The following is a 72,089-nucleotide window of genomic DNA, read 5'->3' as shown; positions in this document are numbered from 1 at the left end:
GTGTTATTTTCAAGTTACATGATCCGGGCTTTCATCATTTGGAAACCAAAACTGATCTGAACCAATGAAAAGTGTTATTTTCAGGTCACATGACCCGACGCGCTTACGGTATGCGCCCCGGTGCGCGCCCGGCACGATCGTATGCGCTCTGGCGCTTCCTGGTGCGCTTACGCCGTGCGTCATAAGACGCATCACGTGGCTACGCGATACGTCACGATGTTGTTTTCGTTCGCGGCAATGGTGCTAACGGGACGCTCACCGGTACGCGCACCGGGGCGCGCCATAACACTGCGCTTACCCGTGCGTTCACCGGTACGCGCACCGGGAGCGCACCAAGGCAAAAAAAAATTTTAAAAAGGGAAAAATATACATAAAAAAAAGTATTATATAAATATACAATATAGCATGTATTATAAAAAATATTATATTTCATAGCTATAGAAATTAGCTATTAAAAAACATATGAAATTCACTGAAAAAAACTTAGGTTTGAGGCCCTATATATAGTTAGGAATTAGCATTTACAAAACCTATGAAATTCACTGAAAAAACCATAGGTTTCACACCAGTTATAGTTAGGAATTAGCATTTAAAAAACCTATGAAATTCACTGAAAAAACCATAGGTTTCACACCAGTTATAGTTAGGAATTAGCATTTAAAAAACCTATTAAATTCACTGAAAAAACCATAGGTTTGACACCAGTTATAGTTAGCTGGAAATTTTACTCGCATAAAACCAATGAAATTCCCACGTTATAGTTAGTTGGACTCACTATAACTTGTGCGTGCAATGCACTGCTGATGACGTCACATATTACATCACTCATGACATGGTCAGTGACATCACGTATGACATCACTGATGACACCATCCTTGTGACAGAGTGACAGACCTCCTTTCACTGTAATGTAACCCTTGAAACACATATTCAAAAATAGAAACAAAAATTTACAAAAAAATGGAGATACCCATACCAGTTACAACAACCAATTCAGTAATTCCACCATCTATATACACATCCACTCACTCATACATATACTCACTCATCATATGTAGTGATACATCTATACATCCTGTTACACACCGACAGTCATCCAAAAGATACTCACACACATACTCACACATGCAAATAAACTATTGAACATCCATTTATTTGCATATACAGCTATACGCACACTACCACCTTACTTCTAAAGAAACTTACACATACTTACTCTCTTAAACAATCACTTATAGAAACACATACTTATTTAAACAGGAACTCTTACAATCTCTTACTCTCACATATACTCACTTAAATACATCAATATTCACATATAGTAGATTAAAACATATGTAGTTACTGATAAAGACACTAGTGAAACAGTCATTCACTCACTAACACACACATATACACACTCATCCACCCATACAGTCCTGCACATATGCTGTCTTCAAAACACATACAAACAGAGAGTCAGTCATTCTTGCATCTATTTGCTAAGTAATACCCCCACCAAACCATACAGAGACGCATACTGATAATAAAATAAACATCTAATAACCCAAATACATACACATGTAGCTACTCACCAACTCATACAGCCACTTATACACAAAGTGAAACACTAATACATATATTTAAATATTTAAACATTACTCACTAATATATGTATTCACTAAGATACACTTAATAGGCCAGTTAACCAATCAATTAAAAAAAAAAATACATTTAGACACTTTTTTAAACATGTATTCTTCCATCAACTTTTACATATACATATATAACACATATTTATTTTTCAGAAAGACACACATTCACTGGATGGTGTCATCAGTGATGTCATGAGTGATGTCACGGACCATGTCATGAGTGATGTAATATGTGACGTCATCAGCAGTGCATTGCACGCGCAAGTTATAGTGAGTCCAACTAACTATAACGTGGGAATTTCATTGGTTTTATGCGAGTAAAATTTCCAGCTAACTATAACTGGTGTCAAACCTATGGTTTTTTCAGTGAATATATATATATATATATATATATTCACTGAAAAAACCATAGGTTATAGACCATATATAGTTAGGAATTAGCATTTACAAAACCTTGAAAATTCACTGAAAAAACCATAGGTTATAGACCATATATAGTTAGGAATTAGCATTTAAAAAACCTTATTTTACTCACACAAAACCATTGAAATTCCATATATAGTTAGTTGCACTAACTATATATCGCGCACCTGCAATCCACTGCTGATCATGTCACATATTACATCATTCATGACATGGTCAGTGACATCACTGATGACATCACTGATGACATCTCAAATGACATCACTGATGACATCACTGATGACAACATCCAGTGACTGTATGTTTCTGTAAAGTTAAAATATGTCTTACATATTGAAGAATGAGTGGATGTATAAGTGTCTGGATGAAGGATTTAGTAGGTGCGTGACTGACTGTATGAGTGAGTGATTAAATGTGTCTCACTGAATGCATGGGTTAGTGACTAAACTGTCTTAATTTGTGCATCATTATGTCTGTTGTTCTGTAAACTGCTGCATGTGTTGATCATTAGCTATACGAGAGGCTATATGTGTTATTAATTGGTTGCCCAAGTATTTCTATGGGAGATTGAGTTTGTGTGGGGGTGGCTGGAAGGTGTGTGACTCTATGCATAGATGTGTGAACAGTTTATTCACTAGGTGTATGAGTTCAAGAGTGCATGTGGAAACAGCTACATGGGCAGTTGACTGTGTGCATGAGTGTATTGATGAGTGAATGGATATCTCAATGCTACATGTCATAGTAAGTACATATGTAAAACACAGTACATGTGAGAGTTGGCATATATAAATAACTGTGCATGAGAGCCACTGAATGAGTGAGTGGTTGTATCGATCATTGTGAACTTGTATCAGGGATTGTATAAGAGAGTAAATATGTGTTAGTATATGTTTCAATAAGTAAGGTGTGTTTAACTGTATAGTTGAAGAAATGGAGATGAGATTGTTTCTTTGCATGACTGACTGGGTGTGTGAGTAACTCCATGGATGAGTGGCAGTGTGTGAGTGTCTGTATACACTGAGTGTATCTAAGGTTATATTAGAGTCTGAAGAGGTTTATCGTATTAGCACAAGAATGATGTCAAATGAGATGTCATCAGTGATGTCATCAGTGATGTCATTTGAGATGTCATCAGTGATGTCATCAGTGATGTCACTGACCATGTCATGAATGATGTAATATGTGACATGATCAGCAGTGGATTGCAGGTGCGCGATATATAGTTAGTGCAACTAACTATATATGGAATTTCAATGGTTTTGTGTGAGTAAAATAAGGTTTTTTAAATGCTAATTCCTAACTATATATGGTCTATAACCTATGGTTTTTTCAGTGAATTTTCAAGGTTTTGTAAATGCTAATTCCTAACTATATATGGTCTATAACCTATGGTTTTTTCAGTGAATTTCAATGGTTTTTTAATAGCAAATATCATAAGCTGTCGAATGTCAAGTACGTGGTAAGTGAAAACATTTTCGTGTTTATGCACACTGATCTGCTTTGAATGGTGCCCCCCCCCCTCATTTCTATTAGGAGTACTCTCTCTTTGCAGATAGTGAAAGGTAGTTAACGCAGGTCTTTGCCCCCATTGTAATCCATCGTGCCTGCTTCTCTCTCCATTTGATTGATTGTTATCCAAGTATTTACTGTTTTAGAATTAGTTCTCTTTGGTTCATTCTCTATTTACAAACAAACACAGAGTCGCAATACTCTGTTTAGTCTTTGCAGATAACGAAAAATCGTGTAAAAAAAAAAGAAAAGGAATCGAGCAAAATCAGTAGGCCACTAATGGGATCTCTTTTTGACCTCGCTAAAATAGAAACATTAGGAACAACCCCTCATGACAAATACAAAACTAGTGAGATGAACTGAACTCCACACAATGATGGCTGCAAAACAGCTCGGCTCCGCCACCCACCCCGCCCAAAATAACGATAAAGAACGGCTGCCATGATTGGTTGCGGAATGACCACGACGGAGCTACGAAATGGTGCTGCTCTCATGCTAACCCCAGCTTCAGTCTGAAACATCCAGAAACACTGTAGACTACCAATTCGATCAGTTCCGGTAGCGCCCCAATGTAACCCGGTAGAGAAGAACTAGCTCTCCCCTCTTTGACTGATGGTTCTTGTTGCCTGTCCCTTCTGTTGTCATTTAACAGAACTATTTAGCCTGCTGAAAGGGGTTGTGTTCCGACCGCTGGTTGGTGGAGACATTTTGACTATATTCTGTACCTGCGTTGTCGCGTAATGCGTCATATGACGCGCCGCGTTAGCGCATCCGGAAGTCATCCGGGGCGCGCAGCGCGTAACGTAAGCATAACAAGTCATGTGACTTGTTAATAAAACTTTTCATTGGTTCATTTTACTTTTCTTATTGTAATGATGAAAGGCTTGGTCATATGACCTAAAAATTACGCTTTTCATTACTTCCGAACATTATTTTTTCTTAAATATATGTTATAATGTTCCAGGCTAATGTACTTTCCCGGAAATTTTACAACTGTCCTGCAAGTAAAATATATTCTTTTTTCGAGAAAAAGAGCGTTTCTTCGTCCCATGACGGAGCCGTTGAGCAAAAGAGGGTCGACCTGCTGTCTTAGTCGCCGATACGCCTGAATATGAGATTCTTATCGATCACTTTATGTTGCAGGAATAGAAAACACAACAGCCCTTGACCATTTATCTTTACTGCGTTCCTTCGTATTATACCTTTTACCCTTCATGTAATTGGTCTGCTTTATTTCACTTGCCTTTTAATGATTCTAAAACAGTCACTATTATTAAAAACTTTACCAATGTATATACTACTACCATGTTTTCTTTTAAAAACCTTTATTGTGAAAATTTCATTATACAAATACGAGCCTATAACCACGTGGGCCTGCCACAGAGCAAACTGTAATCGTATATGATGAATAGACATTTACACTGTAGAGGAACGTAACGGGCGGGCCATTAGGTTGCAAGAACTAAGGTGTCTAACAGTTACGGAATCGGTGGACGTACATTTCATAATTAAAATACGACAGGGCCAGTTACAATAAAATTATCTAGATATACATTTGCGGGCAAGTACCATGGGTGACGTTAATTCGAACTTTCAACAGTACAGTAATCAATAACACATCAGAACTTAATATCAATAGGGATGTCGAAATATTCAATCAATTCTCGTCCCCGCCCGCCATGTGCTTCAAAACTGCATACGTATCTCGTGATTTCAAGGTTCTGCAACCAGTACACAACAAGGAGTTACGAGTCCCATTTATTCCGGCGCCATTTTGGGCGAGGACGGGCAGGTCCAGGATATAGTCAAAATGTCTCTACCAACCATCGACTATGATGATGTTCATATGCTGTATTTATTAGAGTAACACTCATCTGTCCACATGAAATTAATTTGCCACAATCTAAACATGTCATTTTAATCTTTCCAAAGTTCTTCTAAATATTTGGGACCGTTTCCCTTGCCTCTGAAGCTCTCAGTGCCACTTCTTTGATGAATGTACTAGCAGGTCAGGGGTTCTCCTCCAAATCTCTCTTTTATGCAGCACTATAATTAATTGGTGCCACCTCTCCATATGACGATGCATGGTATAGTTACCACAACTATATTTTTTTTCGGTTCCTCTGGAGAGTTCATCGTGGCAGATGAAGCGTGTAACGTACCGGGCATTTACCTTTTTTTGCATGTACAGGAAAGGAAAAGAAAATCGAGCGTCCGAGTTCTAAGGTGTCCCAGGGCCATTTTAGTGGACCAGGCCCAAATCCAAAGAACAGGCCGCCATTTTGAGAGTCCTCTTGCAGCCGCCTGTCGCTGTAGCATCAAGAGCAGCCGAAACTCAGCTGAATGGCAACTGAAACGGTAAAGGGGCGCCCCACTACAGCAGACGAGCCTCCACCTAGGAAGGCCCATTCACGCCGGCTCCCCCCCCCTTCGGGCACCCCACGCCGTTATTCGGAGCAGTATTGTAGGATGGCCACACCAGTGCGGCAACTTGCTAGACATCACCTCGGTGGTAACCGAATCTCAACGCCTTGTGGTGTCTCCTATTCAGAAAACATTGTTATGCTGCCTTCGACCTATTCGCCGCAAGTGCGCACACAACTCAACTGCATAGCTTGCTAGACACCACCTCGGTGCCATCCGGATCTTGGAATGTCAGCACCTTTTGGTGTCTTCTCTTCAGAAAATATTGTTGCGCTGCCTTTGGCCCCATTCGCACATCGGTCCGCTACTGACGCCATCTCACAGGCTAATGGGGCGCCCCACGCCGAGTTTCAGCATTGTAGAATAACCACACCAGTACAGCAACTTGCTAGACATCACCTCGGTGCCATCCGGATCTCGGCGCCCCACTGCAGATGAAGTGCCTCTCAACTATGAAACCACCACGGTGACATCCGGATCTTGGCGCGTTGTGCTGCCTTCGGCCTATTCGCACATCGGTCCGCTACTGACGCCATCTCACAGGCTAATGGGGCGACCCACGCCGAGTTTCAGCATTGTAGGATGACCACACCAGTACAGCAACTTGCTAGACATCACCTCGGTGCCATCCGGATCTCGGCGCCCCACTGCAGATGAAGTGCCTCTCAACTATGAAACCACCACGGTGACATCCGGATCTTGGCCCGTTGTGCTGCCTTCGGCCTATTCGCACATCGGTCCGCTACTGACGCCATCTCACAGGCTAATGGGGCGACCCACGCCGAGTTTCAGCATTGTAGGATGACCACACCAACTTGCTAGACATCACCTCAGTGCCATCCGAATCTTGGCATCTCAACGCCTAGTGGTATCTTCCATACAAAAAATATTGTTACGCTGCCTTTGGCCCCATTCGCACATCAGTCCGCAACTTAGACATCACCTCGGTGCCATCCGGATCTTGGCATCTCAGCGCCTTGTGGTGTCAGTCAGAAAATATTGTTGCGCTGCCTTTGGCCCCATTCGCACATCGGTCCGCTACTGACGCCATCTCACAGGCCAACGGGGCGCCCCACGCCGACTTTCAACATTGTAGGATGGCCACAGAAGTGCGACAACTTACTAGACACCACCTCGGTGCCACCCGGATCTTGGCGCGTTGTGCTGCCTTCGGCCTATTCGCACATCGGTCCGCTACTGACGCAAACTCACAGGCCAACGGGGCGCCCCACGCCGACTTTCAGCATTGTAGGATGGCCACACCAGTGCTGCAACTTGCTGGACACCACCTCGGTGCCATCCGGATCTTGGCGCGTTGTATTGCCTTCGGCCTATTCGCACATCGGTCCGCTACTGACGCCGCCTCACGTGCCAACGTATTTTCTCCGCATTTTATACCCTATGCCGCATAACAGGTCATGTGACTTGTTTATAAAACTTTTCATTGGTTCATTTTACTTTTGGTTTCCGAATGATGGAAGGCTTGATCATATGACCTAAAAACAACACTTTTCATTGGATGAAAACTTTTTTTTTTCCCCCAAACGATGAAAGCCCCACCTTGTTTCTGGATGTTTCAGACTAAACTGGCGTCAGCATGAGAGCACCACCATCTCGTAGCTCCGTCGTGGTCATTCCGCGAGCAATCATGGCAGCCGCTCCCCACCAGAAGCCTGCAGGAGTCGGGGCCCCCAAAACTTTTGATGATTTCTCAAGGCGGAGGGGACGCTTTCGAGAATGGGGTCCAAGACCTAGCAGACAAGCGTCCGATTTCCAAGGTGTCCCAGGGCCATTTCAGTGGACCACGCCCAAAAAGGAAAGAGCCTGCCGCCATTTTGAGAGTCCTGTGGCAGCCGCCTATCGCTGCACCGCAAGAGTGGGCGCAACTCAGCTGAATGGCGGATTTTGACACAGTGGACCAAAAGCGGACGGAATGGCAACTGAAACGGTAAAGGGGCGCCCCACTAAAACAGATGAGACTCCACCTGGAGAGGCCCGTTCACGCCGCCTCCCCCGGGGCGCCCCACGCCGTTATTCGGAGCAGCATTGTAGGATACCAAAACCAGTGCGGCAACTTACTGGACATCACCTTGGTGCCATCGTTCTGCTGCCTTGGAACTATTCGCACAACAGTTTGCTACTGATGACCCACCCCCCGCGACGCCCCACGCCGTTATTTGCTGGGTGGCAACTTACTAGACATCACTTTCGTGTCATCTAGATTTCGGCGCGTTCTGCTGCCTTGGAACTATTCGCACAACAGTTTGCTACTGATGACCCACCCCCCGCGACGCCCCACGCCGGAAATCTGGACGTTGTGCTGCGTTGGGACTATTCGCACAGCCGACCGCTACTTCGTTGTTTTTCCCTAAAAATGTTTATATGTTATTACTATTTTTGTTTTCTTGTATATATTTATAAATTATTAAAGTTTTATAATCTTACTACTTTGTCGGAGTGCTATATATTTTTAATGTGACACATAATTGTAAAAACTTTGATGTACAAAGAGTCATCCCTGGAATCTTCCGCTTCACGCTCGGTCCCCTCCCCAATCACAATACAGGATGGTTTTCAGATAATAGCAACGCTTCTGCTGTGACGGATCTCATCGAGTGTGGGCCTTGATCTACTATAACTCCTTTGAAGAGGGGTGATTCTTTACAGCTGTGGCCATAAACTACATCTGCAGGGCTAGCTGATAGCCTAGGACCGGCCTGGACAATCGGACACAGAGGAAAAGGAGTGTCAGAGGGTGCGGTAGTGAATAGGGCGAAAGGGAGGTGTCGGGCGGGCACAGGGTGTGATTCTCAGGGAAGAGCAGCGCAGATGGGGGGAGGTTTATTACCCATGCATAAGACAGAGAGCGGGGGTGACCACTGCCTGGGTGAGATGCTTGCGAGGGTGGGGAGCCATGCTAAGGATCGACAGCGTGCACAGAGTGGGTCTGGTCAAGGCATCTAAAATGGCTGCCGTGCACGACAAAAGTGTGGCATTTGAAAAAAGACAAGATGGCGCACACAATGTTTTTCAACAATTCCTGATTTCCTTCGAATCGAACGTTAACAGACGTTGGGGCATATTACCAAAGTTAAGCGATATTTATCCCTAACGATGCATTGCAAAGATTTTTTTACCGTCAGAAATTATCGCAGATAAACCTTGCTATTATCAAGGTTTATCGCAAATACGATAAAAAACGAGCGCAATGCATTAATATCGCTGAAAACTCCGCGATATTCATGCATTACCGAGCTAATGCTCTTAGCCATGTTATCCACCTCCCATTGGATAACATGGCTAAGAACTGCTCAGGGCAGCTGTTACTTTTTGGAGATATTCGCGCTTATCTCGAATATTTCCAAAAGTTGATAATAGGAGATAGCGATGTTAGCGACTGTTTCCAGTCGCTAACATCTTGGCATGCCCACTTTGCATGTCATTAGTGATAAATATCACTCACATGCAAAGTGGGACCCAAGATGGTCGCTATCTCCTACAAGCCGTCGCTAACTGGTGTTAGCAACAGCTAGGTAATACAGATATAATTTTATCTCCGCGAAGCGGAGCGCTGTTACAGATATATATCTTGTTTTTGAACGTTAATTTCTCAAAATGCACTGAAGCACATATATTGAGACATAGCAAAGGCACATCGGGCTACCAGTCCCTAGGAGATAGCGATGTTAGCGACTATTTTCAGTCGCTAACATCTTGGCATGCCCACTTTGCATGTCATTAGTGATAAATATCACTCACATGCAAAGTGGGACCCAAGATGGTCGCTATCTCCTACTAGCCGTCGCTAACTGGTGTTAGCAACAGCTAGGTAATACAGATATAATTTTATCTCCGCGAAGCGGAGCGCTGTTACAGATATATATCTTGTTTTTGAACGTTAATTTCTCAAAATGCACTGAAGCACATATATTGAGACATAGCAAAGGCACATAGGGCTACCAGTCCCTAATATTTTACCAAGTTTCGTGCAAATCCATTCAGCCATTCGATTATTATTATTATTTTTTTTTTTTGCCCCGCGGGGCCCTTTTAAAACCTCCACATCAAACCTAGGGGGTCAGCGAGGATCTACTATGCCCCCTTATGGTCATTTGCCCCTTCGCTTTGGCCTCCTCTTGTCTCTCGATCCTACCGAGAGACAAGATGGCGGCCGCTACGTACTGTTTGGAATGTTTACAGACACCGGAAAGCCAATCAGCTTCGCTTCGCAAAGCTCCGTAACGCGAAAAGTACGCGAAGCGGTGCGCTGTTACAGATATATATCTTTTTTTGAACGTTAATTTCTCAAAATCCACTGAAGCACATATATTGAGACCTAGCAAAGGCACATCGGGCTACCAGTCCCTACAATTTTGCCAAGTTTCGTGCAAATCCATTCAGCCGTTCGATTATTATTATTATTATTTTTTTTTTGCCCCGCGGGGCCCTTTTAAAACCTCCACATCAAACCTAGGGGGTCAGCGAGGATCTACTATTCCCCCTTATGGTCATTTGCCCCTTCGCTTTGGCCTCCTCTTGTCTCTCGATCCTACCGAGAGACAAGATGGCGGCCGCTACGGACTGTTTGGAATGTTGACAGACGCCAGAGAACCAATCAGCTTCGCTTCACAAAGCTCCGTTGCGCGAAAAGTACGCGTCCTGGGCCGCTGCCCGGTCCGCTGTTACAGATATATATCTTTTTTTAAACGTTAATTTCTCAAAATCCACTGGAGCACATATATTGAGACCTACAAAAGGCACATCGGGCTACCAGTCCCTACAATTTTGCCAAGTTTCGTGCAAATCCATTCAGCCGTTCGGGCTAAAAGTGAGGCCAACCGCCCTATGGAAAACTCAATGTTAAAAACACGTTTTGGGACCCCCCTTTTTTCTCGGCCCCCACTGGACGAACCCCCCCCAAATTTTCAAGGGCTGCTCAGAAACAAAATGTGCCATTTTCCTGAAAATTTCAGCCAATTCCGTCCACAAACGCCAAAGTTATTAGACATAGAATTTTCAAAAAACCCATAGAGAAAAAATCCTAACTATATATACCTACTGGCGACCGCCAGTAGGTAATATATATATATATATATATATATATATATATATATATATATATATATATCACTCCCAACATGCCTTCACTCCAAATTTCTCATGGACAGACGAGCATGGACCCGATTTTTAAGTGCATTCTTTATTCAGCCAGTGCCGCCATAACGCGTTTCGGGAGATCCCTCCCTTGATCACATGACAGCTTACAGGCATTTCCAATCGCTTTTTAAAGTGCAAGTGCAGTGCAGCCAATGTATAAACAGAAGAAGTGGAAAGACTTGATGCGAGTACATTTACTGGATCAAATCAAAGTTATATGTACATTGTACCCATGGTATTTAAATTATGACCCAAGAATCTCCAAATTCCGAAAATAATATTATCAAGGAAAAGCATAACATGAGATTCACAAAAAGTTAATTATTATAATAACAACTTAAATGCCTCAATTACTCAAGTTTCCAATCACGCATCAAAAATAAAAATAATACGAGCACTTAAAACTTGACTTCGTTACTGAGCCTTTCGCCTAACTATAACATTACTTTAAAATATTTTTTTCAGTAAGAATATATATTTATATGTGTATATATATATATATATATTCACTGAAAAAACCATAGGTTTCACACCAGTTATAGCTAGCTGAACATTTTACTCATACAAAACCATTGAAATTCCCACATTATAGTTAGTTGGACTCACTATAACTCGCGCGCCCGCAATCCACTGCTGATGATGTCACGTATTACATCATTCATGACATGGTCAGTGACATCACTGATGACAGCACTGATGACATCTCAAATGACATCACTGATGGCATCTCAAATGACATCACTGATGGCATCATCCAGTGACTGTGTGTTTCTGTAAAGTTTAAATATGTTTTACATATTCAAGAATGAGTGGGTGTTTAAGTGTCTGGATGAAGGATTTAGTTGGTGCGATACTGACTGTATGAGTGAGTGATTAAATGTGTCTTACTGAATGCATGGGTTAGTGACTAAACTGTCTGAATGTGTGCATCAGCATGTCTGTTGTGTAAGCTGCTGCATGTGTTGATCAATAGTTATATGAGTGGCTATATGGGTTATTGATTGGTTGCTCAAGTATTTGTATGTGAGGCTGAGTGTGTGTGTGGGTGGCTGGGAGGTGTGTGACTCTGTGCATAGATGTGTGAGCAGTTGATTCACTAGGTGTATGGGTTCAAGAGTGCATGAGGAAACAGCTGTATGGGGGGTTGACTGTGTGCATGGCTGTGTTGGTGAGTGAATGGATATCTCAGTGCTACATATGCAAGTAAGTACATATGTAAAACACAGTGCATGTGAGAGTTGGCACATATAAATGACTATACATGAGAGCCAGTGATTGTGTGAGTGGCTGTATGGATCAATGTGTACTTGTATCAGTGATTGTATAAGAGAGTAAGTATGTGTTAGTATATGTTTGTATAATTGAGGTGTTGTCTGTATAACTGTATAGATGAGGAAATTGGAGTATGATTGATTTTTTGCATGACTGACTAGGTGTGTGAGTAACTCCATGGATGAGTGGCAGTGTGTGAGTGTCTGTATAGGTGTATGAGTGCATATGATAGTGTTGTATTGATGAGTGACTGTATGTTTGAGTGATTGTATGGGTGAATGAGTGGATGTGTGTGTACACCTAGGAATCAGTGAGTGCGTATGTGGTAACTGGTATTGGTGTGTCAATGGTTTCAGGAATGGTAGTTTGTATTTAACACTGGGTGTATCAAAGGTTAGATTAGAGTGTGAGGAGGTGCATCGTATTATCACATGGATGATGTCATCAGTGATGTCATTTGAGATGTCATCAGTGATGTCATCAGTGATGTCATTTGAGATGTCATCAGTGATGTCACTGACCATGTCATGAATGATGTAATATGTGACATCATCAGCAGTGGATTGCGGGCGCGCGAGTTATAGTGAGTCCAACTAACTATAACGTGGGAATTTCAATGGTTTTGTATGAGTAAAATGTTCAGCTAACTATAACTGGTGTGAAACCTATGTTTTTTTCAGTGAATTTCAAAGGTTTTTTAAATGCTAATTCCTAACTATAACGAGTTTGTAACCTACGGTTTTTAAAGTGAATTATTACGTTTTTTTAATAGCTATTTTTTATAGGTATTAATTATTATAATTTTTATAAAATTATTTAAATAATGTATATTTTTCTAACATTAATTTTTCAATGTATTTTTTATGTTTTTTTAAAAATCTTTTTACCCCAGAGCGCTCAGGGTACGCGCACCCATAAACGCACCCGTACACGTAGCAAGAGCGCTATCCCGCGTGCGAAAAAATATATAATTATGTATTTAAAGTAAATAATAATGCAAGACATTTAGTGGCATACTCATAAAAGTACTACATTTCATTTTTAATAACCGTATTTCACCTTTAAATGCATTTAAGAAAATCTATCAAAACGTCATTATGACGCGCCACAAAAGCGCCCCCGGAAGCGATCCCGGAAGCGCCTACGTACGTGCCGCGTAAGCGCCCGCGAAAGCGCCCCGGAGCGCGTAGCGTAAGCGCGCGTCAAGCCATGTGACCTTAAAACAACACTTTTGATTGGTTAATGACAGTTTTTTTTCACAAGTAGGTAAACACCCCACCCACTTCCCTCACAACCTCTTTGCTTTTGCTGAGACAACACCTCTTGTCTTTTCCTGCAAAACAAAAATCTGATTCCACCATGTCTGGTTCCCAGAACCCTTCCCAGGACCAGTCCTCAGACTCTTCAGATGGATTCCTGCCTGAGGCCCCCCCACAGAGAAAAGTGAAGGACCACTTCATATGGAAGTTTTTCTCTATTCCGGAGGGGGAGAAAAAATGCAATGCTCGCAAATTCACCTGCAAGATTTGTGACACTGTCTTATCCTGAGGAGATCCCACCCGAAAGTATAGTTTCGGGAATGGTACTTTAATCAGTCATGTTGAGAGGAGGCGCCCGATTTATTATGCACGGGAGAGCACCAGAGCCCTGGCTCGCAATCTACCCCAAGATGGCCCCTCCGCTTTCACCGGAGCATCAACATCATCGGTGAGAGGAAGACCAGCACTAATGATCCCAAATATTCAGCCTGTTTTTGGAGATATTACAATTCGTTGTAAGCAGTGTGACCAACTGCTCTGTTATGGGGAGCAGAGCATTCAAATAATTGTTAGAACCAGGGAAGAACACGGCTGCGCCCCTCGGCCCTAATTTTTCCCCTTTTTTTTTCTCCTGTTGAGCATATTTGCATTCCCTAGTTTTGTTTTTGTTCTGAAAAAAATACAACATTTTTTTTCAATCGTTCGGAAAAAGTAAAAAAAAAATTAAAAATTAAAAAAGAAGAAAAAAACCAGTTCTTTTTAGAACTACCTCCAATTCTCCAAAAAGAGCAATATTCCTTACATATTCTCAAGGAGTGAGTGAAGTGGAGTACGGTGAGAGAGGAAAGGAAAATGAGTGAGGGAGCGAAGGAAGGGAATAGAGGGGAAGGGAAGTGAAGCAGGGGGACTGAAAGAAGGTGAGTGTGGGAGGGGAGTGAGGGAAAGAGGAGTAAACATGGGTAATGAGAATAAGTGAGGGAAGCAGAGTAAGGGAACGGGGGTGAGGATGGGTGAGAGAAGAGTAGTGAGGTTAAGGAAAAGAGTGATGAGAAAGTAAATTTTGTTTGTCAAACTTACCTTATAAGTAATATAAACTTAATGACATATTTTTAATAAATTTAATATCTGTGGAAGAGGGAAAAAAATTACTTATCATTTTTATAATATATATTTCAAAATACAAGAGACAAGGCAGGAGATTAAAAGTCATAAAAGGGTACTAAGAGATAAAGTAGGAGTGAAGGACACAGAAAGGGAAACAAAGGAATGGTGAAGGACAGAGAGGGGGGAAAATAAATAGAGGGAGAGCAAATTACTAAGAGGATAATGAGGTGGATAGATTCAGTGACAGAGAGGAAGAGAGGGAGAGAGAAATGAACTGAAGGTGAGTAAGATACTAAAGGAATGTGAGTTATCAAAACTAAAGAAGGATAGGGGAGTAAGGAAAGGGGAGTGAGTGACAGGGAAGGGGGAGTGAGTGAGGGTGCATTCACGACAATGAGTGATGGAAGGTGAGTGAGGGTGAGTGAAGGTGCATGAGAGAGTGAGGAGATAGAGGGAGTGAGGGTAACAGTGAGAGAGTGAGGGAAGAGGAGTGAGGAAGTGAGAAGACAGAGGGAGTGAGAGAAGGAGTGAGAAAAGTGGAGTAAGGTGAGTGAGGGAAGGGGAATGACTGAGGGAGCAAAGGAAGGAAAGAAGGGGAAGGGGAGTGAAGCAGAGGGACTGTGAAAAGGTGACTGCGTGAGGAGAGTGAGAGGAAGGGGAGTTAAGGATGGGGAATGAGGTTAAGTAAGGGAAGTGGAGTAAGGGAACGGGGGTGAGGGAGGGTGAGAGAAGGGCAGTGAGGTTGAGGAAAGAGGAGTGATAGAGGGTGGATAAAGGCGAGTGAGTGTAAGACAAGGGGAGTGAGGGAGTGAGAACATAGAGGTAGTGAAGGAAGGAGTGAGAGGAGGGGATTAAGTGAGGGAGCATAGAAAGGTAAATGAGGGAGTGTTGGTGAGTTAAAGGGAGTGAGTGTGAGGGAAGGGGGAGTGACAAAGTGAGGGGATGGAGGGGGTGAGCGTAAGAGTGAGACAGTGAGGATGTGAGAGGACAGAGGGAGTGAGAGAAGGAGTGAGTGAAGTGGAATAAGGTGAGTGAGGGAAGGGGAATTACTGAGGGAGCAAAGGAAGGAAAGAAGGGGAAAGGGAGTGAAGTAGAGTGACTGAGAGTTGGAAAGTGGTAGAGGTGAGAGAGGGAAAGGGGAGTGAAGGAATGGGGAATGAGGGGTAGTGAGGGAAGTGGGGTAAGGGAACAGGGGTGAAGGAGAGTGAGAGAAGGGCAGTGAGGGTGAGTAAAGAGGGGTGCTAGAGGGTAGAAAAAGGTGAGTGAGAGTGAGACAAGGGGAGTATAATATACATTTCACAATACAAAATACAAAATAACTTGTACAACATGTTATATGGTTTATTTTTGCTGTTCTCAGAATATATTGAATTTCAATTAAAACCGTGAGTTCAATACTACTCATCATATGACAGCGGGCAAGAAAAAACACAATCAAAAAGATTGTGTTTAAAAAATCCATACAACGTTTCAATAAATAATGTAAAACTTAGAAAAAACATATCTTAACTCACTTTTGATCCACGTACTTTTCCACGAGGCCAAATAGTATATGGAAAGTCCTTTTCTTTGGAAATTACTCAATAGTACTCTTAAACTTTCATCTACCCGAGTTTCTGAAAGAAAAGCTCCAACATCATTTACATCATGTAACAATAGTTATATTTCCACCTCTGGCTCACTCATGATTAACCTATAATACTGATATCACTCACTATGTGATACACTTACACTACCTCTATGACAACTACAAGTTTTTTATTATCTTGATCACTCTCACTCACAAAGTAATTTTGAACAGCAGACTAAGTTTTATTAACTGCTCCAATCTTCATAGGCCAATTACCTTTCCTAAAATTTCGGTTGTAAGAACACCAGGTAAGAATTTTGTAAGTCAGAAGTCAAACGTTGTTTGAAAGTCAATTGAGTATCATTATAATTAGTCCAGCCTTTTTGAAATTTTAAATAAGCTGTGTATGTCCTGATGTTGTCGAAGGACCATCATGGTAAATATTTGCTATAGTTGCAAAGGTTCTTCCTGGAATTGATTATTGAGAAGCCACAACATTTTTAATTAAAGTTGTCAATTTAGTTCCATCAGGTCTACATCGTTGGAACATTAAAATGACATACTGTCCATATCTTTGTATAAATAATGTTGACAGCATTGCAGATTTACATTGAGTACAGACCATGTTTTGATTTGCCTCTCTAACTAGATTATTAAAAGACACTGTTTTGCAGTCTCGTAAAGTCAAATATATAAATCTTTCAGTGTCTATTGTAGTAGTACTTGAAAAGGAACAGTTGTCGCAGTTATGCTGCCATGTATAAGAAAGGCCAAAAAGATTTTCTCCATCTATACCTTCATCTTGCAATACAACAAGCATATACATTAAAAAATTCCTGACAATCTTGCTGAATATTCTGTGAAAATTGATTTAGACCAGAACATATGTCTAAAACATTTCGAATTTCAGAAAAACGCTTTCTATTTTTGTTCAATCACTGCTACATTTCTCAAACACAGAATTCAACAAACAACAAAATCTTTGATCCCGATTTTCAACGATCTGTTCTTGTAAAGTTTGGAGAAAAAAAACAACATTAACCACTACATTAGCATAGCAGTTGACACCAGAACTGTTTTCAAACTGAAATCCAACAACATCTTTAACTGAATCCTTTTCCTTTCTGCTTACAATTACTGCTTCATCTACTTTTTTTCTTTTTGATACAACTACACTAGAATTTTTCTCATTTCTTCTTTTTCGGCCTACCACACGCTTTTCAAATAGAGGATATTGAGGTAAATTTGGAGCATCTCTTCTTAACCTATTATATTCTTTTACACAATTTAGATCTGCAATAATCTTTGTCTCATCAAAATCAATCAAGTACAATCCAGATAAAGATCTGACTCGAGATAAAGCAACATATGCCATACCTTCCATGAACACAGAACTTCCAATATTCACCAAAGCACTATCTACACTTAAACCTTGAGATTTATGAATAGTCACCACATATGCCAAAGAAACAGGAAACTGTTTTCGGCGGACATATAAATCTTTCACAAGCAAAAATCGAGCAGAACAACGACTGATTTGTTGTACTTCTTCAATTCCATCAAATTAAATTTTTAAAAATTCAATTCCATCTCTATTTCGGTAATTCACAAAATCAACAACATGACCCATTGCTCCATTTACTAAACCTCTTTCCACATGTAAATTCCGTTGTAAAATATAGACAATTTAAACATGCATACAGTCTTTTCCAAACCAGCAGTTTTAGATATTGTCTTCTCTAAAGAATCCAATTTTGCTTCCAGTTTCATAATCTCTTGATTTTCTAACTTTAACATTTTGTTGTTTAAGATTGAACATTCTTGCAGAGTTGGCATCAAGCATATCACAGATTTGTTTTCAGGAATTGTCTTAAAAATATTCTCTGGGAGAATATTTTCGTTTGGAAAGAAATTTGAAATTAATCGTACATGTAAAGCTTCTTTGCCATACTCACTTAGTTTTCCAATTCTTACATCTTGTAGAATATTTTTATAATCTTCATCCTTTGCTTGTCTCATATTTTGAAGCAGTTCTGCATATTTGAAATTTAACCATATGTTAACATTTCCAATGCTCCCTAAGCACCTCCTGGTGTCTTCATGCTTAAGCATTTTAAACAATGGTTGTCCTTTCACTGGAGTTAGCTGCAGTAGATCTCCAAAAACAATGATGTGTTTGCCTCCAAATAACACATCATACTCTGTTTTAAGAATTTCTTGCATTCTTAAATGCACAAAAGCAAGCATTACATTTGATACCATGCTTACCTCATCAATGATAAGAAGTTTCATTTTCTTCAGGACTCTGGAAACTTCACAACAAGCTTCTCCAGATAGCTTGTGGTATTGTAATTTATTATCATGCTCTACTGGCAGCATCAATAAACGATGTAAAGTAATCCCTTTAATGTTATGTGCTGCCAACCCAGTTGGAGCAGTAACAACACAAGACAGCGATGACTCCGTTCTTTTCTGCAGATAAGTTGCAATTGCTTTAATCAGAATTTTTTTTCCAGTTCCTGCTTCTCCACTCATGTACAGTCGGACAGGCATAAATGATGTACATGAGCACACTTTTTTTCGTATGACATAAACCATGCTCAATCTGTTCTGTGACTTCGTCATATGTTTGCTTCTGCTCAACGCTTAGTTCTTTTTCCAAATCTTCTAAGTTAACTACATCCTCTTGAGCTTGTTCCATGGCTCTTTCCACTTCATCCATGGTAGTGGCAGCTTCATTTTGGATAATTGGTCCTCCTAGTGGATCCTGACTTAATGAAGCAGAACTCTGACTGTCTTGAGAACTGTCTCTAGCAATCTCTGCTGCAATTGTAGCTTCTTACTGTATTTCCTCGTTCAACATTTGCAGATAATTTGAAAAAAACAGGACATTCTATGGTATCCTTGGTTGCATTGAAGGAATCTTCATAACTGAGAAAATCTCCAAGTAGTTCCTCTTCTGTACGCCATGGCTTAAAGAGTTGCAAAAGAGCTAAATAGTAAAATTACCTTTTGTCAGGAGATTCGCAACTCAATTTTTGATGATTAATCAAATGGCCTTTGTTTCGCCAGACATCCTTCACATCCAATTACAGCATATACTCCTTTATTGATATCTTCTGTGATGTTCCTCTTAAAAGTATAGGTTTGCAGAACTTCATAGAGACAAACGTTCTCAAGATGACTACTTCTATTTGGATAGTATGTATCCAACATGTTTGTCTTCAAAATATCTGTACTGTTTGGTTCTTTCTCTGCCAAATACTCAATTTCTTGTACAGATTTCAAAACTCGGTTTCGTGTTGCAGCAAGACCTAGACTCACCCAAATGATTGTTCTAGATTTGGCATATAGACTTGCTGATGATAACCGATGAGAACATTCATATGTTCCAATTTCTCGATGCGACAACATCTTCAGACTGTAACTGTACAATTTCTTTATTAGACTCTTTTCATGTGAAATTTCCTCCCACATTTCCTTCAGTTCCGTCTTTTCTGATTTTGTGATGTAAGACGTCACATATCGAGCCACAGCAATAGAGTTGACAGCAACATATTGAATATCCGTGTTAGCATTCCACATGGAAAAAATTACTGGGTTGTAGTCATTTATGTATTTGGACTCATCATTTCTTCTTAAGTTGTATGTATTTTTCGGTGATTTTCTTGTCACAGTATGTCGCAGAGAAGACATAAAATTGTTCACTCTTCCTTTCGATGTTACTGGACCTGGAAATGCAAAACGACATTTTGTCTAGAACTTGTCCTTGGATTTGTATTTTCGACTACAGTATTTTCCACAACGATGGGTTTGAAAGCGTAAAACTTGATGTCTTAAATTGTTTTCTTCTGTACTTTTCGGAACAGCACATGTAGAATACTGTTCAATGAAACTCATCACTATGTCATCCGAATCCTATCCAAATTTGGGTGCATCTTTGATCCATAGCAGCATACGTATGTGAGGAGCACCTCTTGCTTGATACTCCTTTCTCCAAAAGAAATCCAAAACCTCTCCAAGCGGAGAATTTTTTTTGTTTGTTATAAAAGTTCTCCAGGTGTCTTGTATTCTATATTTTCAGAGTGAGGAACCATGTAGGGGTTCCTAAGTTTCTTAGCATACATTTCATTTCCCATGACGACGGTACCAATACTCGTTAGTACCACGCTGACATGCCATGAGATTAATTAGGTGAGATTCCAAAATAATGTCTTGCAGTTTGACTTTATCCATAAAGTCCCTTGCCGAAACATTTTGCAGATGTACTCCACTTTTCAGTATATGGTTCACTGCATAAGAAAGTCCAGACAAGTCACTCTCAAACAGTAGATGAAACAAATATGGAATGCATTGACGAAACCTTGGATCTTCTGCATATAATCTTAAAGTCCGGTTTTCAGATGCAGGAATTTGAACAGGTCGGTCGTCATATCGTCCACCTTGACCTGTTGGAAATAACTGAGGAAAACAACGAGCTTCAAAACTTTCTTCCCATACACTAATGGGACTTCCTTTTGCTTCTTTCATTTGAAACAAGTCAATAGCATTCCCCATTACTTCTTTGGAATGCAATGGATGAACACTATAATGTACATAAATTTCTTCACTTCTAGAGACATCAACTTTTTCAATTTGCCCAGCTGAGAAATCACTGTCCTCTTCTACAGTTGTTTCCTCTTCTCCAACTTATACGTTTTTGTAGTAGTGATTGTTTTTTACCAAATACAATGTTGTATTTTTGACTTTCCTAACATCCACTAATTCTTGCCAGATTTTCTTACTCTTTGTTGGAAAACCATTAACTAGAATAACCAGAGGTTCCTCTTCTACTTTTTCCAAACCAATTGTATCAATATTTTTCTTAAAATCTAGAGGCAAATAAACAACTCTTCCCTTTAATCCTCTCTGTAAATCTGAAGGAGGCAATTTCCCTGTCTTAGGCTCCATGCGAACAATAGCCTGAAAAGGATGCACACATTGAATCAGAATAGACTCATAGGTATTTAAATCCATCAATTCAGAAGGAATGTCTACCAACTCCAGGTTATTATGAACAGCTCTAGCAGGCATTCTGTTTTCATTTAATTTATTATAACAATATTTACAAATACGTTGATCAGAACCCAAATCAAAACAATTTTCTACCAACAAATAAGTTGCAAAATCCTTCCACTCAACATTATTTTCCATTTCACTTTTTACATATAAATCAACTAACCTAGTCTGATTCTTATAATGAGTTCGTCGACACACACACAAGAACAATTAGGCCTTTCACTTGAATTGATCTTAAACTTTGTAATTTCATGGTCAAATATTTCTGTACTTGAAATCTGTACATTCTCTTCCACATTACATTCTATTACTGTATCAGTTTCTGCACTGTCCTCTTTTTCACCAAAATAACAAAACTCAATTTCTTCACAAATGTTCTTCACATCTAATTCAGATCCATGCAAAAGAGCACTGTTTAACTGTTTGAGCTTAAGTGCTGGACTTTTTGCATAATACAACCTTCTCACTAATTTCCTCACTTTATTATAATGCACTGCTAACATCCTAAAATGGTGAAAAACACTCTGACATACTTTTCTTGAAAGACAAGCCAGTGAATGCCCATGCAAACCTGTTTTTTCTCTCACTTTGCAAGGATCTAACTCTTGCAACATCTTCATCTTTTGTTTTACACTTTTCATAGTATATGTCCGTAAGAAATTGAGAAACAAATCAATGGAATCCTGTCGCACACTGCAAATGCTACTACAATTCTTAGGACATCTCCGTAAAACTTCATCAGCTAACACCTCTTCTGCATTTCTAGGCACAATTTTTTCTTTTTTCAACCGGACAACCATCCATCACATCATATGCTCGACCACTGGTGTCAACTGCATGCACCAAATCATTATCCTGAAGGTAACTTTCTTCATTAAAACATGGCTCACAACTCGAACTATGCTTCCATTCTCCAGAAAAAACATCACTAAAATTAGTCCGATTAATTACTCTTTTCCACTTACAATTTGATTTCAAAACATTGATTACCTTATCTAGTGCACAAATTCTATTGATTACTAAACCGTATAATTTGTTTTTCACTTCAAAAGCCTGATCCACAATCTTCACTATACTTTTTTTTTCTTGTAAAAAGCAGTCTTCTTTTTATACATTTTTACATTTTTTAATAAATTTAAAACAATTCTGTTATAAAACATTTGTCTACCAATGTCAATAAATTGATTTCTCCGTCTATTACTTTAGAGAATATCATCTCCTTCTACAGGTCTAACATTTTTTGGGGGACTCTGCTTTTTCTTTGTATTTACAGATGATTTTTTTTTCTTTGAAAGAACATCCATTTTTTTTGACATTGCGTTAATTTCCTAAAAAACTCCTCTGTTTGCTTACCAGGAGCATTCTTTTTTTTCACTGAACATTGTGTTTTGGATGAATCTTCTAATTGTGTTTTCTTGGACAATAAACCATGTTTATATATTTTTCTTCTTCTTTCCTTCGTCTGCATATTCTTTTATCTTTCTATAGATGAATACAATCTGTGGTAAAGAAAAAATAACATATTATAGACCACTACTAACATACTACATAGCAATTGCAATCAGTAAACGATATAAACACTAGTTTACAACATAAGTAAGTTTATAGCACAGCAACTGTGTCACAGCAACCGTGCAGTACCGTTTCATTACTAATCTCACTCTCTGCCTGCACCATCTAACTCTGTGCCTGTGTCTCATCTCACTCTGTGCCTGTGTCTCATCTCACTCTGTGCCTTCCCCATCTCTCTCTTTGTGTGTGTCATTTCTCTCTTTGCGTCTCTCATTTTACTCTGTGCCTATTTCTCATCTCACTCTGTGCCTGTGTCTCATCTCACTCTGTGCCTGTGTCTCATCTCACTCTGTAACTGCCCCATCTCTCTCTTTGTGTGTATCATTTGTCTGTTTGCGTGTGTCTCATCTCACTCTGGTAAATGTTTTATGGTGAAATGTATGGCTTTAACATTATTGACAAGGATCACACTGAGTGTCTGTGTGAAATAAGGAATTATATCTTCACATTTTTCAATAATGTCACCTGTGTCTGCTCACAGTTTGCATCTCTTAGTATAAAGGGTACTCTGTGCCTGTGTCTCATCTCACTCTGTGCCTGTGTCTCATTTCGCTCTGTGCCTGTGTCTCATCTCACTGTGTGCCTGTGTCTCATCTCCCTCTGTGCCTGCCCCATCTCTCTCTTTGTGTGTGTCATTTCTCTCTTTGCGTGTCTCATCTCACTCTGTGCCTGTGTCTCATCTCACTCTGTGCCTGTGTCTCATCTCACTCTGTGCCTGTGTCTCATCTCACTCTGTGCCTGTGTCTCATCTCACTCTGTACCTGTGTGTCATCCACTCTGTGCCTGTGTCATTTCTCTCTTGGTGTGTCATTTCTCTCTTTGCGTGTCTCATCTCACTCTGTGCCTGCCCCATATCTCTCTTTGTGTGTGTCATTTCTCTCTTTGCGTGTCTCATCTCACTCTGTGACTGTGTCTCATCTCACTCTGTGCCTGTGTCTCATCACACTCTATGCCTGTGTCTCATCTAACTCTGTGCCTGTGTCTCATCTCACTCTGTGCCTGTGTCTCATCTCACTCTGTGCCTGTGTCTCATCTCACTCTGTGCCTGTGTCTCATCTCACTCTGTGCCTGTGTCTCATCTCACTCTGTGCCTGCCCCATCTCTCTCTTTGTGTGTGTCATTTCTCTCTTTGCGTGTCTCATCTCACTCTGTGCCTGTGTCTCATCTCACTCTGTGCCTGCCCCATCTCGCTCTTTGTGTGTGTCATTTCTCTCTTTCCCTGTCTCATCTCACTCTGTGCCTGTGTCTCATCTCACTCAGTGCCTGTGTCTCATCTCACTCAGTGCCTGTGTCTCATCTCACTCTGTGCCTGGGTCTCATCTCACTCAGTGCCGGTGTCTCATCTCACTCTGTGCCTGTGTCTCATCTCACTCTTTGCCTGTATCTCATCTCACTCTGTACCTGCCCCATCTCTCTCTTTGTGTGTGTCATTTCTCTCTTTGTATGTCTCATCTCAGTCTGTGCCTGTGTCTCATCTCACTCTGTGCCTGTGTCTCATCTCACTATGTGTCTGTGTCTCATCTCACTCATTTTTGACAAGGATCACACTGAGTGTCTTTGTGAAATAAGGAATTATATTGTCACATTTTTCAATAATGTCACCTGTGTCTGCTCACAATTTGCATCTCTTAACTTAAAGGGTACTCTGTGCCTGTGTCTCATCTCACTCTGTGCCTGTGTCTCATCTCACTCTGTGCCTGTGTCTCATCTAACTCTGTGCCTGTGTCTCATCTCACTCTGTGAATGGGTGTGAGTGTTTGATTGGTTCAGATGCTCCGTCCATCACCACCCCCTTTTGTACCACTTTGTTCGCCATAAGTTGGTAGGGTATGCTCAGACGTGAGTCCCTTGCTCACTTTGCCACTGGATTCATGCAAGCCGGGCTGAAGACAGCTGAAATGCCAGAAACCGGTCCTCGGAAGCTTGTTTCTGGTCCAGGGAAGGCATGGCTTGGCAGTTCGGGCTGGACTGTTCCCATGAGGCACTGGGTCAGACTGATTTGCATATGGCCATGTCTGAACTAGGGTGGCAGAGTGGGCTAAAGAACGGTGATGGATTAAACCCAGATCTGTTGAATGGATGTGAGTGTTTGATTAGTTCAGATGCTCCGTCCATCACCACCACCTTTTGTACCACTTTGTACGCCATAAGTTGGCAGGGTATGCTCAGACGTAAGTCCCTTGCTCACTTTGCCACTGGATTCAAGCAAGCCGGGCTGAAGACGGCTGAAATGCCAGAAACCGGTCCTCGGAAGCTTGTTTCCGGTCCAGGGAAGGCATGGCTTGGCAGTTCGGGGTGGACTGTTCCCATGAGGCAGTGTCAGACTGATTTGCATATGGCCATGTCTGAACTGGGGTGGCAGAGTGGGCTAAAGAACGCTGATGGATTAAACCCAGATCTGTTGACTGGGTGTGAGTGTTTGATTGGTTCAGATGCTCCGTCCATCACCACCCCCTTTTGTACCACTTTGTTCGCCATAAGTTGGCAGGGTATGCTCAGACGTGAGTCCCTTGCTCACTTTGCCACTAGATTCAATCAAGCCGGGCTGAAGAGGGCTGAAATGCCAGAAACCGGTCCTCGGAAGCTTGTTTCCGGTCTAGGGAAGGCATGGCTTGACAGTTCGGTCTGGACTGTTCCCATGAGGCATAGGGTCAGACTGATTTGCATATGGCTATGTCTGAACTGGGGTGGCAGAGTGGGCTGAAGAACAATGATGGGTTAAACCCAGATCTGTTGACTGGGTGTGAGTGTTTGATTGGTTCAGATGCTCCGTCCATCACCACCCCCTTTTGTACCACTTTGTTCGCTATAAGTTGGCAGGGTATGCTCAGACGTGTGCCCCTTGCTCACTTTGCCACTGGATTCAAGCAATCCGGACTGAAGACGGCTGAAATGCCAGAAACCGGTCTTCGGAAGCTTGTTTCCGGTCCAGGGAAGGCATGGCTTGGCAGTTCGGGCTGGACTGTTCCCATGAGGCACAGGGTCAGACTGATTTGCATATGGCCATGTCTGAACTGGGGTGGCAGAGTGGGCTAAAGGACAGTGATGGATTAAACCCAGATCTGTTGACTGGGTGTGAGTGTTTGATTGGTTCAGATGCTCCGTCCATCACCACCCCCTTTTGTACCACTTTGTTCGCCATAAGTTGGCAGGGTATGCTCAGACGTGAGTCCCTTGCTCACTTTGCCACTGAATTCAAGCAAGCAGGGCTGAAGACGGCTGAAATGCCAGAAACCAGTCCTCGGAAGCTTGTTTCCGGTCCAGGGAAGGCATGGCTTGGCAGTTCGGGCTGGACTGTTCCCATGAGGCACAGGGTCAGACTGATTTGCATATGGCCATGTCTGAACTGGGGTGGCAGAGTGGGTTAAAGAACGGTGATGGATTAAACCCAGATCTGTTGACTGGATGTGAGTGTTTGATTGGTTCAGATGCTCCGTCCATCACCACCCCCTTTTGTACCACTTTGTTCACCATAAGTTGGCAGGGTATGCTCAAAAGTGAGTCCCTTGCTCACTTTGCCACTGGATTCAAGCAAGCCGGGCTGAAGACGGCTGAAATGCCAGAAAACGGTCCTCGGTAGCTTGTTTCCGGTTCAGGGAAGGCATGGCTTGGCAGTTCGGGCTGGACTGTTCCCATGAGGCACAGGGTCAGACTGATTTGCATATGGCCATGTCTGAACTGGGGGGGCAGAGTGGGCTAAAGAACGGTGATGGATTAAACCCAGATCTGTTGACTGGGTGTGAGTGTTTGATTGGTTCAGATGCTCCGTCCATCACCACCCCCTTTTGTACCACTTTGTTCACCATAAGTTGGCAGGGTATGCTCAGAAGTGAGTCCCTTGCTCACTTTGCCACTGGATTCAAGCAAGCCAGCTGAAGACGGCTGAAATGCCAGAAACCGGTCCTCGGAAGCTTGTTTCCGGTCCAGGGAAGGCATGGCTTGGCAGTTCGGGCTGGACTGTTCCCATGAGGCACAGGGTCAGACTGATTTGCATATGGCCATGTCTGAACTGGGGGGACAGAGTGGGCTAAAGAACGGTGATGGATTAAACCCAGATCTGTTGACTGGGTGTGAGTGTTTGATTGGTTCAGATGCTCCGTCCATCACCACCCCCTTTTGTACCACTTTGTTCGCCATAAGTTGGCAGGGTATGCTCAGACGTGAGTCCCTTGCTCACTTTGCCACTGGATTCAATCAAGCCAGGCTGAAGACGGCTGAAATGCCAGAAACCGGTCCTCGGAAGATTGTTTCCGGTCCAGGGAAGGCATGGCTTGGCAGTTCGGGCTGGACTGTTCCCATGAGGCACAGGGTCAGACTGATTTGCATATGGCCATGTCTGAACTGGGGTAGCAGAGTGGGCTAAAGAACGGTGATGGATTAAACCCAGATCTGTTGACTGGGTGTGAGTATTTGTTTGGTTCAGATGCTCCGTCCATCACCACCCCCGTTCGTACCACTTTGTTCGCCATAAGTTGGCAGGGCATGCTCAGACGTGAGTCCCTTGCTCACTTTGCCACTGGATTCAAGAAAGCCGGGCTGAAGACGGCTGAAATGCCAGAGACCGGTCCTCGGAAGCTTGTCTCCGGTCCAGGGAAGGCATGGCTTGGCAGTTCGGGCTGGACTGTTCCCATGAGGCACAGGGTCAGACTGATTTGCATATGGCCATGTCTGAACTGGGGTGGCAGAGTGGACTAAAGATTGATGATGGATTAAACCCAGATCTGTTGACTGGGTGTGAGTGTTTGATTGGTTCAGATGCTCCGTCCATCACCACCCCCTTTTGTACCACTTTGTTTGCTATAAGTTGGCAGGGTATGTATGCTCAGACGTGAGTCCCTTGCTCACTTTGCCACTGGATTCAAGCAAGCCGGGCTGAAGACGGCTGAAATGCCAGAAACCAGTCCTCGGAAGTTTGTTTCGGGTCCAGGGAAGGCATGGCTTGTCAGCTCGGGCTGGAGTTCCCATGAGGCACAGGGTCAGACTGATTTGCATATGGCCATGTCTGAACTGGGGTGGCAGAGTGGGCTAAAGAACGATGATGGATTAAACCCAGATCTGTTGACTGGGTGTGAGTGTTTGATTGGTTCAGATGCTCCGTCCATCACCACCCATTTTCGTACCACTTTGTTCGCCATAAGTTGGCAGGGTATGCTCAGACGTGAGTCCCTTGCTCGCTTTGCCACTGGATTCAAGAAAGCGGGGCTGAAGACGGCTGAAATGCCAGAAACCGCTCCTCGGGAAGCTTGTTTCCGGTCCAGGGAAGGCATGGCTTGGCAGTACGGGCTGGACTGTTCCAATGAGGCACTGGGTCAGACTGATTTGCATATGGCCATGTCTGAACTGGGGTGGCAGAGTGGGCTAAAGAACAGTGATGGATTAAACCCAGATCTGTTGACTGGGTGTGAGTGTTTGATTGGTTCAGATGCTCCGTCCATCACCACCCCCTTTTGTACCACTTTGTTTGCCATAAGTTGGCAGGTATGCTCAGACGTGAGTCCCTTGCACACTTTGCCACTGGATTCAAGCAAGCCGGGATGAAGACGTCTGAAATGCCAGAAACCGGTCCTCGGAAGCTTGTTTCCGGTCCAGGGAAGGCATGGCTTGGCAGTTCGAGCTAGACTGTTCCCATGAGGCACAGGGTCAGACTGATTTACATATGGCAATGTCTAAACTGGGGTGGCAGAGTGTGCTAAAGAACGGTTATGGATTAAACCCAGATCTATTGACTGGGTGTGAGTGTTTGATTGGTTCAGATGCTCCGTCCATCACCACCCCCTTTTGTACCACAGAGTGAGATGAGACACAGGCACAGAGTGAGATGAGACACAGGCACAGAGTGAGATGAGACACTGGCACAGAGTGAGATGAGACACAGGCACAGAGTACCCTTTAAGCTAAGAGATGCAAACTGTGAGCAGACACAGGTGACATTATTAAAAATGTGAAAATATAATTCCTTATTTCACACATACACTCAATGTGATCTTTGTCAAAAATGTTAAAGCCATACATTTTACCATAAAACATTTACCAGAGTGAGATGAGACACGCGCAAACAGACAAATGAAACACACAAAGAGAGAGATGGGGCAGGTACAGAGTGAGATGAGACACAGGCACAGAGTGAGATGAGACACAGGCACAGAGTGAGATGAGACAGGCAAAGAGAGAAATGACACACACAAAGAGAGAGATGGGGCAGGCACAGAGTGAGATGAGACACAGGCCCACAGTGAGATGAGACACAGGCACAGAGTGAGATGAGACACAGCCACAGAGTGAGATGAGACACAGGCACAGAGTACCCTTTAAGCTAAGAGATGCAAACTGTGAGCAGACACAGGTGACATTATTGAAAAATGTGAAAATGTAATTCCTTATTTCACACAGACACTCAGTGTGATCCTTGTCAAAAATGTTAAAGCCATACATTTTACCATAAAATATTTATCAGAGTGAGATGAGATACACACAAAGAGAGAAATGATACACACAAAGAGAGAGATGGGCAGCTACAGAATGAGATGAGACACAGGCACAGAGTGAGATGAGACACAGGCACAGAGTGAGAGGAGACACAGGCACAGAGTGAGATGAGACACGCAAAGAGAGAAATGACACACACAAAGAGAGAGATTGGGCAGGCACAGAGTGAGATGAGACACAGGCACAGAGTGAGATGAGACACAGGCACAGAGTGAGATGAGACACAGGCACAGAGTACCCTTTAAGCTTAGAGATGCAAACTGTGAGCAGACACAGGTGACATTATTGAAAAATGTGAAAATATAATTCCTTATTTCACACAGACACTCAGTGTGATCCTTGTCAAAAATGTTAAAGACATACATTTTACCATAAAACATTTACCAGAGTGAGATAAGACACACGCAAAGAGACAATTGACACACACAAAGAGAAAGATGGGGCAGGTACAGAGTGAGATGAGACACAGGCACAGAGTGAGATGAGACACAGGCACAGAGTGAGATGAGACACAGGCACAGAGTGAGATGAGACACGCAAAGAGAGAAATGACACACACAAAGAGAGAGATGGGGCAGGCACAGAGTGAGATGAGACACAGGCACAGAGTGAGATGAGACACAGGCACAGAGTACCCTTTACGCTAAGAGATGCAAACTGTGAGCAGACACAGGTGACATTATTAAAAATGTGAATATATAATTCCTTATTTCACACATACACTCACTGTGATCCTTGTCAAAAATGTTAAGGCCATTCATTTTTACCATAAAACATTTACCAGAATGAGATGAGACACACGCAAACAGACAAATGACACACACAAAGAGAGAGATGGGGCAGGGACAGAGTTTGATGAGACACAGGCACAGAGTGAGATGAGACACAGAGTGAGATGAGACACAGGCACAGAGTGAAATGAGACACGCAAAGAGAGAAATGACACACACAAAGAGAGAGATGGGACAGGCACAGAGTGAGATGAGACACAGGCACACAGTGAGATGAGACACAATGCACAGAGTGAGATGAGACACAGGCACAGAGTGAGATGAGACACAGGCACAGAGTACCCTTTAAGCTAAGAGATGCAAACTGTGAACAGACGCAGGTGACATTATTGGAAAATGTGAAAATATAATTCCTTATTTCACACAGACACTCAGTGTGATCCATGTCAAAAATGTTAAAGCCATACATTTTACCATAAAACATTTAGCATAGAAAATCGTTTTAGACACAGAGCACAGCCCATTTAAATGTCCACTACATTACAGTGCACAAACTTGACTCATTTCCATAATACATTTCCAATGTGCACCATTACATTTTTTACCAGCATTACAAAAAACATAACACACAATGCAAGAATAAAGAAGCACAATATGCTTCTTAATCTTCCCCATAGTGCATATAGCACTCTAACTATATTAAAATAATCATTACTCACCTTTAAGAATGCTTTTGAAGATTTAGAACAGTGTCAGTCACACACACCAGATTTTCTTAAGCAGAATCTCTGAAATGCACCTCAGACACTGCAACCACAAATGGCCCTGATTCCCTGTAATTCTTCACACATATCCCTGGACTTAACCAATCAAAATCCTTCCCACACTATTTCAAAACCAAACTAACATTTTAATTTGTTCTACATTTTCAACACTCTCAAAATCACATAAGATTCACCCATCCCCCCAGTGCTCATTCAGCCTGTTACCATGGTAACTCCCACCTAACCCAGCACACAGGTGAAAAGTTCATCATGCTATGTTGCAAATGAACTCAGCAAGGGTGTTTGAGCTCTCAATATACTAGCTAATCATTTGCAATGTTTCTTTCAATGACTTTTTCTCAACCATTAGAATTACTTCTTTCAAAAAACTGAAGCATGCACCCTAATATTCAGTGGAAAATTTTAAGAAACCACCAATCATTTCTTCTTTTTCAAGTACACTGAATCTCAACCACTTTTTTTCATAACTCCTACTTTCAAACTGCCATTTCATTTTCACAACTCATCTGAATACAACCACATCTACCTTCAAAATGCCTAAAGTCTGGATTGTGGGTCATAGATTTGTTCACTGGAGTGAAAGATATGCAGCAAACAGAGGTATTCACAACCTTGATTTACCAAATGAGGATATTATGTGGATTGGCCAGAGAGGATTGAGATGTTACCAATTGATACCATTGGTAAAATCCTTTATGCATCTACCACACCCTGACCTCATAATTGTGCACTGTGGTGGCAATGACCTGGGCACTTTGACTGGGGTAGGTCTGGAAATGCTTTTAAAGGACACCTTTGGGCAATTGATGTCACTTTTTCCAAAAACTGCCTTGGTATATTCTAATATATGCCAAAGGCAAAAATGGAACTGGTCCAACCAGTTTTGTCCACAGATTGAGAAAGCAAGGAAACATGTGAATAAATCTGTTTCTGCTTTCCTCAGAGACTATGGTATGGGTTCCATATACCACAACAACTTGCGTTACAACATGCAAGGCATCTATAGGAGAGATGGTGTAATTTTACAGATGAGGGGAATAGAGTCTTCCTCTTGAATTTTAGACTCTGCATCGGTACCTACTTGTAGGTACAAAAAACACCCACATAACACAACAGCTCTTTTCAGAGCTACCCTACCTCTAAGCACTCTAAATTATTTTTTACTCAAATTTTTTTCACTGTTTTCCCCCTTGGTGCGCTCAGGGTTTGCGTACCTGGAAGCGTACATGGGAACGCACCCAGCGCTTACCCCGTGAAAATATAAAAATTTTTTTTTTGCTCTTCAGGGTCCTTCTTGGCCACCCTCAGAAAACCTAGGGTTTCAGGGGGTATCTACCCTGCCCCCTTTTAATAATTTCCCCCTTTTTTTTCACCTCTTGTGTCTCGATTCTACCGAGACACAAGATGGCGGACTCTCTGGACTGTTTGGAATGTTGACAGACACCCGAGAGCCAATCAGGTTTCTGCTCGTGCACATCCGTGGCACGCCAGGTGCCCTTACCGGTATGCGTACCCGTATGCGCTCGAAGCGCGCATAAAGATATATTTGTGTTTTTGAAGTTAATTTTCGTAAAAACCACTAGAGCAATTTTCTCCAAATATAGAAAAGGCACTTCTGCATCACAGTCCCTACAATTTTGCAAAGTTTGGTGTAATTCCATTCAGCGGTTCGGGCTGTAGCCGTGTCTGAACGTCCTATGGAAATTAACATGGGGAAAACACGTTTTGGGACCCCCCTTATTTCTCAGCCCCCGCATGACGAATCCCGCCGAAACTTCCAGGGAAGAAGCAGAGCGGAGCTGGCCTACATTTTGGAAAATTACACGCAAATTCCTCAACCGGCGCCAAAGTTACTCCCAATAGAATGTTGCGGATTTCCTATCTATAACTACCTACTGGCGACTGCCAGTAGGTAATACTATATTATATATATATATATATATATATATATATATATATATATATATATATATATATATATATATATATACATATATATATATATATTGACATTTCTAGCCGGGTCCCAATGCCCGGAACTCGCACTGACCCCGTAAGGAGTGGAGCTGGTAGTTGGGACATTTTCTTTCCAAAATATATGTATATATATATATTCACTGAAAAAACCATAGGTTATAGACCATATATAGTTAGGAATTAGCATTTACAAAACCTTATTTTACTCACACAAAACCATTGAAATTCCAAGTACACATTGATATGCACAGAGTCACACACCTCCCAGCCAGCCACACACACACTCAGTCTTCCATCCATCCACTCATTCTTCAATATGTAAAACGTATTTAAACTTTACAAAAACACACAGACACTAGATGATGTCATCAGTGATGTCATCAGTGATGTCACTGACCATGTCATGAATGATGTAATATGTGACATCATCAGCAGTGGATTGCGGGTGCGCGATATATAGTTAGTGCAACTAACTATATATGGAATTTCAATGGTTTTGTGTGAGTAAAATAAGGTTTTGTAAATGCTAATTCCTAACTATATATGGTCTATAACCTATGGTTTTTTCAGTGAATTTTCAAGGTTTTGTAAATGCTAATTCCTAACTATATATGGTCTATAACCTATGGTTTTTTTCAGTGAATTTCATTGGTTTTTTAACAGCTAATATCTGTAGCTGTAAAATGTATTTTTCTTTAAATCCAAAAATATATTTTATATGTTTATGAATATTTTTTTTTTTAAAATATTTTTTTTTCTTCGTTCCCGCTTCGCGAATCGGGAAGCTTCCCGTTAGCTGACCTTGATGCCGCGAAATAGACCGCGAGCCGGTAAATGTTTCTTTACCGCAACTGCCACGTTAGAAAACAACATCGTGACGCCTCCCGTCCGCATGACGTTTCGCGTTGTCGCGTGATACGTCATATGATGTGCTACGTTAGCGAACTGGTACGCGAAGCGAGTCGCAAAGCGCAGGTTTCTGGAAGCAAACCGGGAGGCCCTGCAAAGCGCTTAACGTAAACACAGCAGGTCATGTGACTTGGTAATAACACTTTTCATTGGTTCATTTCACTTTTGGTTTCCTAATGATGTAAGACTAGGTCATATAATCTAAAATGAACACTTTTCATTGGTTGAGAACTCTTGTTTTTCCCAAATGATGAAAATCCCTCCTTCTTTCCTCACTCTGACTTTCATCATTGTGAGAGAAAGACCCTTTGTGATCACTGAGCAATGGCTTCTTTAGTAGCTTCAGCTGGTGCTTCCCCACCACCTCCACCACATCCAAGGAAGAGTGGACCACCTGCTCAAGTTATAATTCAACAAGAAGAGGAAGAAGAGGAACAGGACGACGAGCACGAAGAGAGGCAGTTTTTGCCTGAGCAGCCCAGGACGTCTCACCGGAAAGAAAACTTCATTTGGCAATTTTTTAAAATTCCCAAAGGTCAGAAAAAAGTAAATGCAAGATACGTAACTTGCCTTATATGTCAAGATAGACTGTCCAGAGGAACCGAGAAAAAATACAGTTTCGGAAACTACACAATGCATCGCCATATGACTAGGTGGCATCCTAACAACTACAGTGCTGCACAGTTTCGGAACGACCTAGATAATCTCCCTATTATGGCCAGAAGATCTGTTGTACCGGAAGTAACGGGACCAGAGGGCAGGGAGATGGTGCCAAATATACAAATGAAATTTGGTGAAGTAAAACACATCTGCGTATTTTGCGATGGATTCATTTGCTACGGAGAAAGAAGCATCACTCTGATCAACAGAGCTATTGACTATCATATGCAAGTTTGTACGAAACGCCCAAAATAATAAATACTTTTTTTTTGTTTTGTTGCTCCTGTTGAGCCCTTTACAATGAATCGTTTTCATTGCCCCCTCCAAGAAAACCCCAAAAAATATAAAACTGTTCAGAAAAATTCAAAAAAAGTAAAAAAATGTTCCGAAAAATAATAAAAAAAATATAAAACAACAAAAACAATAAAAAAAAAGTTCTTTTCAGAACTACCTCCCCGTTATTAAAAAATTGGTACAATATTTGGAACTGTGCCAACCTCTATTTCTCTTAGTTCGCTTCCCAGTTCGCTCGCCGGTACGCGAACCGGAAGCGAACCAAAAACAGTAAGTATAAGGGAAGGAAACAGACACTTATGTTAAAAGAAAGACAGCTATAGGGGAGTAAACTAGAGATACTATTACCCGTAATCCACTGCTGATGATGTCACATATTACATCATTCATGACATGCTCAGTGACATCATCAGCAGAGGATTGCGGGTTTTTTGGCAACGTGCCTTATCCACGGTTTAATAACGCTGCCTTTTGCTTTATATAAGTTTTCAAATTGTATGAAATATATACCAATAGGTCGTTATGAACCTTTAGGTAGTGCTTTTCTTCATGAGGTCTGGTCGCTTCCATACACATACAGATGTTTCAAAGATGATCAAGAAGTTTATCTGAATGGAGAGGAATGCACTGAGACGCCAGATCATTCACTAATGTGTAGGCACATACAGTTACACGGTTCATGCAACAAACACCGACCAAATATGGCTTGCGTGTTGCAAGGCACGCCAGTTCCTGCTATCATCCCCACGTTCAAGTTGTTGGAAAATGGTAGTTATTTGATGCTCAATAATGAAGATTGTTCTGGGTTAATTAAAAGTATTCCTTTTATCGTAACAGTAAGTGAACGGGTTATTTGCTGCAGAAATGTTCTATTTCCTCCCACACATGAACATAGGGAGTTTTCAATCTCGCCACAAATACCAACCTTGGGAGCAGATTTCAACGGCATGGCAAGAATAAGAGCTCTTTTGTCTCAGAGAGAGGTGGCCTTGAGTTCGGCCCGTGAAACTTTCGTGCTTCACATAGCGAACACCCGTACAGAGGTGCAGACCCTTTTCAATTCAGATTTGCCTTTCCATTTCAGCAAGATGGTTCGGACTATCTCTAACGCATCCTCCACAAAGGCCCTGGCGCACTTTTTTAAAGTTGTTACCAGTGGTCTCGTGACTTCATTTGAGAAAATCTTTGGAGTCATCCCTGCTTTCTTTCATTGTATTTTTTCCACTCTGCTTCGTGGATTGCCATTTTTACTTGCATTACCAGCGGACGCTCTTGTGCTTTTTTACATTTTTAAATATGGATGTCCCTCCTATGCAACCTCCCGCCCTGCAGCTGCTGACACTGTTCCGCAATCGCATGCTAGAATATTATGGCACAATGCCGTTGGCGATATTAAGCACGGCATATGGATTATCTTTTCGATTCTCCTACTTCACCTGTGTCCAGCCTGTATTTCACTGCCTGACCTGTGATTTCGATTGGGCCATTGATTTGTGTCTCTGCGGACCGGTTTCTCCTGACGTCGACTTTAATCAGCTGATGACTCCTATCATTACTCACGAGTTGGTTTGTCCTGGCGAAAGGATTATGGCTGTGGCATTGATGCATGGACTAATTGGTCCCTGGAATTTACTGGCGGCAACACAGTCTTTCTTGGAACAGAGCTTTCTTGAAAACCCACCGAGCTGTCCTCTGATGGTGATAGAGGATCCGGTGCTGGGAGAGCACGTATGTTCTTTTCCGCTTTTAAATTGGATGGCTGAACTGTTTTCGGATGAAGACGGTGACTTCCTATTGGAGGCTGTTGCAGCTTATTTTGCATACACAGTTATGTCATAGACCTTTTTCATGTTTGATATGCTGAGTACTAGCATTTCATTGACAGTTCATTGACTTATTTGTCAAGTTTTTATTATTTACCTTGCCTTTTGGCTTAAGACTCGATAAAGTACGTGGCTGTTTTATTTTTCTTTAGCATTAAATTTTCCTAGTTTTTAATGCTTTACCTTGCGGACCGTCCACATATAAACTTGCAATCTGCTCTCATGAGATGGCACTTCTATTATCTTATTCAGTTCGTTTCCGGATCATGGGGAGGTGTCATCTAGGTCCTGGATATCTTTACACCGTGTTAAGTTAGCATGGGCTCATTACCGGTTTAAACGCCATTTTTCCTTTTTTGCAACTTCTGCACACGACACTTAGTTGTTGCTTTAGCTTTCAACCTAGTAGTTCATCGTGGTTTACATGAGAATAATATGTTATTGCTCTACTATCTGCTTTGCTTGTTAAACTATATCTGTACAGCGAGTGCTAAAGTTTCAAGAACAACACGATACAGAATTGTTATGAGGTCTGATCTCCACGACTTCATACTCATAACATAAGTGCAACTTCTGCCAATTCTGGGCATGAGGCGGGTTTTATATTGCTTTGCCAAACACACATACACAACACTTGATGCGGTTCACATGAAGAGAGAGCTGGTGTATGCTGATGTGATTCCTTCAAATCTAAGACACTAAAGTATGGGCACGCCCTAAACCAACACAAAGAGACCTTCTTAGCAAATAATATAATATGTGTATTAGGGAGGGTGAGATATAAGCAGCCGCGGGCCGTGGAGGGAGTTACGGTGAGGCAGGGAGGCGGGGAGGGGGAGAAGCAGGGTGGAGCCCTCTCCACCCTGCCCCTCCCCCTCCCCGCCTCCCTGCCCCACCGTAACTCCCTCCACGGCCCGCGGCTGCTTATAAGTGTTGCTAACTCTTATTCATTTACAGCATGTTAACATACTGTCACCATTCGCTTTTTATGTACTAGTAACTATGCTGGTAATTTTGCTACTGATAATATGTGTACTTGTATTATCTAAGATACTACGCCTGAGAAGACGGCATTAGTAAATAAACATTTCAAATACACATGTGTTCTTCTTAACTCCATGTTCTGGTTTCTAAGAAATATATAACGACCGACTGTTCATGAGTTCCACGTATCCTGAGGTACTATAAGTTCATATTCTGGATTGTCTAAACATTGAGAGTTTGTTATATCCAATGTGACACTGTACCTAGCTTGCTAAGGGGTTTTTGATTACTAAGGTGAGTTTTGGGACACCCTAATTCGCCGAGGTTCCAATCCTCTGTCCACAGTTCTGTGTGAGAACAGAAACCCTGCGACAGGGGCACCCCCGACCCTTGCTGGAGCTTCATCACACTTGCGATACAACTCCAGCAATGCGCCACCTTTACGGCACAGATACATCACGCATCTGTGCTGTTTTTGCCCCATGATGCGCCGCATTGTAAATGCAGCACACCATAGGTGACGGAACAGCGGCACAGAATGACTAACACATCCCTGGTGATGCGCCAGTCATCATAAATCTATCCCAATGCTTCTTATCTTGTTAGAGATGAACCGCCATATGTATCATCAAAGTTTTTTGCATTTCCTAAATAGCGAACTTTAAGGAATAAATAGCGATTCTTTACCATTCCTAGTTTGCGATGAGCTATTTGCTAATTACAAATTACCCATTCATTTCCTTCATTTCCATAGGGCGGTTGGACTCACTTTTAGCTCGAACGGCTGAATGGATTTCCACGAAACTTGGCAAAATTGTAGGGACTGGTAGCCCGATGTGCCTTTGCTATGTCTCAAGATATATGCTCCAGTGGTTTTTACGAAAATTAACTTTGAAAAATATATATTGGGCTACATTGGCCTATATATATGTTGGAGCCCAAATGTAGCCCAATGTAGCCCAATGAAGCCCAATGAAGCCCAATGTAGCCCAATGTAGCCCAAAGATGGCCGCCAGAGACGAAAAAAAACAAATGTAGCCCAAATATCAGCCAGATGTAGCCCAACTATAGCCCAGTGACAGAATGACCAATCAGCGTCGCAAACCTCCGTTACGCGAAGCGGAGCGCTGTTACAGATATATATCTTTTTTTGAACGTTAATTTCTCAAAATCCACTGGAGCACATATATTGAGACCTAGCAAAGGCACATCGGGCTACCAGTCCCTAATATTTTACCAAGTTTCGTGCAAATCCATTCAGCCGTTCGATTATTATTATTATTTTTTTTTTTGCCCCGCGGGGCCCTTTTAAAACCTCCACATCAAACCTAGGGGGTCAGCGAGGATCTACTATTCCCCCTTATGGTCATTTGCCCCTTCGCTTTCGCCTCCTCTTGTCTCTCGATCCTACCGAGAGACAAGATGGCGGCCGCTACGGACTGTTTGGAATGCTGACAGACGCCGGAGAACCAATCAGCTTCGCTTCACAAAGCTCCGTTGCGCGAAAAGTACGCGTCCTGGAGCGCTGCCCGGTCCGCTGTTACAGATATATATCTTTTTTTAAACGTTAATTTCTCAAAATCCACTGTAGCACATATATTGAGACCTACAAAAGGCACATCGGGCTACCAGTCCCTACAATTTTGCCAAGTTTCGTGCAAATCCATTCAGCCGTTCGGGCTAAAAGTGAGGCCAACCGCCCTATGGAAAACTCAATGTTAAAAACACGTTTTGGGACCCCCCTTTTTTCTCGGCCCCCCCTTGACGAACCCCCCCCAAATTTTCAAGGGCCGCTCAGAAACAAAATGTGCCATTTTCCTGAAAATTTCAGCCAATTCCGTCCACAAACGCCAAAGTTATTAGACATAGAATTTTCAAAAATCCCTTAGAGAAAAAATCCTAACTATATATACCTACTGGCGACCGCCAGTAGGTAATATATATATAACGTTTGCGCGTATACGACGCACCTCGCCGTGATCTAAGAGCAAGACGACAAAAACCACCTGTGTCTAGAGAAACTTCTGAATCCGAAGCCACGAGCGCGGAGCAATCTGAAGAAGAGAGGACAGGCACAGAACAAGGAACCAGATCGAGATGCGAGCCGCCTTCTTTTCGCGAGGAATGCGATCTAATCCGCCAGAATTGGCTGAGGGATGGAAAAATGCGTCCCCCGGATCAATCCTCAGTCGCAAGCGGAGACGCATCACAAGGCACGGTGGGAGGAGACAGAGGGCGAGGCACCAGAAAGTTGAGGAGTCGGCAAGCCAAGACCAAGAGGAACTGAAGGAGAACTTGAACATAATTAATCTCACACAACGAGCCCTTACAGAGAATGAAGAAAGTGTCTTGAAGCTAGGGCTGACATTTTGTCCAACGGGCCGCTATGAATATGCGCAGACCCGTATAGACCTGTTCCTATTTGTCCGAAAATTAAAACTCTGGAAGTACTTTAAACAAAAGGCTTTGAAAGACACCATGACTTCACCGAGGGTGGGCGGCATAACTCAATCTGATCCAACGGAGATGAGCATTAGCGATCTTGAGAGTATGGCCGTACTGGAGGACCTGTTAGAAGAAAGTGGTTCCCAGACTGTTCCTCCAATGGACGTGGTTGAAAGAGGCACTTCCATAGGCATAAGCCAAGTAGGTGAACTTAGTACTTTTAAGCCGACCTCTCGCTTCCTCCCCCAAACACCAACTGATGCAATGGACATTTTCTCTGAAGCCGTTATTTAGGATCTACAAAACTTATCTAAACTTGAAGAAGACCAAAAAGGGAAAATTAAGTGGAACCTCTCATTCCAGCAAAGAGAGGCCATATCTAACCTTGAACAAGATGACTCAATAATAATCAAGCCGTCGGATAAGGGCGGAAACGTGGTTATCCAGAGTCGAGAAAACTACTGCAAGGAAGCCCTACGTCAACTACAGGACCAGAACAATTATATGCCAGCAACTAAGAAAGAATACTTGGACAGCATCCTTAGTTATCATTCTCTCATTGACAAATGGCATGGAAAGGGCATACTGGGAAGGGAGGAGTATATCTTTCTACAAAACAAACAGCCCAGACTTCCAAGCTTTTATCCCCTCCCAAAAATACACAAAGATGCCACACAACCACCAGGGAGACCGATTGTGTCATCCATAGGAGGATTGACCGAGAACATGTCGAGATTTATTGACTCTTTCTTGGCTCCTTGGGTAGCTCAGCTGAGCTCATATACTAAGGACACTAAGGATTTCCTCAGACAGATACAAGATGTGGAGTGGGAGGATGATTTTATAATGATAACAATGGACATTTCAAGCCTCTATACGAGCATCAGTCACTGTGATGGGATTGCAGCTACTAAGACTTTTTTGAATCTACGTCCGGCACGCCACCTGGAACACAGCAGAATGATTTTGGAATTCATGTCCTTTTGCTTAATGAATAACATCTTTGTCTTTCAGAATCAACGATATAGACAAGTCAATATCAAGGGGGACTGCCATGGGTACCTGCTTCGCCCCCAGCTACGCGAATTTATTCGTGGGCTGGTGGGAGAAGCAGGTAGCCTGGGCGGATGACAAAACTGATTGGGTTGACAAAATAATATGCTGGAGAAGGTACATTGACGACCTTTTCCTCATTTGGAGAGGGTCAGAGTCTTCAGCCTTAGAGTATATACAGACACTCAATCAGAATGATTTAAATCTGCAATTCACATACTATACTAGTAAAACTGAAGTGAATTTCCTAGACCTAAGGGTCTTCGTTGATTCTGGTACAATTCAGACTGCCCTCTTTAGAAAAGAGACGGCAGGTAACTCTGTCCTCCATGGGCGAAGCAGCCATCCAGCCTCCCTGGTTAAGAGTATCCCCTATGGGGAACTGTTGAGGATAAAGCGCAACAGTTCTCTGGACAATGACTTTACGGAGGCTGCCTGCAGAAGCGTAACACGCTTCAAAGCACGCGGTTACTCCGGAAAAACACTCCAACAAGCTGAACACAAGGTGAAAGCTATTGATAGGAAAACCCTGCTGACTGACAAGAGGATGGCAACAACCAAAGGTGGGAGTGGCATTATTAGACTGATAACGAACTATTCGGTGGCAGCGAATAGAATTCGAGCGATAATGTCCAAAAATTGGGGAATTTTGAGATCCGACCCCGTAATAGGGAAGGATTTACAAAAACATCCCATGATCACCTTTAGAAGAATAAGATCATTAAAAGATAGGTTGGTCACAAGTCACCTTGCGAGAGAGAAACCTAAAGGAGACCTACAGGCCATGCATGGGTCATACCCATGTGGGAAATGCAAGGCATGTAGTACCAGCCAGAGAGTATTATCCTATCATGTGCCACATAAAAACACCAAGATCAGGATTAGCAAGTTTATTACTTGCTCAACCACATTTGTGGTTTACTGTCTAACATGCCCCTGCGGACTTAGATACGTGGGGAGCACCATTAAGGCGGTTAAATTACGGGTTCTGGAACATCAAAGGGCCATCGCTAACAAAGATGAGAGCTATCCGATGGCCCGACATTTTGCCTTATGTCACAACAGTGACAGGACCCTCCTAAGCTTCTTTAGCTTAGATTGTGTCCCACAAAACATAAGGGGCGGGGACCTGAAAATGAAGCTTAGGCGTCTGGAGTCCAGATACATTGTGGACCTCCAAACAAAGTCACCCGGAGGTCTGAACGCAGGGGAGGAACTTTTATCACACCTTTGAGAAACAGCAATCGATAACAATAGGGCTGAAAATATAAGTGTCTCTACCTGAGAATATTTTGCTTTATTTAAGAATTATAATGAAATTTCTGTTGGTGGTCGGGCATTTGAATCCGAAATTAATCTAGGACATTAGGTTATTTAAGCTAAAGTGTATGGATAGGAATGCATGTCATTAATAATACACAGAATGGGCCATCCAGGCCATAATTGTAAATAAAGAACATTGGTTATCGGTTAGATGATTGGAATTAGCCTACAGATGCCCTTTCCCAATGAGAGTGTGTATTGATTTAGTGCAATGTGGGTCTGGTTGACTTACAGAGAACGAGTTGTTTATATCAACAAACACGATGAATCAGCCCATCCAGGGCTCAATAATGTAAATATCGTGTATATAGCATGTAAATAATTGTCCAACTAATGTAGTCGGTCTGCTTAATATTCGGTTTGTGTTGACCAGTTCAAACATTGCTTGATTGTTTTTGTTTTGAATAATTTGGGTAATCAACCATTCAAAGATGGCGCTCATACATTGCAGAAAGTGGTCCATTGTTTGTTTCAATGGTTTGCTTTATTACACTTCCGCCTTGTCGCCGCCAGCTGACACTGACGAAGGCAAGAGCTGAAACGCGTCTGTTTGAGATTATTTTGCGCAATAAAACTTGAAAACGAAGTTTAACCTGCTGCGAGTGCTTTTCTATTGGTTTTTTGGAACCACGGAGCTCGATATATATATATATATATATATGTATATATTTATATATATTCCACAACAGGTTTCCCCGGTCCCGGGGATGGGTGGAGTCGCAGACAAAAACGGCAATCAATCGCTTGTTTCAGTTGAATTTCTGTGTTTATTTCACAAATCCATTGGGGGGTCAAACAAAAAACAACCAACGCGTTTCGACAGCGTCCGCTGTCTTGGTCACGGTCAGTTTGGTGAATGAAGCTCACAATTTTAAAAGGACAAAACAATGTTTGGGCTACACCTCCATGTTTCTCTGGACCCTCCCACATGTGCTGAGCATTCTGGGACCAGTAGTTTTTAAACACCATGGTTTTTTAAACACTCATCATTTCCACAATTATGATTATTTACAAAAAATAGGAAGATTTATACCATGATTTGATCAATTTCAAGGTGTGCATTTGTCCTCAATTATAATACAATGTGTCATTTTTAAACCAAAGTTGAATTAAATTAAGGTGGATTACCGCCCTCCGGTGGGCTAATCACTGATGTGTCTGCAATTATTATACATTGTTGGTTTACCATCCGTACTGCCCTCCAGTGGGCGTAGTGTTCAGACATTTTTGACAGTAAATTACTTTCTGTGAGCTATTTACAAAGGTGAGAAAAAGGTGAGGTGGTGAAAATCAAAGGGAAAAAATAGTTAAAATAAAATATGGTAGACAGGATGCTGTGGGAAGATTCAATAGTTCATAGTTACAGCTTTCGCACTTTTTACAGGTGTATATATAGTTCCTCCGACTGATTGAGCCCAAAAGGTGTCATAGTTCTGAAGCTCAAGATATGTTTTGACTCCTTTTGTCGAAGAGATTTTTCATGGTGGCCACCCCTTGCTGATAGGTTCATGGTTTCAATACCCCAAAAACGGAGTTGCTTCCAGTCCCCATTGTGACTCAGTTCCATATGCTTGGCAACTGCGTTGGCCCTGTCTTTATTTACAGTGGCCCGAACATGTTCCAATATACGCTTTTTTAATTCGCAGATTGTACTGCCTATGTACCTTAGTTTACACGGGCGCTCAATCATGTATATGGTATATTTGCTGTTGCATGTGATGCATTCCTTAATTTTCCAGATTTTGTTATTTGGCATGACTATTTCAGTTGTTGGTTTTGCAAATTCGCAGCATTTGCAGTTGTAGCATTTTACAAAGCCCTTGGTTTGTACCCATTGCTTCCTTTTTACACTTGGTTGAAAATGACTATGGACCAACTGGTCCTGAAGGTTTCTGGCCCTCCTGTATGTTATTGTAGGGTGGGTTCCCATTTTTTTACCTATCACTGGGTCCAATTGTAGAAGCTTCCAATTTCTTTTCAGAATTTGATTTACTTGCTTGGTTTCACTGCTGTAGTCTGTAATGAATCTGATTGGTTCATCCCCCGTTGGAGTGTGGGTTTCTCTCGGCATCAGACAATCTGCTCTTGTGGTTTGGTTGGCTCTTTCCCAACATTTTTTCGTGGATTGTTGATTATATTGTCTTTTGTGAAAGCGTTGTGTGGCGCTTTTGCTCTGTTTTTGCCACTCTTGTTCCTCACTACATATTCTTCTTAGGCGCAGAAATTCCCCGTAGGGAATACTCGATATGAGCGATTGCTGATGGAAGCTGGTAGCCTCTAATGTTGCGTTTGTTGCAGTGCTTTTGCGATGAAGGGTCGTTTCAATCTGGTTGTTTTTGATATATACTTCCGTATCCAGAAAAACCGCTTTGACTTGACTGATGTTATGGGTGAATTTTATGCCCGGGGTGCTGCTGTTTAGTATTTGGAAATATTGTAGGAATTTTTCCTCACCGCCATTCCACACTATGAACAGATCGTCTATGAATCTTTTCCAGACCATAATATGCTGTGTGAATGTTTGAAGACTCTCATTCCATGCCATCGTTTCCTCCCACCATCCCATGGCGGTACAGGCATAGTTCGGGCTAAAAGAGAAGCCCATGGCGGCCCCATTTTTTTGCTTGTACAGCGTATCACCGAACATAAAAACATTGTTGCATAACAGATACTGAATCATTTCTAGTAGCATGCAGTTATGATGTTGATAGTGAATATTCCGTTCGTTGAAGATGTGTTTGCATGCATTGAGACCCATATCATTATCAATGTTCGTATACAATGCGATTACATCCATTGTAATCATAATGAAATCTGGTTGCCACTCAATTTGTTTCAAGTTACACAGGAAGTCGGTAGTGTCCTTTATGTATGACTTTAAAAGCTTTACATGAGGATTTAGGTAAAAGTCAATGAAGTTCGATAGAGGTTCAAGTAAAGAGCCGTTAGCCGACACAATTGGCCTCCCTGGTGGTTTGGTGGCATTTTTATGGATCTTGGGTAAGAAGTACACAGTAGCTGTTTTAGGGAAGTCCACTGTTAAATATTTTTTCTCATCAAAGTCCAAAAGTTCATCTTTTTCCCATTGATCTATTTTCCTGTCCAGTTCTCTCTTTATATTGTCAATGGGATTCCTGTTCAATTTTTCATAGTATTGTGGATTGTTCAGTTGGTCCATAGCTTCCATAGTGTATAGTTTTCGATCCCATAAGACTATGTTCCCGCCCTTGTCAGCTGTTTTAATTTCAAAGGTTTCATTGTTGCGTAATGAGGCGAGAGCGTCCCTTTCATTTTTGGATAAATTGTCCCTGGTGTGTATTGATTTAGTGCAATGTGGGTCTGGTTGACTTACAGAGAAAGAGTTGTTTATATCAACAAACACGATGAATCAGCCCATCCAGGGCTCAATAATGTAAATATCGTGTATATAGCATGTAAATAATTGTCCAACTAATGTAGTCGGTCTGCTTAATATTCGGTTTGTGTTGACCAGTTCAAACATTGCTTGATTGTTTTTGTTTTGAATAATTTGGGTAATCAACCATTCAAAGATGGCGCTCATACATTGCAGAAAGTGGTCCATTGTTTGTTTCAATGGTTTGCTTTATTACACTTCCGCCTTGTCGCCGCCAGCTGACACTGACGAAGGCAAGAGCTGAAACGCGTCTGTTTGAGATTATTTTGCGCAATAAAACTTGAAAACGAAGTTTAACCTGCTGCGAGTGCTTTTCTATTGGTTTTTTGGAACCACGGAGCTCGATATATATATATATATATATATATATATATATGTATATATTTATATATATATATACCATAGGTTTCAGAGACGTTATAGCTAGAAATTAGGATTTAAAAAACCTTAGAAATGAACAGAAAAAAACATGGGTTTCAGGGGTGTGATAGTTAGCTGGATGTTTCACTCGTACAAAACCATAGAAATTCCTCCATTATAGTTAGTTCTGCTAACTATAACTCGCACACCCGCAATGCACTGCTGATGATGTCACATATTACATCATTCATGACATGGTCAGTGACATCACTGATGACATCACTGATGACATCTCAAGTGACATCACTGGGAGGCTGTGTGTTTAGCTGCGAGGTCCTTGCGAGGTGATTGCCAAGTGCTACAGATACCCGTTACCTGCTGGGGGCTAGAAGCGGATTTGAACATTACCGGACTCCAAGTCCCAGAGTCCCTGCTGGCCCACACCTGCATCTGCCACAGAGCTCCGCCCGCCGCCCAATATCACTACTTAACGAGCTAGTGCACCCGCTGCACGGGAGCGCGCCGGAGCACACCGGGAGAAGCCCGGGACAAGGGCGGGGCCGTCTGCGGCCATCCGAGGCCAGACGAGGCTGGGCTCGGCCACCCCCTTGACGTGTAACTAGCGAACAGTAAGAACATTTAATACTTGGACTGCTGCATTTGGCTGCAGGGGGTTTTGCTTGAGGATTACTACGCTTGAATTGTATAAGTATTGCATCCTTGTAGAATGGATAAAAAGAGAGTGGGGTATAGGGTGGTGGGATCACTTGACGCTTTCCTTGATAGAGAAGAATCTGTTTTGATCCATGAAATTGAGGATACTGAACGTAGACTCTCCCATGATCCCACCCTCCTAAGGAGAGGATCGCTACCATGCGCCCAGCTACCAACTACACAGATATCCCCTGATATTGTGGCTCCTAGTAATTACTCGCTGTTTGGCTCAACCAGGTTTCTTCCACTCAGCCCGTTACATCGTACCTCCTTGCCCCGAGTAAAGTTAATAGCCCTGCTATGGTCACTAGAAGAGGGATGAAGGCCATGTGTGCTACTAGTAAAGAACCTCCATCAATAAAAAGGAAGGGAAGAGGCACCAAAGTACTAAAGACCCCTCCCGTTTCTAAAGGTGCGAGTGGGGTATATATATTTGGCAATTCTAACTCTAACACCCATGCCAAATCCCCCGCTGCCACTGCCACTTCCCCGCTGTCTGTCTTTTTGTGATATTAGCACTCTACTGAAAGATCTATTGACAGCTCTACTTGAGCCGATTCTTAAAAGGTTAGACTCAGTGGATAGTAGACTTTTAAAGATAGAAGAGGCACTCATAAAACCACCTCAAGTAACCCAGACAAATCCTGGTATACAGGTCCCACCGTGGTGGAGGGAGGTAATCACCATGTTGGGAGGTCTATGAGTCCCACTACGGCAGCAGCAAGTATGGACAAATCCTTACCCACAGGAAGGCCATTAGAACAGGAGGGGCGACAGAAGTTGGCAGCTAACGGTAATGAGGGATTAAACGGGAAATGCCCTTTTCTTAACTTACCCATGGAAGCTACCCCGTATACAGTAATTCTTGCCAATGTCCCACCGTTAGCACATGGAACTTTTGAACATTGGTCAACCCTAAAAAATAAAGCGCTTCATTACCTGAATAAACAAACTGGGTTGGGGGATGCCCTCCTTCAGGAGTTTAAAATGGTTAGACGTATAGAGTGAGTGGGCCATAGTACTAAGACCATTCCAGGGGACTGCGTGGTCGTGAGTTTTAGATCTCCAGGCCTGGTTGGTCACATCCTTGATGTGGCTAGTTATGCTCACTTTGATAAGGCCACTATTGGTATTCTCCCCCTCGGCTTCTTCTATAAACAACATTATCCTCCCAGACCGAGGGGTACACGAGGATCACAGGAAGTCTCCTCTAGGCCTGATCATACCATCCAGCTTAGCAATCGATATGACGCCCTCTCAACAATTGAAGAAATAGATTGACTGGGGCCGTTTGAACAGGATGGGCTAGCGAGTGGAGACAGGGGGAAATCTGACGGGGCTATCCCGAAACCTGACAATCGAGTGGATAATCAATTAGAGTGTATTGTTCCACCCACCCTACTATCTCTCAAGGCAATGACGGCTGCTAAACACCATGTGGTGAAAGCTCATGTAGCTGGTATACTAGACCCTGCTCCCTGGAAAATTTCTATGGTTATTTCTTCATGGAATATAGCAGGGTTGGAATCCAAGGCTGCCTCACTTGATTGGTCACTTTATATAGAAGGCAGTGATATATGTGCATTTCAAGAAACATGGTCAATAGAGCCTGTATTTCATGCTGGCTACTTAAGTTTTACAAAACCAGCAACTAAGAGCCAAAGGGGGAGATCAGTGGGTGGCTTAACGTGTTGGGTAAGGCAGTGTGAGGGGATTACCGTAGAGGAGGTTTACTTTGATAGCCCAGATATCCAAGTTATTAGAGTTAAATCACAAAAAGGTCTGGATTTATTAATATTCAATGTCTATGCAAGAGGACATCCGGGTGGTAGGTGTTCACCGGTAATTGCTGCACTGGAGTCCTTTCTCGCAGATGGTCTATATAATGCTAACATTATAATAGCAGGAGACTTTAATACCTGTTTTGAGCCCCTGGGTACAGTAGATGACAGCTTGAGTAATGAGGTGGATGAGCATTGGGGTGTGCCCCAACTGGCCGTCTCACCTATTAAGAAATGGTCTGAGGCCGCCCTCCAACTCAAAGGGCTCTGTTTAGAATGAGGCCTTAGGGCGGTCAACGGTAGAACCGCGTCCGATGCACAGGGGCTGTCGACTTTTGATAATGGGCGCTTCAAAAGTCGCATTGATTACATCCTAGTGAGCGTTGAGTTGTGGACACTGGTTCTGGATATGGTAGTTCAAAGCCGTCCAGAGAGTGACCACAACCCACTGGTTCTTACTTGGAATGATAAGAGCTTTTGTAGCAAGCCACCTATGGAGGACACTACATGCCCCCCAAACAGTTGTGGCGAATGATTTACGAAGGGTTCGGTGGGCGAAGGTAGCACTTGATGAAAGCAAAGTTCAAGGGATTCGGACCCTAATTCTGGGGTCACTAAAGGAGTTAAACGAATGCAGTAACCAAGGGGCCCTCAATATTAATTTACCCAAGATTTATAATAAGTTATTTGTCGGATTAAAGGAGTTCTTCACTAATAGCAAGTCAACTAGGAAGAATACCATCCATAAACCTAAAACTTGGTATAGAGATTCATGTAGGATCGCCCATAAGGCCCTTGTTGAAGCTATTAAAAAAAGGAATTATAGCTCCATTAAACAGTCCAGGATTGCCTCTAAATCTACCCTCCACATGGCAAAGAGACTCTGGGATGAGGAGCGCTGGCAGGATTTACTTGCAGCTTGTAAAGGCAGGAATATGACCCAGTTTTGGGAACTGATAAAATGGGGAAATGGGCAAAGGACTAATGTTCCCTCTAATAATGTGGAACCGCAGCAGTGGGTTGCATATTTTGAATCACAATTTAAGAAGGGAACAAGTATTGAGATCCCTGTCCCGCCCTTAACCCCAGATACAACTCTGCTATTTAATACCAAAGAGGTTGAGGTAGTCTTAAAGGTTATTCCCAACGGCAAGGCTTCTGGGCCGGATGGGATTCCAGCCGATTTGTTTAAGCAGGAACCTGACCTTTGGATCCCGTACATCACAAATCTAATTAATGCGATTGCAGTGGGAGCACCAATTCAGCATCCTGTTGTGGAGTGGAAATAATTTCAATTTATAAGAAAGGTGATCGTTCCATGCCGGCTAACTATAGGCCAATAAGCCTTATTGATGCTGTACAGAAGATCATAGCAAGAGTTATTCTGGGCAGGATCCAGTCTTGGATGCTCGATGAGAACATCCTTACCCCACTGCTGGCAGGGTTTCCGGCCCATATGGGGACCCTTGACCAAGCTTTTAGATTTGTTTTGTTATACTGGATGGAGGTCCTGCTGGGAAAAGGTATGATTTTCGCTGCATTCATAGATTTAAAATCCGCGTTTGACCTGGTCCCAAGATCTAAATTGTGGAATGTTTTGCTAGGGCTGGGGATGCCTAAAGAATTGGTTTCCTTGTTGATAAGGCTTCATAGTTTTAATTATGCTCAGGTCCGCTGGGGCAAACCAGGGGAGGTCACCGAGAAATTTACAGTAGGGAAGGGCGTCCGTCAAGGGTGTGTGCTGGCCCCCACATTATTTTCTTTCTTTATTAATGGGGTCGTGCGCTACTTTGAAAACTATCCTACGGACGCACCCATGCTTGCCGGCCATAGGGTACCCCTGCTCATGTTTGCAGACGATACCTTGATTCTAGCCAAAACTAGGCAGGGGCTTCAACTGGCCCTGTCTCGTTTTAAGGAGTTCTGCAGCAATCATGATTTGGTGGTCAATGTAGAGAAGACTAAATTATTGGTCTTGCACGGGGCTAGGCCCGTAACTTCAAGAGTCTTCATGAGCGGTAGGTTCTTGGAGCAGACAAATGTCTTCACTTACCTGGGCGTTACCTTTGGCAAAAGATTGAGTTGGTCGCTACAATTGAAGCTAATGGCGCTCAAACATTCACAATTATCATGCGCACTAATCAAGGAACATAGGCAGTCACTTACTAAGCCTATAGCCCCGGTTATTAAAGTGTACAATACGAAAATATTCCTTGCAATTCTTTATGGGGCAGAGATATGGGGAGCCAGTAACCTGTACCCACTTGCTCTAGCCCAGATTAAATTCTTAAGATCAATTGTGGACTTCCCAAAATCTACCCCACTCATCCCGCTTCTGTTAGATCTGGGTTGTCGTGCCATAGAGGACATTGCACGATACAGGATGTTGGCTTTCTGGCGAAGGCTCTGGATTTCCCCAAAATTATTTTGATTTGCAAAGGGTTTGTTAGAAGTTAGGGGACTGGATGGCTCGAACAAAATCGCTTGGTTTGTTAGCATTAAATCTTTACTTACAGATATGGGGATGAGGGACTTGTGGGATTGTCCAGAGTCTGCTGCATTTCCAACTAAAGAAATGCTTATAGCAGCGTACTGGAATCTCATTAAAATTAGGAGGTTCTCCGCTTTTTTTAGCTCCTCCCTGACTAGTGAATTCTCTCAGTTTAAAGACGAACCTAGTATGGAAAGCTACTGGGATCTAATAACAAAACCTGGGGATCGTAAGCTTTACCATCAGTTTCGAGTTGAGTCTCTCACGTTAAATAAGTTCACGTGTAACTGGGCAATTGGTTCAGGGGACAAATGCCCATTTTGCCCTGAATACATTGAAAATATTGGGCATCTCCTTTACGCTTGCCCTGCTTACCATGAACCATGTAATAAGTGGCTTAAACCCCTTTGCAGATCTCTGGGAACCAGTTCAGCCCTGTACGCTAAAAGGCTGCTGAAAATTGGCTGTAATGAGATTCTAGTTGTAGGGGTTGCTAAATTTCTGAGTTGGTCGTGGGCCATCCGGGAGAAAAATAAGGGGGCTATTACTGTTGGGTAGATCAATTTCTGAAAATGGTATTTTATGAATTGATGTATTGGTCTTTTAATATAAGTTTTTAAATAGAAAAGTCCATGAATGCGATATATTTAATCTGGTCTTATTGAATATTTTAATATGTAATACTTGCTATTTATATTTTTTAGTGTGAATAGGAATTTTTTCATAGTGTTTAAGATGTATTATATGAAATATGTACCTGTATTTTTGTATGTCTTTTAAGATGAAAATCGCAATAAAGACTTTTTTTGAATTTGACATCATCAGCTGTGCATTGCGGGTGCGTGAATTATAGTTAGCAGAACTAACTATAATGGAGGAATTTCTATGGTTTTGTATGAGTGAAATGTCCAGCTAACCATAACACCCCTGAAACCTATGTTTTTTTCTGTGAATTTCTAAGGTTTTTTAAATGCTAATTTCTAACTATAACCTCTCTCAAACCTATGTTTTTTTTATTGAATTTCAAATGTTTTTAAATGCTAATTTTTAAGTGTAATAGTAGATATACCTATTTTTTTGTACTGATTTTCTACAGTTTTTTTTACTGTTTATTAATGATTATGTTATTCATTAAATAACATATTTTTCTGAAAATTGCAAAAAAATATTTATTCAAGCTGATTTTTTTTTTTTTTTTTTTGAATATATTTCTATTATTTTCCTATTTTTCCCCAAAAATTTCGGAGTTTGTACCCAAAGCGTTCACATCACATTGGGTGCACGGATTCTAGCCACCATTTTAGAAAAGTCGTGAAGGATCCACATATGGTGTGCGACGGCTTCGTGTTTTTCAGTTACATCCTATACGTTTAATATTACGTGAAGTGCACAATTGGTATGCGACCAGTCCGCGACTCCTGCTCCCGCGCATTCATAACACATGCGCATTAGGGTACGCGACACTTGTGCGGTGTCGGGTCCCACGTGAATTCATATACGTGCTGGGGCGCGTTGAGTGCGCGACTCCCGCAAAAAAAAAAAATGTTCTAAAATTATATACATATTAGAGATTATCTAAGATATTTATAAAAATGATATATTTATACTTATAATAAACATTATTTTTAAATGAATTTACGCGAAGTCGCGTCAGGTGCATGCTTCGTGAGCGCAGAGTGCGCGGATCCAATGTGATCTAAAAAAAAAAAGATTTCATTGGTTCATAACATTTCCCACTGTAACTATTCAAGGACCCCACGCATTTTAAACATTCTTGTTGGAGTATCTTTAGAAAGACATCTCTTTTCTTGCAAGAACCCTTTTTGCTTGTTTTTTTTGGTGTTTTAAAAAAAATATCAAACAAAATGGCATCTGGACAGCAGCAGCAGCAGCAGGAGGAAGTATCTTCTGAAGAAAAATCCTTGCAGGAGGCACCACGTCCACAGAGTCCGGAATCTGTTGTGTGGAAATTCTTCACTTTTCCACCTGGAGAGAAGAAAGTAAATGCGAGAAAGGTAACGTGCAAAATTTGTGACCGAGTCCTGTCAAGAGGCAGTGAAAAAAAATACTCTTGTGGCACTGCTTCTATGTACAAGCATCTCCTGACCACACATCATCTCAATCTTGCTCGGGAGGAAATGAGGCGAGCTGCTTTGAACCCCTCATCTGCTGTGGCAAGTACGTCTGGAGCGTCCTCAGGAACACCTGCAATGCACATTAGGCCAGAATCTTTCTCGAGCAACACTGCGTGAAGTGTAAGAAACTTATATGCTTCGGTGAGCAGTCGGCGGATGCAGTATGTGCTGCGCAATGCAACCATCTTTGTTAATTTTGTTGTTGTTGTTGTTTTTGGAATGATAAGTAATTCCAAAATGTTTCTGTTTTATTCGTTCTTTTTTTGTTCATTTTTTGAAAAAACACCCAAAAAACACCCAAACATTTACAAATTTGTTCAAAAAAATAAAAAAATACAAAAGAAAACAAAAGTTCTTATCAGAACTACCTTAGCTGGTTAAAGAAAGAACTATAATTGCAAGGTAATGTGTGAAATTTGGGTTGAACATATGTATACAGCATGATTGACTGAAGGAATGCATTAGTAGCGTATGGTGAATTTATAGGTGAAGATTTATGAGGAAGTACTGCAGCGTGACACTGCAAGCTCTTTAGCTGCACTGCACTGTGGCACTTCCAAAGCACAGGGATGTGACATATGTACATGAATATGTTGCAACTCATAAATCTGAAGATGTGTCTTGTTCTATGGGTGTTGCGTGGGAACACCCACAGCAACACCTATGGAATGCCCCTTCAATGTAAAGTTCTGTGTATGAAGGGGTCGTATTTACAAGAAGAGGAGAAACCATGCAGGGTGGCTTTTGCTCTGCCTGGGCCATCATTATGTTACAAAAAGTGACGTACTGGTGGTGCTGGTTGCTTGTAAATCTGCCCCATAAGTGCTTACGTATTGGCAGACTGATACATTAATAATATAGTGCTGGATGGGTGATTGAAGAATTTCATGAGACTGACAGGAGGTTTCCTATGCTGCATGGGTACTACTTCAGTATTTAATGGAGTGGACCAATAGTATGTATCTGCTTAGAGATTTGTAGGGATTATGCACAGAATATTTTATGTGTACTTGTGTTGGTGCCTAGCTCATTTTATAACAATACCACTAGCAACTGGAATGATGGCAGCGCTGCAAACAGAGTGAACACTTAATTTATAAGTGCTTTCGTGTTGGTGGAGTGATAGTATAAGTAGATAGTGGTAGATAAGTGATTAAAGAAGTGCATGGGACAGACTGGACGATTCCTACACTCCTACGCTGCATGAGTACTAACTGGGTATTTAGAAGAGTGTATCAATAGTATGTAGCTATTATGTAGCTAGTTAGAGTTCTGCTGGGATAGTGCACAAAATATTATAGCTGTACGTGTGTTAGTAGCTAGGCCATTCCATAAGTTCATGACTAGTAACTAGAATAATTACAGTGTTACAAACAGAGTGTATAGTGAATTTATAATTGCTTAGGTAATGGTGGAGTAATAGGATAAGTAGATAGTGCTGGATGGGTGATTGGAGAAATGCATGGGACAGACAGGAGGATTCCTACACTGCATAGGTACTAACTGGGTATTTAGAAGAGAGTATCAATAGTTTTTAGCTGGCTAGAGGTGTGCATGCATAGTGTACAAAATATTATACCTGCACTTGTGTAAGGGACTATGCCATTCCTTAAGTGTACGACTAATAACTGGAGTAATTTCAGTGTTGCAAAGAAAGTGTGAGCTGAATTTATAAGTGCTTAGGTATTGGTGGAGTGATAGGATACGTAGATAGTGCTGTATGGGTGAATGGAGAAGTGCATGAGACAGACAGAATGATTCCTAGACTGCATAGGTACTAACTGGGTATTTCGAAGAGCGTATCAATAGTATGTAGCTGGTTAGAGGTCTGCATGCATAGTGCACAGAATATTGTAGCTGTACTAGTATTGGTGTGTCTGTGGTTTTCGAGAATGGTAGTCTGTATTTTAGGGTGTGAGGAGGTGCATATGATGATCATGTGGATGATGTTATCAGTGATGTCATTTGAGATGTCATCAGTGATGTCATCAGTGATGTCACTGACCACGTCATGAGTGATGTACTTTCTCTTGTTTTGTACGTGTGAAATGTCCAACTAACTATTACGTCCATGAAACCTGTGGTTTGTTCAGTGAATTTCTGAGCTTTTTTAAATGCTAATTTCTATCTATAATATCTATGAAACTTGTGTTTTTTTCAGTGAATTTTATATATATGTATTTAATCTCCTCTCACTCTTACAAGAAAGGAATCAGCACTCAGGTTGTAGTTTGGAAGTATTTAATCTGCAAAGGACGTGATCCACGTGTTTCAGCTCGTCCGAAGCTTGATAACGATACAAGACGTCTTTGTAGCATCCTTATTTAAATGTACAAATGCCTAAAGTTGCCAAAATTAACAAAGGACTACATATTACTTTATTCCAAAAGCTGGTGTCCATTTTGGCCTGGTCACAATGTGAAAATTCAGGAATTGAGACAATAAAGAAAAGAATACAAGTGTTAATATGCACACAATGTCATTTCAGCATATCTTGCCCCGTGACCACCATACATGTATGTTAGTCAACGTGACTTATTCATAACAAACATACTTAGGATTGCAAACATCAACATAAACAATGGACTACACATTACTTTAAAGTGAAAGGCTATCAGCCATATTAATCTGGGAATGTTGCGTATTATAATGGTTCTTACACGAAAGAAAGGAAAAAATGTGGTGTTAATATACACACACTATCCCTAAATAAAGTTCTAACGATTATAGTTCCATTCAATTCACAGCTCATTTGAGATGTCATGAGTGATGTCATGAGTGATGAAACTGACCATGTCATGAACGATGTAATGTCTGAGGTCATTAGCAGTACATTGCGGGGGCGTAAGTTATAGTTAGCTCAGGTAACTATAACTGCTGACTTTCACTGGTTGTGTATGAGTGAAATCTGAGTCTAACTATACCGTCCCTGTAATCTTTGTTTTTTTCAACAATTTCTAGTTTTTTTTAAAGTTAAGTAAGATGCATATCACAATGGATGGTGGGGGGTTGGAAGCAGGGCCTGGCATTGTGCTACCCCCATCACAAGCTTGTTGCTTCTGCCTTCACTCCTCCTAGCCATCCACTGTCCAAGTCCATGTCCCTGCTCCCTTATTACAGTCCTGTGTGGCCGTTGTTCTGCCACTGGCCTTCCCGCCTTCTCTGAACAGTTAGCTTGCTGCCCCATCCACCTCCTCCCTATCCTCTGTTGTCTGAATCCATGGACTAGCCTCCTCCCTCCTGCCATGCATAGTCTGATGTGCTGCCACTGCCCTCCATTTAGCATGATGTACCAGTCAACTCCTCCTGCCCTTCATTGCCCAATTTTATGTCCCATCATTGACCTCCTGCTTAGCCTCTGTGCTTAGCTTGCTGCCCCAATTCTCCTTCCCTCTGCCCTCCGATGTCTGTGTGCCTGTACCTGCTCCATCCTTTTTGCCTGCCAAGTTCCATGGACCTGCCACTCCTATCTACACTGAGTGTTCTGTTGAGCTGCCACTCCCCTCCCACCTGCCTAGCATTGTCAGATGACTGTAACCTGTCCCTGCCACCTCTACCCTGCCAGTCCACATTCCATGTCCCTTTCCCCTTTGTCCTGTCCTCCATGGTCCATTTTACTGCCACACCCATCTGCCCTCCCTGGTCTGTTGTGCTGCAACTGCTCCTCTTGACTGCCCCACATGGTCTGTTATGAGGCCCCTTCCCCTGAACTTTCTTGTCCTGGCCCAGGTCCTGACTCTCCCTTCTATCCTCCATGGTCCTTTGTGCATCATAGCCATTGTGCTGCCACTAACCATCCTTCTTGCCATGCATGGTCTTCTGTGCTACCACAGCCCCTCCCACCTTCCCTGTGTGGTCAGCTAGCTGCCCCTGACCCCCTCCCACCTTCCCTCCATGGTCTGTGTGTGTGCCATTATAGTCTCACTGTTGCTCTCCATGGTGTGTCTTGCTTCTAGTGCCCATCCTGCCTGACCTCCATGATCTTCTTTCTGCTCCTGCCCTGCCCCCTTGCCCCAAGCCCTCTGTGCAGACCCCTAGTCCCTCTCTCCTGGCTTGTCTGTTACATTGTAATGCCCCTGATCCGTCCCTCCTGCCCTTTATGGCCGGTTATGCTGCAGCTTTCCCTCCTGTCTGTCCATTATGGTCAGGTAGCTACCATTGCCTCTTTCCCCTCTGCTGTCCATGTGCGTGGTCCTGTACCCTCCCTATTGCTTTCTATGGATTGTTGTGCTGAACTCCTGTCCCGCATATCCTGTGTGGTATATTGTGCTGCTGCAAACCCTGATGCCTGCCCTGTAGGGTCAGTTTGGTGCACCTCCCCATGTCCCTCCTGTCCTCTGTTATCCGAGTCCATGTCCCTACCCCAATTCCTCCTGTCTTCCATGATCCAATGTACCATACTTGCTAACATTTTGAACTTGGTAAGAGGGAGAATTTGGAGAAAAAAACGGGGTATTGATTTTCCCCTTTGACTTACGTTGAAAAAGAGGAGATTGTAGACAGGAGACCGATCAAATAAAGCCCATTTGTGCTTAAAAACATTGGATGTTTCCTGGCTGAATAGGGTCTGTTGGCATGTATGGTTGTACTACCACTGACTCTTCCTTCTGCCCACAATTGTCTATTATATTGACACAGCCTCTCTTGCCAATCCTGTATTGTTGGTTTGTTGGCCCTGCCTCCCTTTCCACTGCCCTCCATAGTCTGTTGTGCTGCCACTGCTCTTCCTGCCTGCCCAGTTTGGTCAAATTGTTGCCTCTGCACCCTCCTACCTGCCTTCAATTTTCAGAGTCGGTGCCACTGGCCTCAGCCGCTCAACAGTTTCCTAATAAACAACTAGATTGCTAACATTCTATATTTATTACAAAAGTGTGGAACTCCTGATGTCATCTTGATGTAATCAAAACTGTAATACCTAAAGCATTTCCTTTTAAAATTACATATATGAGAAGGTCTTATTTGCATCAAAATTATGGTTAGTGCTCTAAAAAACTAAAATGAGGACATATTTTCTGAGTTTTCAAATAGCGACAAAGCACTTTTAAATTATTTGTTATCTTTATGTTTTTTTGTCTCTGGTGGCCATCTTGGGAGACTTATTTGTTATGAAGTGTCCTAATTTCCTCATTTACTACAGTCTCCTCAGTAGGAAAAACTTTTAGTTTTTTTCTTTGAATCCATCAAGAAGGCATTCAGATGTGTCACACATTTGCCATCAATTCTGAATGTTAGCACTCTAGTTGCTTATTAGATCAATGTAGTAAAGCTACTACTCACCAGGGGAGTCTGCTGCTGATATTGAAAGTGCATGTTTCAGTCTGCATGTCAGAATGTGTTAATGAAATGGAAGAGGATTTGAGAAGTCACTCAAAATGTGCCCTACATTTTCTTTCTTCAGCACTAATCATACTTTCTATGGCAAAATGAACCCCCTCATGTTGTTCCTTGTTAAATTAAATGTTTTAAGAGCTACCACTTTATTCCAATCAAGATGGCTTCAGGTGTGCAATACGTTTGTCATAAGTAGGGCTGTTAGCGCTCTATTTATTCTTTAGAACACTCTGGGAAGCTGCAGTAGAACACAAAGGAATCAACTGGCAGCCTCTGCCCTTGTTGGATGTACATGTTTTACTGAGAATGTCAGTCTTTATTCTCACATGACTGAGAAAGATAATGTGAAGTTACAGAAAATATGCTCTCAGTTTAGCTGATAGATAACCTTCCAAACCTCTGTGGGAAAAGCATGAGAAATTAGTTTTCTCTCAAACATGATTCATGATATCCCAGCAGAAGGCTTTTTCACATTGTAATAATCACCTTAGAACACACCACAATTCCTAAAATGAGTATGGTGCCATCAACAAATGATTTATAATGTATCTAAAGTCTTAAAATCTTCTATTAAATGCAATGCTTTTTAATGAGGTACTATCATGTATATTGGTCCCAAGATGGCTGCCAACACTTCTTGGATGGAGTGCTAACAGCCAGCAGATCTGACGATGAGATGTGTGGTTAGGCTCCGCCCAGATATATATATTTAGTTTTCCATTAATATTTTAAAAACTACTGAACAAATTTGTACCATTTAACAAAAAGGGCTCTTTCTGAACCAAGGGCTACCTTTTTGCCAAATTTGGTGTAATTTCGTTCAGCAGTTTGGGCTGTAGCCATGTCTAAAGTTCCTATGGAAAATTGCAGGTAGAAAACACGTTTTGGGACCCCCCTGTTTTCTTAGCCCCCGCTTGCCGAATCACCCCAAAACTTCAAAGATAGGAGCGGACTCAAGCGGGCCATACTTGGGAATAGAATGTTGCGATTTTTCTATGGTAACTAGGTCCTAACTATAACTACCTACTGGTGACCGCCAGTAGGTAATGTGTATGTATATATAGATATATCAAAACAGCAATTTCTCCAAACATACACTCCTGGAAAATGAAGAAGGCGGACCACAAGTGGAGAACAGGGCCTTATGGGCCGTGCGGCGCAGGGCACGCCTAATATCTCCGGGTTCACCTGCCTTGTAAGACAGAGACACGAGACACTCTGTTAGGCGTGGGATATTAGCTGCAGCTAAGCACAGTTATCCAAGAAGTACATGGTATGTTCTTAGGAGACTGCCACTTAATTCCATGGCGCACAATCTTTTATAACACACATACTTACAACGTCTACCCCCAAAACATACAAAACTGACAAATAGGAAAAGTTTGAAAACAAGCTATCAAGTATCTTGAATACACCCTTCTTTCAGACCCTGTGTTCTCTCCTCCCCCCAAGTTAATCAATGCTAGTGCCTGTAATCCAATTTGCAGGTGGCAGGACATATCTATTTGCCTCAAAGGATAGTTGTTGAGTAGGAGAATACAAGGAGAGAATAGCGAAGGCTAGTCAAATAAGATAAAGTAAGAGAAGATTGGTGGGACCCAAACAGTCAACTAAGACAAGGATCAATCAGTCTAGACATGGATTAACAAACTCGGCCAGACCCTGACATCGGTTTCGTAAACAAGGACAAGGGGTTACTTTTTAACAGAGGAGACGCATAACAGCTGGAAAAGCAAAAATACTACGTTCGCCGTGCTGCCTGAGTGAAGGCAACACAAAAAGGCGGTTGGACACAAAATGGCGGCTAAATACGAAGCGAAGTCGAAAACCACAGAACCTCAGACCCTCCTTTTGCCATTACTCAGGCAAAACACAAAGGACTCAAGTTAGTCTGAGTCAATGCCAATGGTCATGAGGTCAGTGAGCTGTTGCTGCAACATCATCTTAATGTTCTCTGTTTGCTGTGACACAGGCTTAGGGACACACAAGGTGACACAAAGACCACATATTACGGGGCCACACTGCAAACAAAGACAGCAAGAGAAAATGATGGCTAAAATCATTCCAAGGAAAGTTAACAGTTTCCATCCCCATGTGGACAGTAGTCCCCAAAACCACCCCATCATAGACCAATCTCCTGTGTCCTGATGAATAGACTTGAAAATTACGTGTAACTTAGAAATGGCTTGGTATACTGTAGGGGCATTATCGGGAATATAAATGCAGCAACTAGACCCAATCAATTTACAGACTCCTCCTCTATCTGCAAGGACAATGTCTAAAACTATTCGGTTTTGCAAGGTCATAAGACGATCCGCCTGAAGTTCGGCTGTCAGATTACTCAAGGCCCCGGAAGTTACATTTATCGTAGCCTCAACAACACGAACTAGCTGTCTAATGTTTCTGCTATTGGCCATTGGGCCCCAAAAAGGAAGAAACCCTTTGATAAAGTCTCCTCCCTCTTGTCCAGCTGTGTCTTTAGAATCAATAACCTCTCTGCCATATATTTTTCTGTGATGACCTGAAGGAGCAGTGTATTTCGGGGGAAGAAGAAAAGCCACATGACACGTTCCTGAAAAATAGGTGGGAAGCCATGTATTAGCTCTATCATGACAGACAAAATATGTACCTTGAGATGGTACCAACGGTGAAGAAATCAAGGGTGAATAAATGTATGTATGGGAACAAACACTCTTTTCCTGTTTATTCTTAATGTTCTGACCATTTATCTGCAGACATAAGTTACCTCTATGAGGTATGGTCCAAATTGGCAAAGATCTTCTTTGTCTAGCCTTATCAGTGAGGCTGGTAAAGTAACGAGTCACGTTCCAACCATCATATGCTCGTTTCTCATTAACGGGAATTTTACCAATTTCAGCAATTTTAGCCATAGTCACTATTCCGTTTATCAAAGAACTATGACTAAAATCTGCTCCACCATTATATGAACCATCAGGAGGATATCGAAGTTGATTCTGGTATGCATTAGAAAACATAGCCAAATGAGCCAAAGTGGAACCTTCATGAGAAAACGGAAGGACTAAATATGGCATCCCTTTCTCAGCGTCATGGGGCATGAGCCCACAAACCCAACAATCAGTAGTGTTGACTACCAGTTGATGCTAATGTAACAACTGGATAAATGAATTGTTGAAGTATTCTGTCCTCCTAATTTGCTCATGGTCTGGGAGTGTATAGAACTTATGTGGGGAGGTAGTAGTAGAAAAAGGCAAAGAAACAGAAGTTGGAGCAGGTGTTTGCTGCATAGTGTGGACAACCCAACCCACACAAGCTAATAAAATACATAAACATGCTAAAATACACAATGCTATGCCACATCGACTAAACAATAATTTCTTGTACTTATTTTTCATTTGAACCTTTTTATCATTCCCTTCCACTTTATTATCCATTCTCTAAAGCGTTGCTCGCGGCAATCTTCCTAGATCACTTAGTTGTGGTTATTAGCCGCCCTATGACACTGCAAGTACAGCAGACCTATGTTACTACTCAGGTCACAGCCTAAGACTCATACCGTGACCCTGCAACTTGATGGATAGTGAAAAGGAAATGTCTTCCAAAAAGAATAACCAGAAAAAAAAGGAAAACAAAAAGTTCAATTGTCTTTAGTCAACCTAGGTCTTAGGTTGTACCGTGTCTTGCCAGGTGTCGTTTGATATCGAAACAGAGTCTCTGGGTTCGTTGTATTCAATCGCAAATGTGATGGTACAGATTCTTGCAACACGTCGTCGTCTTCTTTCTCAGAACTTGTCCAGTCCAGGTGTGCACTACTGAAAGGTACAAATCGGGGTACTTTTTCACTCTCACTGTCACCTACGCCTTCTCGGACCCACTGGTCGTAAGGTAAAGGCAAAGGTACCCTCTTACAGGGCACACTGTGAACCCAATTTTTCTTTCCGACGACCTTCACTGCTGTACGCATCACAAGAAGCACCTGTCGCGGCGGCCCCCAACGAGGCTCCAAATTCTTCTTCCTCTGAAAATTCTTCAGGCACACAAAATCTCCAGGTTGAATGGAATGACCTGGATCTGAGGAGGCCTCCGGCAAAGCGTTTTGAACCTGTTGATGAATAAAACGTAATTTAGTGGTGAGGTCATGTAAGTAATCAACCAACAATGGGTATGGAATATCCGAATACTTTTTATGTCGAGGGACTCCCCAGACATTGGCTGGGCGCCCAAAAACGACCTCATAAGGACTAAGTCCTAAACGAGAATGTATAGTTGTTCTTGTAGAGAGAAGTGCCAAAGGTAAAGCATCGGGCCAAGGAAGACCCGTGCTGGCTTGAATCTTTGCTAATTTGAGCTTGAGAGTGCCATTATAGCACTCTACCAAACCCGCTGGCTGAGGGTGGTTTGCCGCATGGAATTTCTGCCTAATACCAAGACCCGCACACTCCTTCTGCATAATTTGACCTACAAATTCACTTCCATTGTCACTCCAGACAATGCGCGGCAAACCAAACCTCGGGAAGAATTCCTTCAAGAGAACTTTGGCAGTAGACAAAGCAGTATTATCTTTTAGGGGGTAGGCCTCTATCCATCTGGAAAAGGCACAGACCACCACCAGAACATACTTGAGGTTATTGGAACGTTCCATATGAATGTAATCAATTTGTAATACCTCAAAAGGATACGTAGGGGGAGCAAAATGACATGCAGCCGAGTTGGTGTTCCCTTTCCTGGATTATGCATCAAACAAACAATACAATGTTTTACCACATTTGCTGCACATTTAGGTATTCCTTCCTTCTGCCATTATGGAGCCAGAAGCTTGCATATTCCTTTCGCACTGATATGAGCTGGACCATGCGCCATAGTAACTACAGGCAGTACATAGGCATCTGGTAACAACCAACGTTGGTGTTCCGACAACTCCGTCCAACACCCTGTCACGTCCAACATTCCCGTACTCTCTCTCCACTTGCTCAATTCCTTCTCAGTTGCTTCTTCTTGAATCATTTTCATACTTTCTACTGTGTCCTCACACATACCTACTTCTCTGACCCATCTTGCAGGACCTGTAACATGCATACGACTCTTAACATCTTTCGCTGTTTCTTTTGCTACCTCGTCTGCAAAAGCATTTCCACGACCCACATGATCAGTCATCCTTTTATGTGCACTGCACTTCAGAATCGCTATCTGAGTAGGCAAGGCAAGTGATTCGAGAAGGTCAGTTACCAACTGACCATGCTGTATTTTAGTCCCATGGGAAGTAAAGAATCCTCTTTCCTTCCACAAACGACCGAAGCTATGAGCCATGCCAAAGGCGTATTGGCTATTGGTATAGACAGTCACTCTCTTTCCCTTTGCCAACACAGACGCTCTCGCCAGTGCAATCAATTCAGCTGCTTGTGCTGAATTCTGTGTAAGCGTGCAGTTTCTACTACTGTATACAAAGTAGTAACAGCATAGGCTGCAGTCGTCTCACCATTAGGAAGCTTGAAACGAGACCCATCCACCCATAGGATCCCATTCGGGTCCACGAGTGGTGTATCTTTTAAATCTATTCTGCCTTTAGTTTCCTCCTCTGTACGAAGAAAACATTTGTGCTGTTCTTGTGTATCTTTCTCTTCTGGCATAGGTATCAATGTTAAAGGTCCATAGGTCGCACGCTACTTCACCATTCCAGCGCCCGGAGAGGTTCCAGACCTGAGAACACTTTGGCAGCCTGCACAGCAACCCCTGAAAATCCTCCTACACTCTGCTGATGAAGGACAATAATCCTGAAACGCCGGTGTCCAGAGTTGGCCTGCAATTTTTCATCACACATCGAATCTTTTGCAAAGCGAACCCGCTTTGAGAAAACTGCATTTACCATGATGCTCTTGGGGTACACCCGCTGGAATGGTGGAGTAGCATGCGACCTATGGACCTTTTACTTAATACGGCTCCCTTGAGCCTTTGAGCTGACGAGCTCAGGTAACGCCCTACGCGCCCGGAGAGGTACCAGACCTGAGAACACTTTGGCAGCCTGCACAGCAACCCCTGAAAATCCTCTTACACTCTGCTGATGAAGGACAATAATCCTGAAACACCGATGTCCAGAGTTGGCCTGCAATTTTGCATCACACATCGAATCTTTTGCAAAGCGAACCCGCTTTGAGAAAACTGCATTTACCATGATGCTCTTGGGGTACACCCGCTGGAATGGTGGAGTAGCGTGCGACCTATGGACCTTTTACTTAATACGGCTCCCTTGAGCCTTTGAGCTGACGAGCTCAGGTAACGCCCTACGCGCCCGGAGAGGTACCAGACCTGAGAACACTTTGGCAGCCTGCACAGCAACCCCTGAAAATCCTCCTACACTCTGCTGATGAAGGACAATAATCCTGAAACACCGGTGTCCAGAGTTGGCCTGCAATTTTGCATCACACATCGAATCTTTTGCAAAGCGAACCCGCTTTGAGAAAACTGCATTTACCATGATGCTCTTGGGGTACACCCGCTGGAATGGTGGAGTAGCGTGCGACCTATGGACCTTTTACTTAATACGGCTCCCTTGAGCCTTTGAGCTGACGAGCTCAGGTAACGCCCTACGCGCCCGGAGAGGTACCAGACCTGAGAACACTTTGGCAGCCTGCACAGCAACCCCTGAAAATCCTCCTACACTCTGCTGATGAAGGACAATAATCCTGAAACACCGGTGTCCAGAGTTGGCCTGCAATTTTGCATCACACATCGAATCTTTTGCAAAGCGAACCCGCTTTGAGAAAACTGCATTTACCATGATGCTCTTGGGGTACACCCGCTGGAATGGTGGAGTAGCGTGCGACCTATGGACCTTTTATAGGTAACAATGTTGCTGGATTTAAAACATTACATCGCTTGATATGTATGTGACTAGCCAAAAGAGACAACTCGTACCCAAACAAACAAGCCCTCGTGAGATGTTGCATTTTCGTTCTGTTCAAGAGAGTATCCACTGCATGTGGTACCATAACAACAAGAGTGTGATCCAACACCAATCCAGCAGATTGACGAATGGAGATTGCTGCTGCTGCTGTTGCTCTGAGACAACTAGGTAATGTTTTGGCTACTGGATCCAACGTAGCCGAAAAATAGGCACTTGGCCTTTGTTTGTTTCCAGATTGTTGCATTAAAACTGACGATGCACGACCTTCTCTTTCATGCACATAGAATGTGAAAGGCTTACCATAATCTGGAGTACCCAACACAGAAGCAGAACACAAAGCAGTACGTAAATCAGAAAAACTCTTCTGACATTTATCAGTCCAAGGAAGAGGTTGGGGTGTATCTTTCAGAGTAAGTGCCAACAGGGGTTTAGCCAACAAAGAAAAATTCAGAATCCACTGTCTACAATAAGAGGTAATGCCCAAAAAGGCATGCACCTCCCTTTGTGTGGATGGTACCGACATTCGTGCAATTGCATGAATACGTTCTGGGGTCAATCGCCTTCCTTCCTTCGACAAGAGATGACCTAAATAGGTAACCTCTTGGCGGCAATATTGTAACTTAGAAGGTGACACCTTATGATGTAAATCGCATAAATGACGCAAAAGCTAAACAGTCGCATTTTTGCAAACATCTTCTAAATCAGCAGCCACTAACAGATCATCCACATACTGAATAAGAGTAGCACTCAGAGGCAAAGAAAATGCGTCGAGCTGAGATTTCAAAGCCTGACTATAATAGGAGGGACTCTCACAATAACCTTGAGGTGCACGTTTAAATCTAAAACTTCGGCCTCCGAGAGAGAAACCAAAGAGATCCCTACTCTCCTCAGCAATAGGAATGCTAAAGAAAGCATTCTTAAGATCAATAACTGAGAACCAAACAGCCGAAGCAGGGATCATTGCGAGCAAAGCAGTAATATCCGGGACAATGGGAAACTGAGGGACAACAATTTTGTTGACCTCTCGAAGATCAATCACAAAACGGTATACAGGAGGTTTAGAAGGATCAGTACGTTTAAGAACAGGCAGAACAGGACTATTGCAAACATTTCCTCTTGTTTCTTCAACCACACCCTTCTGAACTAAATCATAAACGATAGCCAACAGAGCTCTTTCGCCATCGTTAGAAATCTTATACTGAGGAATGCGCGGCAATTTACCATCTGGCTTGACAGTAATCACGTAAGGTGGAATTTTGAGCAAACCAACATCATTCGGACCCGTGGCCCAAAGTGTAGCAGAAAGTGAGTGCAGTTCAAGCGGCAGTTGATCCTTAGACAAATACATAGGAGAAACCAATTTATCACCCAAAGTAAGATGTACACCAGAGGGAGAACAATACAATGTTGCATGTAGACGTTTCAATAAATCCAAACCCAACAAGTTCTCACCGCAACCAGTCGTTAAAATGAGCGGAGCTTCCAAATCATAAGGACCAACGGAGATAGGCAAAGGACAAGAAACCGGGTTGCGAACTGGGGCGCCAAAGAATCCTACAGAAACATTTGTTAAGCCAGACAAAGGTGCCCCAGGGAGTTTGGAGTGAATGATAGAGCTTCTCATTGCACCAGTATCAAAAAGAAATGGCTCTGAAACACCCAATGCAACAACATCAACATAAGGCCTATTCTGATTCACTGGAACTGATACCACTCCCTTGCTTTGTCCATGGCTGTCCTAGCTAGTTTGAAAATCTTGATTTTCGCTTTCAGTACAATAATCGTCATTGTAATATTGTGCAGACTGGGAATTTTGCTGATCAAAATAATTCATAGAATTCTGAGGGGGAAAAGAACGCTGTTCCTGAGACAACGCACCTCGCCCTCTACCCCTAGGTGCTGACTGAAAACCACCACGGCCTCGTAGCCCTGGCAGTCCACCATTACGCTGCAATAAAATCGAACAACTATTCTTAAAATGACCTTCCTCTTTACAGTAGTGAGGTACTGGGTTTTTCAGAACCGGTACCGAACCGGTAACCCAGCGGTGCCAGGGTACACCCAAAGACCTCGGGTTCTTTCCTGATTCAGACCACAGAAACTCAGAGTCTTCTAGGTGAAGTCAAGGATCGATTTTATTGGCTGCAACCAAGAAACAAGCGTCCTAGAAGTACAACACACGGGATGTATATTCTCAGGAGACTGCTCAAACTTACAAAGTCAGGCTTCTCTTTTTATACAAAATATTGTGCTTTAGGCAAACATTCTTCGGATTTACAGTACACTATTCACATTCTTTGTTACAAAGGAAAAGCAGAGTCATGATGACATGTCCATATTTCAGTTCGTCCAGCCCACAACAAATCATCCGGCAAGGCCCAACATTTCATCAGATATCGGTGGACCCCCAATAAAAATGGGCACCTCCCCATCATAAAGCAAGTGAGAGAGAAAAGAGCAGGGACAGATGTGAGCAAGACTCGGCAGGGTGTGTGCGATGGAATGGGTTTATGGCCTGTTGTGCCTTGATGCTATCTCCTTCGGCCACTGGGAGAGGAACTGACCAAACAGGTTCGGCCTGGGGCAATGGTTTCAACCTGCCCAGGTCAGAGAAAAGTCAATTAAGGTGTACATGTCCTTTTGAATTGAATTTAGCTGTATCATGAGCCTATGTAAAGGGCAACTCACAAAATGGCTGCCGTATACAAAATGGAAGCCAAGGGTTCAAGACGAAAATGACGATTTCGAGGTGAAATCGTCACTGGAATATGACGAAAATGCTTGTACATAGTGTACTAGCCATTTTCGGTCTTTTGATATAAAAATCGTCATGCTACGACGAAGTTTTATTCACGAGTTCAGAATTTTCAGAACCACAAACCCTCCTTTTGCCCTTACATAGGCAATTTAACCTAATCTCATGCTAATCTGAGTCCAGGTCTATATTCCGAAAGTCATTGAGATGTTGCTGCAACATCATTCTAGTACTTAGTTCGTCTCTTGATACAGGCTTCCTTACACATGATGTAACACAGAGGCCACATATTGCAGGAGCCCAGTGAATGACTTTGTAGGTAGTCCACTCACACCTTTATTTAATTCCTTTCTGAGTTTGAGACCAAGTGCTACCTTGTTGTTGGTAGTAGATGAAATAGGTACCCTTAGCTGCTAAAAACGAAGGGGAAGTCTGGGCTGAAAAAACATACGTTTTAGTGCAGATACTCTTCCCTAACTGAGCTCTGGGATTCGTGCCATTACCTTGCAGACACAGATGACCCTGATGGGGTACAATCCAAATCGGGGAAGAGCTCTTAGCTTGCTGTTTCTCACTCAGAGTAGCTCCATATCCGGTTATGTTCCATCCTATGTATACTAGTGTCTCATCTCTCGGGATAGTCTCATAAGAAATACCTTCCTTAATCATGTCTACTATACCCTTAACTAGAGCACTATTTTTAGGATTGTCTGTTACAGAACGTAGGGGGTAGACTTCATGTGCGTATATGAACATTGTTCTGTATGCCCACACAGAACCATTGTGACTGAATGGCAGGACCAGATAAGGAATACCTTTATCCGTTGTGTGAGGCATAAGACCACACACCCAACAGTTAGTCGTGTTCATTACAAGTTGGTGTTGGTGCAAAAGCTGAACAAAGGAGTTATTAATAAACTCTAGTCTCCTAGCTGATTCGTGTTCAGGAAGATGTTGAAAAGAGTGTGGGGAAACAGTAGAAGGAGGAGGTATGGGCAATGTAGTGGGTGCAAATGTTACTCGAAAAGAGAATAACACATAACTTATTAAAAATATCATCACACTGAATAGCATACAAATGCACAATATCAAAAAGCTTTTCTTTGTCATTATCTTACAAATCTTGTGTTTAAAGTTCATTTCCTTGACAGGTCTCTCCATCTCGAGAAACTCCATCCTCTCTAAAGTGCTGCCCGCGATGGGAGGTTGATTCTGCTAAGGAATGCTTCTGTCAGTCCAGGGCAACTCCCTTAGACCAACCAGAACTGCCGACCTAACGTCGTCAGCTGCACCCCGAAGACTTTGGGCAATCGCGGCCCTAGCAGCGGAACCCGGATGGCGGTTCGAAAAACAAAAATGAGCAAGTTTCTTAGATGGGAGAGCTGCACTTCAAAAAATAGCAGGGGGAAAAAAAAAGGTTTATTTGTCCATAGGTCTCGGTCTCAAATTGTAACGTTTTCTTCCAGGTACTGTTTGATCCTGGAACAAGAGTTCAGGCTCTGTAGTGTTCAACCGCTTTGATGGTGATAGTGCTGGTTGCTAAATATTGTCACTCTCTTGTTCAGTCAGTGTTCCTTTTACCCGTGCATCACTGAAAGGTAGGAAACGTGGCACGGTTTCAGTTTCTGAGTCGCCGACACCCTCCTGGACCCACTGGTCATACGGCAGAGGTAAAGGGATCCTTTTACAATGGACCCCGTGGATCCAGTGCTTCTTCCCTTCCACTCGAACTGCCGATCTTGTGGAAAGAAGGACGATGTGCGGTCCGGTCCACCTGGGCTGGTCGTTTTTGATTCGCTGGAAGTTCTTGACCAAGACCCAGGATCCAGGGTCGATCTGATGTCCTGGAGTCTCAGAGACCGGAGGCAGGGTGTTGTGAACCTGTTGATACAAAACACACAATTTACCGTCAATTCGTACAGATAATCAAGCAAAACAGGGTGTTCGATCTCGCTGAACTTGGTGGGTCTAGGCACTCCCCATATATTGGCCGGGCGGCCAAAAACTATCTCATAGGCACTAAGTTTTACTCGCGAATGCACAGTCATTCTGGTGGACAGGCGTGCTAAGGGTAGAGCGTCAGGCCATTTAAGACCCGTGCTCGCTTGAATTTTGGCCAGTTTTAACTTAAGCGTGCCATTATAACATTCTACTAATCCAGCTGATTGGGGGTGATTTGCAGCGTGGAACTTCTGTTGAATGCCTAGCCCTTCACATACTCTCTTCATCACTCGACCCACAAATTCACTTCCATTATCACTCCAGACCATTCTAGGCATTCCAAATCTAGGGAAGAACTCTTTCACAAGGGCTTTAGCTGTGGATAAGGCAGTGTTGTCTTTTAGGGGATAGGCTTCTACCCATCTTGAGAAGGCACAAACAACAATGAGTACGTATTTTAAATTGTTGCACCTCTCCATGTGGATGAAATCTAGCTGTAAAACCTCGAACGGATACGTAGGAGGTGCAAAATGACCAGCTGGAGTTGGGGTTCCCCTACCCGGATTGTGTTTCAGACACACCATGCAATTCTTGACAACATTCTCTGCACACTTGGGAATTCCTGAATTTTGCCATACTGGAGCCAACAACTTAGAAATCCCTTTCACACTGATGTGAGCCATTCCATGAGCCATTGTAACCACTGCAAGCACATATGCATCGGGTAACAACCATCTCTGATGCTCTGACAATTCAATCCAACAGCCATTTGCATCCCTTCTACCCGTATTTTCTCTCCACATGCTCAACTCTTTCTCTGTAGCCTCAGCTTGAATAGACTTCACACTCTCTATCGTGTCCTCACACATTCCAACATCACCAACCCATCTTGCAGGGCCTGCATCATACATTCGACTCATCACATTCCTTGCAGTTTCTTTCGCGATTTCGTCAGCAAATGCATTTCCACGACCAACATCATCAGTCACCTTATTGTGAGCACTACATTTCACAATCGCCACTTGCAGAGGCATGGTCAGTGATTCAAGAAGCTCATTCACCAACTGACCATGCTGAATCTTAGCTCCATGCAAAGTCAGGAACCCACGTTCTCTCCACAGTCGTCCAAAACTATGAGCCACACCAAATGCATACTGACTGTCGGTATAGACAGTCACTTTCATTCCTTTTGATAGCACACACGCTCTTGTGAGTGCAATCAACTCTGCTGCTTGAGCTGAATTATGTCGAATACGTGCAGCTTCAACAATTGTATGCAAAGTCGTTTCAGCATATGCTGCAGTCGTGTCACCATTCGGGAGCTTGAAACATGAACCATCCACCCACAATGTACCATCACATTCAGCAAGAGGAGTGTCGTAGAGATCTACTCTCCCTTTCGTTTCTTCTTCTGTTCTAAGAAAACAATCATGCTGTTCTGAAGCATCTAATTCCTCTACAATTGGCAACAACGTAGCTAGGTTTAAAGTGTTGCACCTTTTTATGTGCACATGACTAGCTAACAATGTTAATTCGTAACCTGACAATCGAGCACTAGTTAAGTGCTGTGTCTTGGTTCTATTTAACAACGTGTCTACTGCATGTGGGACCATCACGACTAGTGTATTGTTCATTACTAGACCAGCAGACTGTCGAATAGAAACAGCTGCTGCCGCTGTGGCTCTTAAACAACTTGGCAACGATATAGCTACTGGATCCAAAGTCGATGAAAAATATGCACATGGACGCTGTTTGTCCCCACACAACTGAGTCAAAACTGACAATGCACAACCTTCCTTCTCATGGACATATAATGTAAAGGGCTTACTGTAGT

This window comes from Lissotriton helveticus, chromosome 1_1 (genome assembly GCF_964261635.1).
Source record: "Lissotriton helveticus chromosome 1_1, aLisHel1.1, whole genome shotgun sequence".
NCBI lineage: Eukaryota > Metazoa > Chordata > Amphibia > Caudata > Salamandridae > Lissotriton > Lissotriton helveticus.
Note: the sequence above shows the minus strand (reverse complement) of the source record.